We start from the raw sequence: 72,089 nt of genomic DNA on the forward strand, positions 1-72,089 counted from the left end.
GTCCCGTGCTATTTTTCCCTTCTTGGCATTATAGTGCATATAAATAGCCACTCACTAAGTCAGTTTCCCATCATCATTTGTCATCTATTGAATCAAAGCCCTTACTCGCAAGTTGGTGCCTACTCGAGGACTCTTGTAGGTCATCCCTTGATTATCCATCATCATTTTGTTTTCTCTCATCTCTCTCTCTCTCTCTCTCTCTCTCTCTCTCTCTCTCTCTCTCTCTCTCTACACATTGTTCTTGTTCATTTCCACTATGCACTTTGACAAACCATTTGATTGGTGTGTGTGTGTGTGTGTGTGTGTGTGTGTGTGTATGTGTGTGTGTGTGTGTGTCTAATGGGGAAATTGTGTCACATTATGAAAAAACCATTTGATTGGTGCCAAAAAATTGTGTGAGGAAATACTTGCAAAAACAATTTACCCCATATGCTATTGACTCTACCTCCTAGGTTAAACATGGCTTTTACTTTTGATTTTATCAAAAGAATCATATCACTTTATGTTTGATAATTATGAGTTGAATTGATGATGTTTATATGTCACTTGTCTATTTGAACTAGCTATCTTATTTATGCATAGATTTAGTCGAATTCTTCTCTTTCAACTATGAGTTGCAAGGTATCAACAAGTGTGGGTAATGTGAATTGATTAATGCTTATATGTAGGATAGTGCTACATGTAGCATGAGGATGCACATAGATGCCATTAATTTTAGGGGCTTATTTGTATCATGACAGCTTTGGCACTAATGTCAAGGGTTCCTTGATTGTAGCATATACATGAGGTCAAAAAATGTGCATACATTCAATTTCTCACTATTATGTAGATCGTAAGATTATAGAGTGGGCCCAAAAACAGGTAGATGGTTGTCCTTGACCTTACTTTTCTAGCACAAGGACATGGTATTAATTTTTAGGCAACTTTTTTATAGATCAAGATGTGTACACTGATGGACTCAACATATGTGAGCATTTCACCAATCAGAGTCTTTTTAATCCTGCTTTTGTAACGTATGAATGCATGCAAAATAAGTGTTTGTTTGCAGCACAAGGTACTTTTGTAGTTTTTGCTAGTTGTTGATAGCATAAGGGTGCATACCCATCATAGTATAATAATTGATAAGCCCTTGTTTAAGGCATGAGTGAGCTTACAGCATGTTCTAGTTTGTAGCATGAGGGTGTCCTCCAAAAAAAGATATTTGCAAACACAACTTTTATTCATCCAACAAGCCATCAAGAAGTCCCTTTTCTTGATCATAAAATTTGTTTTTCTTTAGGAAAATGTGTCTGATCATATTACCAAGAACCCAGGATAGAGACAACCTGTAAGCCGCACAAACTACAAGTGTGTCCAACCGCATGGAAAGGCTTGTTTCCATTTGTTATTACTCCATCATTGGAAAAGTTATAATGCCTTGTAAAGCATTATGTTGGGCCACCCCTGATGATCCATGTCCTAGACGTACCACCGGACATGGAAGAACAAGAGGAGGTGTTGCAACTTATTTCACAAGGAGTAATAACTTCAACATGGTAGCCTCGACAATCGCTATTATTTGTTGAAATTCATTGACTATTTCAAAGTGGGATGGATGGAGCCTTCCTTCAGGATTAACATGACATTACCTTGATTGTAGTCAACTGATTAAACGCTAGGGGGCTAGGGACAATCACCATTGTTTATTAATAGTAGCATTAAAATGACTAATTAGGGTTTTTAGATGGTAATCTCTCATAAGCCTAACATGTGGCATCATATCAAAATATTTGTGGAAGTCCACAAAGCCAAAAATAGAGAGAAAACGAAGGGGTCACTTGAAGAGAGAGAGTGTAGTAAGTTAAGAGGAGGGAAAAATAGTGAGAAAAGCGCGCGCACACACACACACACACACATAGAGAGAGAGAGAGAGAGAGAGAGAGAGAGAGAGAGAGAGAGAGAGAGAGAGAGAGAGAGAGAGAATGTTTGGTGGGGTGGCCGGAATGGATGCACCTAGATATCAAGGATGGTATTGTTGATTGCAAAGAAGACTATGGTTCCAGATGGAGTTTGACAGACTCTTGTTTCACCCTATGTGTGGAGCAGTTCTTAGTTTTGGCATCTTCAAATGGAGCTAATTTGGGAGCAATGTACCAGGTGGTATGGTTTCGTCAGCTATAGACAACGGAGACTCTAGCGGACCAATTCACTTCACTTATTCATCAACACAGTCTGGTTTAGGACACACTTTAAATCTTATGTCGATCTGAGAGGGGGTGGTAGTGGTCACATTCCTAGATGTATTAGTAAGTTTGTTGCGACCCTTGGTTGTGGGTTGGCCACCCAGTCCGATCAGTCAAGTTTTGGTCCCATTTTTAGGCCTTTTAGTATTTTATTTGGTCTCATCCCTATTTAATTAGGTCATGGGCTATTTATAAGGTCCTGTGCTATTTTTCCCTTCTTGGCATTATAGTGCATATAAATAGCCACTCACTAAGTCAGTTTCCCATCATCATTTGTCATCTATTGAATCAAAGCCCTTACTCGCAAGTTGGTGCCTACTCGAGGACTCTTGTAGGTCATCCCTTGATTATCCATCATCATTTTGTTTTCTCTCATCTCTTTCTCCCTCTCTCTCTCTCTCTCTCTCTCTCTCTCTCTCTCTCTCTCTCTCTCTCTCTCTCTCTCTCTCTCTCTCTCTCTCTCTCTCTCTGTGCTACACATTGTTCTTGTTCATTTCCACTATGCACTTTGACATTTCTATTAATTCTTCTGTGTGTGTGTGTGTGTGTGTGTGTCTAATGGGGAAATTGTGTCACATTGTGAAAAAACCATTTGATTGGTGCCAAAAAATTGTGTGAGGAAATACTTGCAAAAACAATTTACCCCATATGCTATTGACTCTATCTCCTAGGTTAAACAGGGCTTTTACTTTTGATTTTATCAAAAGAATCATATCACTTTATGTTTGATAATTATGAGTTGAATTGATGATGTTTATATGTCACTTGTCTATTTAAACTAGCTATCTTATTTATGCATAGATTTAGTTGAATTCTTCTCTTTCAACTATGAGTTGCAAGGTATCAACAAGTGTGGGTAATGTGAATTGATTAATGCTTATATGTAGGATAGTGCTACATGTAGCATGAGGATGCACATAGATGCCATTAATTTTAGGGGCTTATTTGTATCATGACAGCTTTGGCACTAATGTCAAGGGTTCCTTGATTGTAGCATGGACATGAGGTCAAAAAATGTGCATACATTCAATTTCTCACTATTATGTAGATCGTAAGATTATAGAGTGGGCCCAAAAACAGGTAGATGGTTGTCCTTGACCTTACTTTTCTAGCACAAGGACATGGTATTAATTTTTAGGCAACTTTTTAATAGATCAAGATGCCTACACTGATGGACTCAGCATGTGAGCATTTCACCAATCAGAATCTTTTTTATCCTGCTTTTGTAACATATGAATGCATGCAAAATAAGTGTTTGTTTGCAGCACAAGGTAGCTTGTAGTTTTTGCTAGTTGTTGATAGCATAAGGGTGCATACCCATCATAATATAATAACTGATAAGCCCTTGTTTAAAGCATGAGTGAGCTTACAGCATGTTCTAGTTTGTAGCATGAGGGTGTCCTCCAAAAAAAGATATTTGCAAACACAACTTTTACTCATCCAACAAGCCATCAAGAAGTTCCTTTTCTTGATCATAAAATTTGTTTTTCTTTAGGAAAATGTGTCTGATCATATTACCAAGAACCCAGGATAGAGACAACATGTAAGCAGCACAAACTACAAGAGTGTCCAACCGTATGGAAAGGCTTGTTTCCATTTGTTATTTCTCCATCATTGGAAAAGTTATAATGCCTTGTAAAGCATTATGTTGGGCCACCCCTGATGATCCATGTCCTAGACGTACCACCGGACATGGAAGAACAAGAGGAGGTGTTGCAACTTATTTCACAAGGAGCAATAACTTCAACATGGTAGCCTCGACAATGGCTATTATTTGTTGAAATTCATTGACTATTTCAAAGTGGGATGGATGGAGCCTTCTTTCACGATTAACGTGACATTACCTTTATTGTAGTCAATTGATTAAACGCTTGGGGGGTAGGGACAGCCACCATTGTTTATTAATAGTAGCATTAAAATGACTAATTAGGGTTTTTAGATGGTAATCTATGGATATCCCACGTAGGCAGAACCATGTAGTGAGTTGAGCATACCAACATGTCTCATCACTGTTCTCAACTAAATGTCTAAAAAACTCCATCGCCAGTCTGACATATCTATGTCTAGGCACCTCCCATAGACTGTGCAAGACGAAAACAGGTCTAGTAAGGGCTCCTACCATGATCTTTGTCGCTCGATCTTTGCTCGAACAACCTCGTGTGGTACCTTCTATCTTCATGTGAATTAATCTAGCTATCATTTGTACTCGAGGCATCTCCATCTATCTTTGCCCATCATATGGATGTCATGCACGACTCCTATGATTGAGGCATGGAAGCCCCATAAAATAGTGTAGGTGTCACCAAGGTGTCAACAGAAAGCCAAAGCTTGGTCCTAGGTTCTTGAAACTACACTTGTGAGCACGTCTTCTCCAACATCCCAAGAGCTACATGACCTTATATCAGTCTCACGTCTGCTAACTGCCCTCATGGAGAAAGATAGGCCACTAAAAAAGACACTCAAATATACATAGGAAGTAACATACTCCAAAATAAATTGAGAACCGCCCGCATAACCTTATATCAATCTTGTGTTCCCATTGGAGAATGATAGGCCACTAAAGAAGACTCTCAAATATACATAGGAAGTAACATACTCCAAAATGAACTGAGGACTAGTTCTGCCAACCCACTAGTAAGGTGTAGTATCAAATATCATGACCCTAGTGTTGCCAAGGTTACCAATGAGGTTCCTCAACTCTACATCATACCATAATGCCTCTACATCATACCATAACAGTGAGGTTCCTCGACTCTACATCATACCATAATGCCTCTAAATGTCGTTGCATATCCTCTTCTATAAGCACAATGTCATCTGCATAAATGAGAAAAGGTATATATGTGTCTACAAAAAGTGCCCCTCTCCTACATCCTCTATTTATGAATTTAAGACCTTATCACCATGAAGTCCAAAGAGTCGCACAAAGGGGGCATCCTTGCTCATCCTTGCTTTACCCAATGGTCGTCTTAATCACATCAAAATCACCCTTTAATCTCCTCACCCAGCCTATAACTGACCCATGCAAAGATAAGACCCTCAATGTGAGCTTTGTAGGTACTCCCATGTCATATAGCCTCCTCATAAGCCTAGCATGTGGCATCATATCAAAATATTTGTGGAAGTCCACAAAGCGACAATATATCCTTCGTCCCTTTGCCAGTAGGCCCTCCTCAATGATGGATCTAATTGTGAGTATATGGTCCAATGTAGAATATCCGTACCAAAAACTTGTATGGCCTGGTCTCTGCCCATTAGGGGATCCCATTGACCCAAGCAATTACCACACCATTATGATTGGTAATACTCTAGCCAAAGTATGCCTCTAATTCGTGGAGAATTCATGTGCTTGTATGAGCTAAACTTCTTCTTCTTCTTCTTAGCTACCCTTATGAGTCAATAGGAAATATTCTCTCTCTACACAAGAAGAAAACCCTCACAAAGATCCCTCTTAAACATATGAACAACCAAAGGAGCCACATACCCCTCGCATATATAAAATGCTTCGCCACCAAACCATCATGATCGAGTGTCTTCCCTATTTTAATCTTGTCAATGCGTGACACACCATTTCCTCTCAAAGAAAGGTAGATGTATGTGGCTTAGGCTCCAAGGAAGCCAAGAGATCCTCCTAGTCTGGCACTTGATAAAGAGATATGGCATACTGGCTCCAAGTAGAGAGAGAGAGAGAGAGAGAGAGAGAGAGACACCAAGATAGACTCATTAATTATTCTCTTCCAAGTCCAAATACGACTTCTTACGAACCAAAAAAACATTATATAACATATCCTTCTTAGGGTGAGGCTAGTGATTACATGGGACAAGGCTTGCGTAACCTTTCAAAAAAATAGGCATAACAAAACAAGATTGCACGAGCGTAAGAGCACTGCCCTCCTCATCTCTCCTCACCACATAACAAGGTAAAACACATCATCTTTCCACTTTAAATAAACCAAATGCTCTGTTATTACCATCATTTACATATAGCTTGAAATCTTGTATCCACGGTCAATGTTCATATTAACCATATCAAAGGCATGGCCAAATCATGATGCTCTTGTGATTACGCCTTAATCCAACCATACAAAATAATTGCAAAGAAAGCAAGCACTATCTAAGGTTATATTCAAAAAACCAACACTCCCTCCCCCCCCCTCTCTCTCTCTCTCTCTCTCTCACCACAATGAAAAGGAAGCCATGCTCACACGAGTGTGGTCACATCTTCTACGTAAGTAAGAAAATAAAACGAAAAAACGACTATGCTTTAACAAGTGCCTTGAATGCAAACAAAAATAAACTAATCATAACCAATTCTATTAGTAAACATTGAGAACAAGTTCTCAATGGGAGGAACGCCAACAAAACGACTCTAAAAAGAGGGGCCTGTGAATTTAGGCATTTGAAACTCTTGGATGCACATTGACAACTGAAGGAACGTCCTATTAAATACATTTTCTCTGGTTTGCACCAATTGTAGGATATGCAAGGTCAAACTAAGACCAGCACTACAAAAATTTAAAGGATATTTGGCACGAGGGATGTACATCAACCAAAAATTTTGGGCATTAAAAAATATCTTTGGCTATTAACAAGAACCAAAAAAATACACATAGGCACGAGTACATTTTATTCTTGAATATTCTGTTTGCCTAAGGCGAGATTAATTCTTGTATTTGAAAATGGGTTAACATGAACTATGCAAAATTCTTTCTATTCAATGAGCCACGACACTTCCAACGCAGAAGGCACATCCATGGTAGATTCTGGTGTCAACCCAAGAAGCATAGTCTTGAAAGCATTGAAGTCCTTGGAGTCCGGGAAGTGGAACTCCTCACAGAGCTTCCCAACCAGCCACAAGTCACACTGCCTGGTGTATGTGCCTGCACGGAACGGAGTACGATGATCCCACACCTTCAAAACACAAAGTGGCACCTTGTCTGCTTCCCAAACTGTCTCTAAATCAATCAAAAACCACCCATGAAGTGAACTTCTTAATATATTCCTCCATCTAATATCCCTGTGCACCAGGCCTCTGCGATGTAACACATCCAATCCCAAAAGCACCTGACGAATAGCAATACGTAACTCAGCTTCATGAACTGGCTTCCTCTCCACACCAACTGGTTGCATATCTACTGTGTATAGCTCACCTCTGACTTTGGGACCCTTTTTTGCCCACACTATTCCAATCATATTGTCTCCCTCTTTTCTGTATGCTTCTCTGAGATCATCAATCCTACTGTAGCCCAGCTTCACATGGTGACTGAATGGGTTAATCCTCTTTGTTACAGTCGTTTCTCTGAATTCGATATCCCTCTTGATACCATCGTATGTTGTGCTCCATATCACACCTGGGAAAGGTGTCAGTTCTGAGAAGCTACTTCTTTTCTTTTGCAGTGTAAGAGCATATCTCCATATGTTATAAATACACTTCAGGACTAAATACTTGCCATCAATATGGGCTCCATTGAATGGCCCAGCTATCAAATATTGGCGTTTTGAGAGCTGGTTCAAGCCATAGAATGCAATAGAACTGCCAGATGTTGCCGCCCCTAGAAGCCAGCTCCTGTCAAAAGTACCAAAATACACAGGGTCATATTGAGCAAGCTTATCCACGAGCTCATTTGCAGGTATTGCTAGGGAACTGCCAGAGGCCTTCTCCTCAATCTTCAGGATAAGCAAACCACACATAATAAAGAAAAAATCAGGCCTTGTGGTAGATTTTGAACTTCCCGAACAGTTACGATTGAGAATGATCCCACTTTGACCTGATTTATTTATCAGATCTAGCAATGTACGTACCACTAGCACATCCCACAGCAACTGGCAGAGAGCCTCACTAGCTTCCGAGGGCAGTGGATCTATTTGTAGTGCAGAAGTTAAATTGGTTGTAAATGCAGGACACCAAAATTCCACATCTGATATAAGCCTCTCTCTCCATGTAGAATCAGAAGCCAGCTGCTCATATAAATGATCCAGGACAGGTAGTTTGCAAGGCAATTCTTCATGTATCATTTGTAGCAAGCCTTCTGCGGAGTCATCAACCTCGAAATCAAAGGGCTTTGAAACAGACATCAAAAACTCTCTGGTATGGTCCTCACGATGACCTGAAAAACTTCGCGTATCTGCATTTTTGAATGAAAAGTTAATAACATTTGATAACGTAAATCATGTGACAAAAATTATAAAAATTTCTCCATAAAATTGCACACTTGTAAGCAGCGAAGAATGCACCTTTTTTCCCTCCTGCTAGCATCTTAATTCCTTATTAGTAAGAGTGTGTTAATGCTGCAGTAGTGGTGTTGCATGGAGTAGACAAAAGTGTACGCTTGGAGAGAGAGAGAGAGAGAGAGAGAGAGAGAGAGAGAGAATACATTGTATTGTGTAATTCCCACTTTGCGGACTGCGACAACATCATGAGCTTTTACCACATACCTAGCTAGGTGCACCTGGACAGCAGGGGGCTGTCACCCCCGCACCCGCACCTTAGGGAAAAACAAAGGGAAAGGGGCCCCTTGTCCACAAGGAAAAAGGTATTCTCACGCCTGTGCTAAAATCTGTATCTCTTTTACTAGTGTCTTTTTCACACTCCCTGTCAGATTTTCTCAAGTGGGAAAGGCAGAAGTATGGGCAGTCCTCATCATACTGGCAAGGGGTAAGTGTAGCCATATCAAGCCTGTGCTGTGAGAACCACTGAAGCACGTTAGCATACCATGATCTCTGAGGCTGCAATCCTCTCGGATGACTCCAAGGGTAGTATGGCTTTGACTCTTTGAATGAAAGCCACTATCTGGAAAAGTGCCTCCACCAACATCAGAGGAGAGGTTTCCTAGCGAGAGCAAAGATTCAAGCCATGCAGGAGGCGAGTTGGGACTTTGATGCAGATAGGGTCAATAGGGATTTTCTCATAGGCAAAGGAAACGGCCGTCCCGGTGCCTTTCCGGCATATTGCTGCTGTGTCTCCTAGGAATGGAAGTACTACATGAAGCTAAAGCAGGAAACTGCTGCTCTTAAAGCACAGAAATAGGCAACTCATCCCGCCTAGAAGAATCTGAAAGTGACATCTGAGCAGATCCCTGAAGAATAGGAATGATCACTACACCACCCTTGCTCAACTCAGGAGGATCCCTTGGAGGTGTTGCGGCTGTCGAAGGCAAAATCGGAGAAGAGGCTAAACCAGGCGGGTCCCTCCTATATACTTTTGCATCCTTAAAACCCAGCCTAGGCTACTCTACCGCTCTTCCTCCTGAGTAGGCTGCCGCGCCTCCTCTCTTTTGCTGCCCATCTTCTAGATCTCTCAGCATCTAATCTGGGTCTAGTCAGTGAGCTAAAAGTCTCCAAAGGCGAACTAAAGGCCTCATTCCAAGGTTGCTCCTGCTCACCAAAGAAAGCTTGTTATCTGGGGATACCCTCCTATGGGGGCATCCAGCTGCAGTGTGACCTTTCCAGCCACAACTGAATCAATGACCTGGCGAACCAATAATGAAAATCCTCTGCGAGTACTCTCCCCCATGCTCGGTGGGGAGAGTGAGAAACCTGGGAGAGTCCTAGGACAGAGAGAGAGGAGTGAAGAATAACCCTGGCTGTCAGAACTCGATCCTCGCTATGAGTCTCCTGACAGGCAGAATGTATCCAAGGCAAGAACTACTCTCCAACACAAAAGGGATTAGTTCCGGCAGAAGCCCTAAAAACCTGACCGTCCCTATGTCCATCGGGCTCCTCTCTAAAACCAAATCTGCCTGTGAAGAGGACTCGAATTGAAGTCAGAAGCAGTTGCTTCCCAACAGAAAGCACATCACCAACCTGAAATCCTGATCTATCAAGCTGGCAAGGATGAAATCTCGCAATTCGGCAGTGCCAAGACAGCTATCCACCACCTTGCAGACCAAACTGCAAGATTCCAACTGTGCCCACGCCTGGTGAATAATTTGAAGAGAAGCCGATAAGAGCCTGACGCCAAGCATGGCCCAAATCAAAGTCGAGGAAGAACGCTCCATGAAGCCATTGAGCCTCGCCTAGTGAATGTCGACTTGATTGACATCGAGAAGGTAAAGGCAATTCTAGAGATCCCATCACACGAGTGAGACATTTATGAAATGTTGTACAAGAAGGCGATGCAGCTGATTTGCACCACGCTGAGCCATTCAAGAGTCAAAGTCCGAGTGCAGGCCACCACCATTTCATCAGCAGCAAGAGTGCTCGAGCTGGCACAAGTCATGGCACAAGTCAAAGTGCTACAACAGAGACAGAGGAGGCAGATCCAAATGATTCAGATGGCTTATCTACTTATATACCTTCATAAGCACAGAAAAATCTGAACTTACCAATTTAGAGTTTGATAGAAAGCATTTGAAAGCAAATATAACAAAACAAAAGACAACAATACTTGACTAAAGAAATCTTTCCAAAAAAAAAACTAAAAACTAAAAATTAAAACCATATAAAAAAAATTAAAAATGTTTTTTATTATTGTTATTTTAATTATATTAAACATAAAACATGCACACACATCATCATTAACAAGAACTGAAACTTCCGTGTTGAGATACTCTACCGTAACCTAAAAAGAAGAAAACAATACAAAGAACTAAACAATCTAGACCTAGAGCACTTACCAACAAGTGTAAAACATCAAGCTAAACTTTAAAAAGACTAGGGCTCAAAGGTGCAACCATTACCTCCAATGTTTGTCCAAACATGAAGTGTAGGTTCATCAACTCTATCATGCATAGCGTGGACAATAAGCTATGACATCCCTACTCACGTCATCAGTGCCCAAGAGTAGGTGAAGGTTTGTATGAGGTTAGTTCATAAGAACATACTTAATAAAACCAATACTTAATAAAACCAACGAACTGAGTTTCTATCACTTTCCGGAGGTGATGGGCATACTCAGCCATGATAGAGTCTAGCACTTAAAACTATTCTAAGTCAGCTCGGTTTTTAACCAAGAAAAATTAAAATGTAAGGCTGACTTTTCTACTAGTAAAGCCTTGTATCTATCTCTTTCTAATTTGTAGTCAAAAACTTTAGTCACAAGTGATCTAAATCCTTACTCGTAAGTCTTCCAAGTCTACTTTTCTGAGATACTCCGAGAAGAGTTCAAGAATTTCAAAACAGGAACTACTCCTACTGAGTCTTTTAAGATCCACCCTTGAGTTTGTAGGCACATCAGCATCCTTAAGATCTTTCCAAAGGTCATGGACACTGGGAAGAATGGGAAGAATATCTCCATGGACTTTATAGTAAGCTTACCTAGAACGCAAAGGGGGTACGACTCTGTCTGGGTAATAGTGGATAAATTAACCAAGATGGCTAGGTTTATACCAACTAAATCTGATGTTAAAACCCCTGAATTGGCTAGATTATTTGTAGAGAACCTCTATAGATTATATGGCTTACCAACAGACGTTGTATCGATAGAGATAGAAAATTCGATAGCCACTTTTGGAGAGCTGTGTTTAAAAGGTTGGATACTGAACTTAGCATGAGTACAGCTGAACATCCTCAAACTGATGGTCAGACTGAAAGGGTTAATCAAATCCTAGAAGATATGCTACGAGCATATGTTAGTGAACAACAAACTAATTGGGAAGAGTACTTACCTATAGTAGAGTTTGCATATAATAGTGCCAAGCACTCTTCCACTGGATATAGTCCATTTATGTTAATGTATGGATTTCAGCCTAGAGCTCCTTATGCAGTAGGACTGCAAAAGGAAAGAGTACAAGCAACTAAAGACTTTTTAGAAGATAGGAATGAAATGCTTAAACTTGCTAAAGACAGTATTAAGAGGGCTCAAGATAGAGCAAGAACATATACTGACCCACATAGAAGGCCTCTTAACTTTGAGGAAGGGGAGCAAGTTTATTTGAGGGTACAAGAGAAGTCTGAAACCATGAAGACGGGACCATGTCCAAAGTTATCACCAAGGAGGTATTGTGGACCTTTCACAATACTAAAGAGAGTTGGAGATATGGCTTACAAACTCCAATTACCAAGAACAAGTGGCATACATCCAGTATTGCACGTTAGTAGACTCAAAAGAAAATTGGGTCAATCTGATAATCTTATTCAAGAGGATCAAATAGTGTACTCATAGGTACTCAATCTCTTCCACATGAGCCAGAAAAAATACTAGACACTAGAGAAGAGAGAACTAGAAATACAATTTATAAAGAGTGTTTAGATAAGTGGAAGGATTGTGCTGAAGAGAGTTCAACCTGGGAGCGAGTAAGCATTATTCATAAAAGATTTCCCACCTTTAACATACAACTTTCCAATCATGTTTTCGAGGACGAAAACATTTCTTAAGGGGGAGGAAATGTTATGCTATTGATGGGAATTCGGCCCCGCGTGGGAACAAATGCTAATAAGCATTAGAATTTAGAGGAAACCCACGTGGGTTAAGGGGTGTGTCGAGAAAGACAGGGGAGGCTCTCTCTCTCTCTCTCTCTCTCTCTCTCTCTCTCTCTCTGTGCACGCGTACCGACTGCAGAGCCATAGCTTAGCACACTATCATTAGCCTAGCAATCTAATAATTTATCTCTGTCCAAGATAAATGTAACAGGGAGGAGCCAAGCTGTAAGTGAATCTCTCCAAACCAACCTCCCAATCCCCAAATCAAAGTCAGCCAAAAGCTCACTGGCTGTATCACCAACTACATCCTCCAGCCTCTCCTGAACCTAAAGATAAAGGGCATCTGATATCATCTCAGGGTCCCAAGTGGCACTCCCCATATACTCTGGATCAAAAGTAAACCTGTGAAAGGGACCGACACTGCAGCCAAGAAAGTGTGGGCCCCTCCTCGTAGAGTCCTGCAGGAGAATAATGTCGCACAAGAGCTGTCCTCCCCTAATCTGCTAGTGTGGAAACCTCCAAGGCCCATCTCTGAAGAAATCCTCTAGTAACACAGGAAGAGGAGGAACTCGAAACTAACCCCTGTCAACTTGAGAAAGAACAGTGACAATAGACTCTACACGGGTCTCCTCAACAACCGAAACAGACAAGGCAGGCTCGGGATCCCGCAACACTGATGGGCCTACAGGCTGAGTCACCGACTGTCAATCCCCTGGAGGTATGTCAAGCTCTGAGGGAGATACTGCCATGACAAGTGTAGGAGGGTGCTGCCGCTGCCGCTGTTGTCGATGAATAGTGCCCTGACTAGCACAACCTCTATCCTGAGCAGCAGGCTCTATATTCTACTGGCTCAGCTGCTGTCTCTGAAAACTGCGACGGGAGCTTTAGGGCAATCCCTCGCGAGATGACCCAAAGCCAAACAAGAAAAAATTGATTTTGTCTGCCAACCTCTGATCTCTGATAACACCCTCCCACTCATAAGAGATAGAAGCAGGAAACACCTGAGCAAGAGGAGTGGCCACCCTGATGGAAGGAACAGACGATCCCACATCTGCAGAGCTCGAGAAAGGGAAGCCAAAGATAGAACCAAAACTCTAAAGCACTGAAGCAACCCTGAACTGCGCCGGTAACTCTGGAAAGGATAACTTCATTGGTAACCTGGGAACCTGAGAACCAAAACTCTAAAGCACTCAAGCAACCCTAAACTGTGCCGGTAACTCTGGAAAGGATAACTTCACTGGTAACCTGGGAACCTGATGCCTGTCATCAAAGGTGGAAACCTCAAAATCCACATACCAAGGGATGCCAAACAAAATCCGGTGTTGAATAGGGAGAGGACCTAGCAGCGAGAGAGTGAGCCCCTTCTGTGGAGAGGAAAATCATAATAAACAAGCCCCTACCTAGCGGAATAATGCTCTCTAGACGCTCTGAGGGGCTGAGGACATACTGAACCCAATCTCTGATAGAACATTTACGAGCTGAATGTCCAACTAATCTTCCAATGACACCTCTGGACGCAAGAGTTGCTGTCAGATCTACAATGTCCCTGCGAGTGTCTACATCGAACGAGGCATCCGCAAAACCTACTAGTCGAGCCATTCCAGGCCTGAACTCTCTCTCTCTCTCTCTCTCTCTCTCTCTCTCTCGGAAGCAAAGATCTATATTACTGAGTATGGAAAATCCCCAAGAGTGTCAGTGGTGGCCTCCTCAAGGGGCATACAAACTATAACCATCAGTGAAAGCCCTAAAAAATGGCAGTCCTAAATCATGGTAGTGGATGTGATGTATGAAGTATGAACCACTGCGGGGGGGAGTACTCCCATCTGGCATGTCCATCAACCATCCTGAAAAAAAGTGTAAAACGGCCCCATCGTCAAATGAATATCCATCGTCTCTCCTGAGCAGATCGAGATGGTCCACAGGAGGCGTCATACATGGAACGCAATGAGCGGACAAGATCTACCCAAATCATAGCAAGAGTGTCGCTGGTCAAAGAATGTGCGACTAAGAACATGGAGGCAACGTGTTCGCCAGATGTTTCACGTCGCAGTCGCAGTAATCACTGTAAACACCTCATCTCTGTGTCAGTGCTCCATCTGGCGTGACGCTGAAGGAATCATACTGAGGCATCCCCTCGAATACCCTGTCGCTGTGAGCATAAGAACTGGATCTACATCCTCTCCCTCAAAAAACAAGTGCGGACCTGGCCATGCGGACCTGGCCAAGGAAGAAGCCACAATACAGTACCCCAGCTAAGAAAACCTGCATGCACACCTGCCCTGCTAAGTAATAGAGCTACTGTCCTCCACACTGAAAAGGAGGCTGTACAAGACCATAGGCAGTGAGCCTGAGACTCCAAAACCTGCCGATCGCAGCGGATACAAATAGGGTCGTGTCCCATCATGGCGCCCCAAGTGCCCACTGTAAGACCTGCACGAGCTGCCATCCAAAAGCATGTGGTAATCCTGCGGGGAATCCTCCAACCCCAAACAGAAGTCCAAAACTGTGTCAAGAAAGCATGGGAGAGACCACTACGCAACCAAGTACCCAGACGAGATGGTATGTGCATGGACTGACGCAGCAGGCAATGTCGCCCAATCCTCACTGTATACGCAAAGAAAGGGACGTCCCCATCACGTGGGTCCACCGCAGGCCACTGCCACTCCCCTGGGTCCCAAGACAGCTGAGAGAGAGGCCGTCCCTCCCAAATTCAAAGTCTCCAACTAGGGGCCATATCCATATGGAAATCCGGGTCCACCTCCCGTCTTTTCCTGTGCGAACCAACCACTCTAATGGGGTACTGCCGTAGCTCCTCGCGGCATCCCAAACCATGGTACTGTAGTCTGACATGCCCAAATGTATCTGGAACACCCACAGGAATAAAAAGCATAGAGAAATGGCAATGACGGCTCCAAATCAGAGAGGGAGTACCCTCATCGCCAAACCTACATACCCAACCAATGTGCTCTGGCATCTCATGCAGACCCCTGATAGAACGATCCCAAAGATCAGGAATGGCTGTATCAATCTCTGTCCTCCTAGCAAGAATACCCCTGCCAATGGCATACTCCTCTACAATGTAATCAGCCTGCAACTCGCGTGTCTGTGACCAAGTAAGCATCGAAGCGGCTGGACCGCTGTCTCTAAAACCAAATCTGCCTGTGAAGAGGACTCGAATTGAAGTCGGAAGCAATTGCTTCCCAACGGAAAGCACATCACCAACCTGAAATCCTGATCTATCAAGCTGGCAAGGATGAAATCTCGCAATTCGGCAGTGCCAAGACGGCTACCCACCACCTTGCAGACCAAACTGCAAGATTCCAACTGTGCCCACGCCTGGTGAATAATTTGAAGAGAAGCCGATAAGAGCTTGATGCCAAGCATGGCCCAAATCAAAGTCGAGGAAGAACGCTCCATGAAGCCATTGAGCCTCGCCTAGTGAATGTCGACTTGATTGACATCGAGAAGGTAAAGGCAATTCTAGAGATCCCATCACACGAGTGAGACATTTATGCAATGTTGTACAAGAAGGCGATGCACCTGATTTGCACCACACCGAGCCATTCGAGAGTCAAAGTCCGAGTGCAGGCCACCACCATTTCATCAGCAGCAAGATAGAGATCTAGTGCTCGAGCTGGCACGAGTCAAAGTGCTACAACAGAGACAGAGGAGGCAGATCCAGATGATTCAGATGGCTTATCTACTTATATACCTTCATAAGCACAGAAAAATCTGAACTTACCAATTTAGAGTTTGATAGAAAGCATTTGAAAGCAAATATAACAAAACACAAACAAACAAAACAATGGACGACAATACTTGACTAAAGAAATCTTTCCAAAAAAAAACTAAAAATTAAAAGCATATAAAAAATTTTAAAAATGTTTTTTATTATTGTTATTTTAATTATATTAAAAATAAAACATGCATACACATCATCATTAACAAGAACTAAAACTTCCGTGTTGAGATACTCTACCGTAACCTAAAAAGAAAAAAACAATACAAAGAACTAAACAATCTAGACCTAGAGCACTTATTAACAAGTGTAAAACATCAAGCTAAACTCTAAAAATCAAAAGTGCAACCATTACCTCCAATGTTTGTCCAAACATGAAGTGTAGGTTCATCGACTCTATCATGCATGACGTGGACAATAAGCTATGACATCCCTACTCACGTCATCAATGCCCAAGAGTAGGTGCAGGTTTGTATAAGGTTAGTTCATAAGAACATACTTAATAAAACCAACGAACTGAGTTTCTATCACTTTCCGGAGGTGATGGGCATACTCAGCCTGTTAAAGTTAGTATTGTCATGTCCAGATGTGTCATCATCTTGGTCTAGGCCCTTGGTTGTGGGCTAGCCACCCAGTAGTATTTTTGGTGTCTGTCTGGTATTTTTCCCCCAGCCCTACCTATTTTTGGAGGTTGTATTTATTTATTCCACCCTACAAACCCACAGACCCACCAGTTAGTGGAGTATTAATACGCAGCCTCATTCCTCATTTTCTCATCGAGTCAGTCAAAGAGCAGAGCCTTACTGAAGGTCAACTACGCGAGGTCTCTCTCTCTTGTACATAGTCTTCATCAGAAAACATTGGCGTTTTCACTCTCTCTCTCTCTCTCTCTCCAATGTTGCTGCATTTGTCCAGTTCATTTCCGCTGCCATCTTTGACATGGTATCAGAGCATTTGGTGCTCTAAGGACATCTGCGTTTTTGGCGTGCGATCATTTGCGTTTTGCAGAGGCTGCCCCGGCGAAGAGCATCAGCGTTTTCAGCGCGGGAGAGCAGCAAAGGCTTTTGCGTTTTCTTTAGGAGCAAGAGGGAGGCATCTGCGTTTTTCCAACAAGAGGGGAAGAGCATCAGTGTTTTCAGCCACGTGCAGCAGGGAAAAACAGCAGCGTTTTCAGCTCCAGGGGGAGGGAAACATCATCGGTTTTGCATCAGCAAGCAGCAGGAGGGAAATTTTGCGTTTTTTTCCTGCTGCGCAAGAAATTACAGCAGCGTTTTCCACCCTGCAGCGCAACGAACCAGCAGCTTTGGGAGCGACAAAACATTGGCGTTTTGTGTCGGCAGGCTGTAAGCCACGAGTTCGGCACGCAAAATCAGCAATTTCTGCAGCGTTTTCAGCGAGCGAAACAGGCTGTCCAGCAGCGATTTCGGCGCGTGAAAGGGGTCCAAAACTTTTGTGTTTGTGGATCGGGAGGAGAGGAGTTCATCGGCGACGATCGTTGCAATGGCTTCGGGCGATGCTTCGACGAAGGGAAAGGCTCCGATCAAGGTCCATGATGATGATGTTTTGCAAGAGTGGTTGGAGAGAAAGATTCCAGTTCTTCCTCAGCTCATGAACCTTAGGCACCTTAGGTTTTGCAAGCACCTGAGGCAGAGGGGGTTTGGCAGCCTTGACCGGACAGGAGTCTGGTGTTAAGAACAAGAAGGACAACCAGATGGAGAAGACTTGCCAGTGTGGCAGGACGAGACATTTCTACAAGAAGTGTTTTAATGCAGGTTTTGAGCAGCAAGGGGTGTACACTGAGGTAGAATCCAGGGCTATGGATCATTATCTGTCGGGAGATTTTGAGCAGCAAGGGGTGTACAGAGTGGTAGACTCCAGGGCTATGGATCATTATCTTTCTTCTTCATTGACTGTTGTGGATCTTGGTCTTGTGGTGCATGAGCAACATGTACCGGATGAGGGAGATTTTGCAGTTTCTCAGAGATCAATTGGTGAGTGGTTGCAAGAGTATTTAAATGTCAACTATGGGTTGATATCACATGCGGTGGAGGATAGAGTTTTTACTCAGGTCCGAGGTATGTGTTACTATGAGTTGATGGCACATGCGATGGAGGATAGAGTGTTTCTCAGGTCCGAGGTATGTGTTACTGCTTGGCACAGAGACTTCACCGATCTGTTGGAGGATTGCAATTCTACATTCACAGGGAGAGTGGCCTTGGGAAGGTCATTGTGGATACTCTCATCAGCTTTGATGGTGGTTTTGACCACATTAGGATTACTTCCCAGTCGGAGTGTGATCTATGTAATACAAGTTCGCAAGTAAAGAGGGGGATTGATATATCTCAGAAGCGTCCAGAGCTTCTTGTGGCCTCTACTGTAAGTAAGAAGCATTCAGCTCTTGACTATGAGTTGATAGATGCTTCAGGGGTCTGGGAGCTTGGTGGATCTCTGGAGGAGATCAAGACGAGCTTGTCGGAACGGCTCTTGACACGGTTTATGAGTCAGTCCGTGAAAACTCATTGGCAAGCAAGTTTCCGACTGTTGCGGTACCTCAAGGCCACCCCGGATCGTGGCATTTTCTATGCAGCCGGGCGGACAGAAGATGAGGAGGTGTTCCTGAGGGGATTGACAGATTCAGACTCGGTAGGGGATGTTGACAACTGGAGATCTACGACAGGATATTGCTTTACACTTGGCTCGGGAGCTAGTTCATGAAGCAGTAAGAAGCAGCCTACAGTTGCTTTGTCATCCACAGAGGCTGAATATAGAGCAGTGTGTGCCGGCACTTGTGAGGTTGTCTGGCTTCCACATCTTGGATCTGAGAGGGGGTGTTAAAGTTAGTATTGTCATGTCAAGATGTGTCATCATGTTGGTCTAGGCCATAGTCACAAGGGAACGCCATTCCATACCTTTGGAATGAGAGAACACATTCCATAGAGATGGTCGTTCCCGCTCCCGTTCCCAATTGCCCCTTAGAAGTTAGTAAAGAGTGTAAGTGAACAATGTGTCATTTAAAACATATCTATAGTTACTGTAGTCTATTTGAGGTTCTTTCATTAATTTTCCATTTTCCTTAAGTATTTGCACATGTATAAGACATATTTATCATCACATTTTGAAGATGATGTGGCGTTCCCGTTCCCGTTCCCTATTATTCACCTCATGTTCCCGTTCCAAACAATCGTCCGTTCCCAAGGCGTTTCCGTTCCCTTGTGACTATGTTCTAGGCCCTTGGTTGTGGGCTAGCCACCCAGTAGTATTTTTGGTGTCTGTCTGGTATTTTTTCCCCAGCCCTACCTATTTTTGGAGGTCGTATTTATTTATTCCAGTTAGTGGAGTATTATATATATATATATATATATACATATATATATACATATATATATATACATATATATATACATATATATATATACATATATATATACATATATATATAGATATATATATAGATATATATACATATAGATATATATATAGATATATATACATATATATATATATACATATATATATACATATATACATATATATATACATACATACATGCATGCATGCATGCATGCATGCATGCATACATAGATATATATATATATATAGATATATATATATATATATATATATATATATATATATATATATATATATATATATATATCTATGTATGCATGCATGCATGCATGCATGCATGCATGTATGTATGTATGTATGTATGTATGTATATATATATGTATATATGTATATATATATGTATACGCAGCCTCATACCTCATTTTCTCATCGAGTCAGTCAAAGAGCAGAGCCTTACTGAAGATCAACCACACGAGGTCTCTCTCTCTTGTACATAATCTTCATCAGAAAACATTGGCGTTTTCACTCTGTACAAGAGAGAGAGACCTCGTGTGGTTGACCTTCAGTAAGGCTATGCTCTTTGACTGACTCGATGAGAAAATGAGGAATGAGGCTGCGTATATATATATATATATATGCATGCATGCATGCATATACATACATACATACATACATACATCCATACATGCATGCATGCATGCATGCATGCATACATACATACATGCATGCATGCATGCATGCATGCATGCATAGATATATATATATATATATATATATATATATATATATTAATACGCAGCCTCATTCCTCATTTTCTCATCGAGTCAATCAAAGAGCAGAGCCTTACTGAAGGTCAACCACACGAGGTCTCTCTCTCTTCAATCTTGTACATAGTCTTCATCAGAAAACATTGGCGTTTTCACTCTCTCTCTCCAGTGTTGCTGCATTTGTCCAGTTCATTTCCGCTGCCATCTTTGACACAGCCATGATAGAGGCTAGCACTTAAGTCAACTCGGTTTTTAACCAAGAAAAATCAAAATGTAAGGTTGGCTTTTCTACTAGTAAAGCCTTGTATCTATCTCTTTCTAATCTGTAGTCAAAAACTTTAGTCACAAGTGATCTAAATCCTTACTCGTAAGTCTTCCAAGTCTACTTTTCTGAGATACTCCGAGAAGAGTTCAAGAATTTCAAAACAGGAACTTCTCCTACTGAGTCTTTTAAGATCCAACTTGAGTTTGTAGGCACATCAGCATCCTTAAGATCTTTCCAAAGGTCATGGACACTGGGAAGAATGGCTTTGAAGCAATGACTAAGCCATTTAGAAACATCCGTAAGAGAAGTATTGCAAGAAGCAACTATAAACCTACGTTTTATAGGATTCTTATGAAACATACAAAAAAGGCAAAGTAGGGTTGCATTTGAAACCGAATGATTTACAAAAGCCTTGATGTTCCAACAGAACATCTTGAGAAGAAAGAGAACACCTAGAGTAAGTTTGAGAGGAGGAATTTATTTCACCTAACAAACATTCTAAGTAAAACTTTTTATAAGTAAAAACAAAATTATTAGAACACTTGTCCATGTGGGAAATAACAAAATCTCAATGAAATTTTTTAAGAGCAAGTAAATCACTGGGAGACATGACAAGGGAAGTACTCTTTGAATACAATTTTGTACGTTTCTCATATGCAATGAGAAAAAATGCCTTGAACTCCTAAAGAATCTTCTAATTTGACTACAAAACTAGATATGCCTTTTTCTATGGCCTGAAGAAGACAAGAGTCGATTGAAGAAGATAGTCTAAATTTAGTGCCTTTACAAAAGAGATCTTTCAGTGTAGGAGAAGGTAGAATTGAGAAAACCATTATAACCACATGCCCTAAAGATTCTTCTACAAACGAAGAGAAGCTGACCTTCCTACAAGGGCATTCACTTCTAAGAATTGATTTTTTGTGCTCTTTCAAGTTTCGCCCGGTATCACTATAATTGAAAGCTTTTTGTCCCAAGGTTTTAACATATTTAAAGGCTACTATAGGATGATTCCAAACTTTTCTAACACAAGGGGGAAGCGCTTCTATAACCTCAGGGGATCGTAAAATAGAGCTTAATCCTATTTTGTCAAGATCAGGAGAGGTAAAGATAGTAATAAACAAATCTTTCCTCACTAATATTAAGATCAATACAAGAAAAGTTCTCAAGGGTATAAAGAAGTTTAAAAAGAATTTTAACATTATACATGTCAAAAACTTTATAACAGAACTTGTCTGAACTCATGAGTCTATCTAACCTTGTGGTGTATCTGGAAGGCTCGATGCATGTATGTTCTTAGTCATGAGCCTTCCTCCCAAGAGGATACCCTACGTATTATTTGGTCAGAGTCGCTACATACTCTTCGCAGTCAATGAAATGCTGCACAGGGAGACTCTAGAGCTGCACAGCAGAGGAGATTTGCTTTTCTCCGCGCTTGGGGGGGATCTTCTCAGTTTTGAGAGGCATCTTGGTCTAGCACTACGTTGTGCCTTACTGGCTTTTTCGTCATGCTTCACACTAGACTCCTTGATCTCTTGATCTAGTTCTTCTTTTGTATCACTGGTTTGTACTGCCCATAGTGTTTTGCAGCCTATGGGACTCATTACATTATAATATAGCCCCGGTTTCTCCAAGAGAGAGAGAGAGAGAGAGAGAGAGAATTGAAGTTAGCGTTTTTCATTTATGATGCTTAGATTAGAGTGGATTGTAGCCTACATACTGATGGGGATGGAATGTATGCATGTGCAAGACTTGGCCCTAAGGACCCTACTATTGTGACCCTGCCTTGCCCTATGGCATAAGCACAAATAAGAGAAATGATAGCCCATGCCACATATTTATACTCCACTAGAAGGTTGGTCGGATTTCTCTCCAACGACGTCACCTCCTCGTGAAGATCACCATTCAAAAAGGCTGATTTGACATCCATCTGGTACACGGGCCACCTCCTCTTGCTAGCAACAGCAAGCGTGGTTCTGATAGTCGCCATCCGTGTTGTAGGTGCAAATGTATCATCATAATCAATTCCTTGCCTTTGAGCATAACCTTTAGCTACCAATCTAGCCTTATGCTTGTCAAGAGAACTTTGAAAACCCATTTCAACCCAATAACCTTCCGTTTTGTTGGACGGGATACCAGTTCCCATGCGCCATTCCTCTCAATGGCATCAATCTGCTGCTCCATCGCTTTCCTCCTAACATCCTGTTGGAGGGCTTGACCTACATCTGTAGGCTCACAGTCCTATATAGCACGGGTCATCAATCCATAATTGACACGAAGAAACTCACCAACATGACCCTCCTCCCGAATTCGATGAGATCGTCGCGGGCCATCCTGTACCTCCCACTCCAGGGGAATACCTTCAATGCCTGAATCCCGCAAAGTCTGACGAGCTCAAGTTGAGGTAGCTTGTAAAGCTCAAACCCCCCTCTCTCACCATCAACTTGAACTTCCACAACATCCTCTGAGGCGTCCTCATAGACATCAATTGGCTGCTCTAGATCCAGCAAGTCCTTTGAAACCTCCACAATAGGAGTAGGCGCTATTGGAACTCTATGGCTAGCACGGGAACGTGCCGGCGACCAACTGTCTCTTGTATCACCAAGCATCGAAGTATTCTCAGCTTGCTGAGGCTGAGGTTGTACCCCTCTGAAATACTCTGTTCATCAAATACCACATCTCTGCTGACCACAATCTCCTTCGTAGTGGGGTCATACAACCTGTATCCCGTCAAATGGGAGTTGTACCCCACAAAGATCTGCTTCTGAGTCTTGGAATCCATCTTCCCCCTCGAGTCTTAGGAACATATGCATAGGCATCACACCCAAAAATGTGAAAATGAGAGACACTGGGTTTGCGTCCAAAGTAGGCCTCAAAAGGTGTCTTCCAAGGAACCGCTACACTAGGAGATCTATTGAGAATATGGACCGCACATGCAACCCCTTCTGACCAAAGCTGCTACGGAAGACTCCTATGGGCCAATATCATCCTCACCATCTCCACCACTACCCCGTTCTTCCTTTCAACTAAACCGTTCTTCGATGGTGTGCCTGTATTAGCAAACTCTCTCTGTATGTCTTTCTCTGCACAGAACCGCTGCATCTCACTTGAGGTGAACTCCCCACCCTTGTCAGCTGTAATCTTTCAGACTTTTTGTAAATAATTTTTAACTAAATTATTTACCCAGTTTTTAGATGGATAAAATAATTAATTGGTAATTAATTATTCAATGTTATTTTTATGCGCATTAGAAAACTAGGACCTTGATGTGTCGGGACGCCGACTAGAACTTCATAGTAAGGGATCCTAGCAGGTAGTTTCTAGTGTTTCTAGATGTGTCAATTTTTATACATCTTAGAAGAAACCCTAGCAGGATATGGATATTTATCCTGGAGTGCCCAAGGATTGGGAAATCAGGGCTCCACAAAGGGATAAATAGTAGCCTCTGTTTTTCAGGCTTAGGAATTTACGCACGTCACTGCAAGCACATGGAATAATATAGGGTCCTTTAGACCACAATTTCTAAGGTTCAAAAGACCTTAGGAAAAGGTAAGGTTTGATTTTGATAAATTGCTTTAAGTGTCCGGGCATGTCATGTGCCAAATCATTGGACATGGACATTGTTCCACCGCAATGGAGAGCCCGCAGCATCGGTTTATTTTCTAAGGGAAAAGCCATATTTTTGGTCTTTTTTCCCATTCCCAGAAGAAGCCAATAAATCGCTTTTTATCCATTTTTGAAGTCGTGAGTTTGTAGTTGGCCGACTCACCTCTTAAAGAGGTATTTAAATGTAGCGTGGGCTTCAATCTAAGTCATTCTACGCCTGCTAGCCATAGGGCAGGGCGCTAGAGTCATTCAGGGTCCTTAGGGCCAAAGCAGCTTTGTAATATCCCCTTGTACATAATGATCTTCAACCTCAATATCTCTCTCCTCTTGTCTTGCGTTTGTTGCTAACAGTGCAGGTGTACCCAAATCTAGACCAACAACCATCTTGTTTCCGCTGCACTTTACATTCAGAGCTCTGGTTTGAGCCTCGGGGAGCACCAGCAGATCCAGCAATAAGGGGTCCAGATTCCTTGCAGTAGAGGCGCCTTCAATTCAGCCAAATTCATCAGCGTTTTCTGCAAGGCAAGGAAGGGGTGTGCGTTTGTTTTGCAGCCAGCAAGCAGCAGATTTTCTGCGTTTTTTCCTGCACCTTAGGAGAGCAACACACCTGCGTTTCTCTCAGCAAGAAGGGCAGCAGTACATCTGCGTTTTCAGCCAGCAAGGGCAGCAATTTTTTCTTCTGCGTTTCTTCCAACCAGTGGCCAGGGCATATGGCAGCGTTTTGGGGGCAATACACAGCGTTTTTCGTACATCCGCCTCAGCCCAAACAGCCTGCAATTTCAGCCAGCTGAAGAGCAGATATAGCTACAGCAGAGCACATTTTTGAAGGAACAGTAGCAGCCGCATTCTTTGCTTCTGCGATTTGTTTGCCGACATCTATTGACATCAGAGGGCTATCCTCAGAGTTTACCTCTACATTTGTTCGGTTCAGCCTATCAGTTGGGAGTTTCCACTCGGAGGTTCTCTACCACATCGCGGTCTGCCCATTCCCCATTGCAGTCAGCACATCGGGAGGAGTCTCAATTGTGGAGCACCCATATTCAATGGCTGTCCGACGCATTCAGCAGTTCATTTCCCCGGCATTCATCAGCATTTTGCATATTTTGGAGCAGGGCACTACATCAGCAGATTGGCCATACTCCTAGGCTGTGTTTCTTCCATCATCAGCAGTAGCAGTAGCAGCAGAGGAAGTCTACGTTCGCGGTCGAGGCCAGGGATCCACTCCAATTAGCCAGTCAGGAGCCGACTGTGGGGGGAAGTCCAGGATGGACCAGTATACCACAATCGACTGTGGGGACTGTCGAGGACAGGCCAGGATACCATAGTCACGGTGGGGGACTGTCAAGGACCGACCAGGATACCACAATTGGGAGGCTCAGGCCCAGGGAGCAGATCCAATTTCACCTCAAGGACCAAGAGCAGGGGATTTCCAGCATCCCAGGGACCAGCAGTCAGAAAGAGGACCATTTTTGGAGGTGAAGAAAACATTTTCGATCAGGCAGATGCTGCAATCTTTTCTTCAAGATTAGTCGGGGGGGATGTCATGTGCCAAATCATTGGACATGGACATTGTTCCACCGCAGTGGAGAGCCCGCAGCATCGGTTTATTTTCTAAGGGAAAAGCCATATTTTTGGTCTTTTTTCCCATTCCCAGAAGAAGCCAATAAATCGCTTTTTATCCATTTTTGAAGTCGTGAGTTTGTAGTTGGCCGACTCACCTCTTAAAGAGGTATTTAAATGTAGCGTGGGCTTCAATCTAAGTCATTCTACGCCTGCTAGCCATAGGGCAGGGTGCTAGAGTCATTCAGGGTCCTTAGGGCCAAAGCAGCTTTGTACTATCCCCTTGTACATAATGATCTTCAACCTCAATATCTCTCTCCTCTTGTCTTGCGTTTGTTGCTAACAGTGCAGGTGTACCCAAATCTAGACCAACAACCATCTTGTTTCCGCTGCACTTTACAGGGCAAGTGGCCGGACAAGTGTGAACAGGTGATGCCAAAGCAGTGCACCTAAAGTATTGAGACTCAGGTTTCGTGATGGTGAAACCGGTAGGGTCAAATCATTATGCATGAGTTGTGTCAATGTGCATGAAAAGTGCACATTTTAATTAATAAGCACAAAGTTTTAAAAGTGAAAAGTGAATGGTTATTAAGTTTTAAAGTAAGTGTGCCAAGTGGCACACTTAATAAAAACTCACACACACCTCCTTTCATGCAAAATGGCGCATTTTTTAATGCATGAGGCTATATAAGAGCTCTCCCCGCTTCTCTCTTGGCTAAGTTGATGAGTGTGGTAAGTGTGAAGCCAATGCAGCAAGTAGACCAAGCTTGAAGCTCTCCATTAAAGCTCTTAGATCAGCCCTTGTGGTGCATGTGGTAGCTTTATGCTCCTTTCACCTAGAACAAGGCTTCTAACACTCCCTCCTAGCTATTGGAAGCTTTCCAACGCGAAGAAGTGAAGCAATACCGAGTTTTCTCAAGGAAGGAGGGGTTGTAATTCTCTGTTTTCAGCCCATATCCACTTTGGAGAAGCTGATTTTCAGCCAAGGAACATTAGCCAAGCAGTCCTTACTACCTCCCCTACACATATACCAAGTTTGGTGCATTTCCGTCGCGAAAAAGGCCTCCATTCCAATATAGGAAGGTGCTCAGGTATAAATTTCTGGTTATGTGCAGTAAATTACAGCAAGCATGCATGTGAGCATTTGATGTGTTTTGCATATCTTCTATCTCTCCTTTCTCCTCAAGGAATGACTCCTTGGTAAGGGAGCTTCCTATGCTTGCATGTGCATGGTCCCAAATCGATCCTCCTGATCCAGAATCATTAGAACGAGATCCTCCCACGTAAGATCAGTCATCTGCCCCGACGTGATCAAAGAAGAATAAAAGCCACTGTAATTTTCGGATAACTGACACAAAAGAATAATAGCCATATCTTCAGATGATATCACCTTCCCGGCCGCAACAATATCTTGCTTCATGGACAGAAGCTTATTGATATAGTCCTGCATCGAAGGTGACTGAGAGGGTTTGAGCGTTCGCATCTGAACCTCAAGTGATATCCTCTTCATCGGGATCATCTGATTATACAGCGATCCAAGACGCAGCCAAATCTCCCTGGCTCCTGTCATATTCTTTATGTGCTCCAGTACGGATGGAGTGCAATTTATGAAGATGAAAGATCGAATCCGAGCATTCAATCTATCCCACTGATTAGCTTCCTTTGACGTCGCAGACTGTTGTAAAGAGAAAGGCGATGACGACGATCCCTCTCCACTCTTTACCACCGGTTGAGGGCACTCCAGAGACACCAGCATGAGTAGATCATGTGTCTCTAGTACTCACTCCATCAGCACTTTCCAAATTCCGTAGTTACCCTGCCCTTGCAACTGTCGACTCTCCGAAAATTGAGGAAGAATCGGTATCTTCCTCTCCAGCCACTCTTGCAAAATATCTTCCTCATCAACCTCGATCAGAGCCTTTCCCTTCGTCGTAGAATCGCCCGAAGCCATTGCAACGATCGCCGATGTGCTCCTCTCACTCCGATCCACAAACGCAAGTGTTTTGGATCACTGTCACTCGCCAAAAACGCTGCTGGACAGCCTGTTTCACTCGCTGAAAACGCTACAGAAAACACTGATTTTGCATGTTGAACCCGTCCCGAACGACGCGCGCCACTTGCCAAAGCAAAACACAGGTGTTTTTCCGCTCTTGATGCCGAAAACGCTGCTGTTTTGCCGCGCTAAAGGGTTGAAAATGCTGCTGAATGCAGCAGGAAAAAAAAAACGCAAATGTTTCCGCACAACACAAAAAAAAAAAAACGCAAATGTTTTCTCCTGCTTCCGGCTGAAAAACATTGATGCTCTACTGCCTCCTCTGCTGAATACGCTGATGTCTTCTTGCTGCAGGCAGCCTCTGCAAAAACGCTGATGGTAGGAGATGTTTTGCACGCCAAAAACGCTGATCACTTGAGCAATGTCTGCTCTGATACCATGTCAAAGATGGCAACGGAAATGAAATGTAGTGATCATACACAGCAGCACAATGAGAGAGAGAGAGAGAGAGAGAGACTGAGAAAACGCCAAGTTTTTTTTATGAAGACTTGATTACAAGAGAGAGGCCTCGCATGGGAATCCTTCTGTAAGGCTTTGCTCCACAACTGACTTGATGACGAAAATGAGGAATGAGGTTGTGCTTAAATAGTCCACAAACTAGGGGTCGGCCAGTTTGTAGGAAGGAATAAATAATTACGACCTCAAAAAATAGGCATACGACTTGCTAAAAATAGCTAAGGCTGGGAAAAAATACCAAACAGAGACCAAAAATAAATTAGGGTGGCCAGCCCACAAACAAGGGCCTAGACCAAAATAGGGACACATCTGGACATGAAATAATTAGCTTTAACATTTTGTTGATGCTCACTCTACTTTGGGTAGTATGTCCATGTGTCCCATATGAATGGGCACGTGACATCTCAATGTGTATGCTCCCTCACAAAAAGAGAGTCCTGTTCATTGTATCATATCACAAGGAACCATGGGAGAAATATCTTCTGTCACTTGTTGAGCCACACAAATTTGCTAACGAATAGGTCTTTGTTGCCATAAGAAGATGTACTTTCATGGTTTACATTGGTTCAAATGTACAAAATTCCATAAGATTAAAAAAGAGAAACAAGTCAAGTGATAGAGAGAGAGAGAGAGACGGCTTTTGAAAGCTTCAAAAAAAAAAAGCAAATCAAGGACAGCTTAAGAGGGCACATCCATCATTGTCTTCTAGTTTCTCCCACGTGCCGAAGGAGCAAATCCCACAACTCAAGCTTCTTCGAACCTTTCTCGCGACACACTCTCTCTAGAATTCTCCCTTTCCTGCACGCATATCATCCAAGCATGGCTTTCGCAAGTGGGGATGCTTAGTCAAACCCGGATACCATAGTCCCTAATCCCACGGACGAGTTGGCGAAGGTTGATTATGTTACACCGGGTGTCCCTGCACTTTCATCATCATTAGATGCCAAAATCACCACAATTCAAAATATTCTTCTCGACCAAATCCACACTCTCATCGCATAATTTCTCATCGGGTTTCAAGCATATAGCCTCTACCTTTGCTCCGAACATAACTCCGGATCCCTTCTCAGATTAAGCAAAAGAGGAGGAAGGAGGAGGTGGTTGACACTTGGTTGCACCTGTGACTCGTACACTTCCAGTTTCACCCGAATAAAAGATTCAATTGGTAGTCAGATGCTTATCTGGTAAGGCTTTCCTCTAGTGGAAATAACTCTGCTCGCAGCCAGCGTGACATGGACAGATTTTGAACAGGCATTCCGAAAGGAATTCCTCAAGAAAGAGGCTGATTACGACATCGTGGCTAGGTTCAAGCGCCTCAAGAAAGTCACGAGTTTGCCTGCCTACATGTCCCTAGCGTGCACATGATATACTCCTTCCCCAAAGAGCTCACTCCTGAGCTCACAAAAACTCAGTAGTAGTTGTCAACTTGCAACACTAGAAATGACCCACTATTGGTCGAAACCATTAGTCTTGAGGACAATCCTATTAGGATATCAACTTGCTCAAAAAACAGCACATGAGCATGAAATCCTAGTAAAAAAACATCAATGTCAAATGAACCAAGGTCAGCAACAACTGCCCTAAAGAGTTGTCCCTAAAAAATATATGCCATTTGACTACCATATTTTAATCTTCGCGTCCTCTGCTCTTGGTAAAAACCCAATTCTCAGGATAAAACCCAAAATCTCCTATTAAAGTCTCTACATAAAGAACACAACAATAGTCTCTTTCCACACTAGGAAAGATCAAATCTTCTTAACTAGGAAACATATATATATATACCTAAATGAATTCACATGCCCAAATTCACCTTTTAGGAGCGTGCATGTTATATACTCATGGTTGCTGCTTCTTCACCGGGGCGGGTGCCCACTTGACTACTGCGAACACACTGTGAAAACGCAGAGTGTTCTGCTGTGCGGAAACAGACTGTGAGAATGCGAGCGAGAGACTGAGAGAGATATGTACACGGTAACCTGAGGGCTACCTAACCTACGAATGCTTGATTATGTATGTTGTACACTGCTGAAAACGCTGCTGCGTTTTCAGGCTGAAATCTGCAAAAACGCTGATGCGCTTTAGGGCTGAAACTGCGTGTGCGCGGAGCACGAGAATGCGGGGCTGCAAGATTGCGCGAAGCACGGGCTATTGAGATGCTTGTGCATGGGCTGCTTCTTCACGTGAGGGTGATGAAGTGAAAACACACTTCTGCGTGATGATTCATAATGCTTAGGCTAAGGCTTTCTTATATATGCCTAAATCAACTTGGCCGACTCACTTTTGTTTGTCTTCCAAATAATTGATTTAATGTTTTAAAGCCTTCAATTTTAATGCAATTTCAATGGTTTTCGAAAGTGCTCTAACTTGCTCATTCGGACTCAGATTCGAGTTCCAAAACTTGCTGCTAAATGCATATGCTACGTAGCTCACTCGGAGACTCTCCGGAGTGGCGTACGACAACTGCGGGAAAACCCTAAAAATGCTCATGCGAGTAATTGTTGTTGCACTTAGGCGCCTGTGTGAGCGTGTCACCATGCACCGAGAGGTGGTGCACGTGACAATGTTCATCGCTCATAATGATACGATAGCCTTGTGTTAGTAGGCACAAAATCCAAAAGAAATCTAAATAATCTCGCATAACCCTGTAGCATGTGGTAAATATGGCGTCCCATACCACCATAATACACCACATACTCCATGCCATGATTGCCACAAACACCAGTCTATGGATCTATCGCAGGCTATCATAACTAATAAATGCTAATGGCTAAAGAAACAACTGCTCGAAAAGTATAATTCTAATCGAGACTAGGGACCATAACTCGGTCCACGGAATAGACAACATCTACACACATAAACACATAAATAAGAACTTCACTAACTAGCATCCTGGTCGAATCATCTATCTAAACCCATCAAATCTTGGAAACTAAACTTGTTTCCGAAGCTGCACTCATTAAAATTCTTGGTGAAAAAATAGGCCTATACACTTGGGATAGGTTGGATCTCTAAGCACACGCCTGTTGTTGCAGATACAAAACTGGATTATCATATCTTTGATTACTGTAAAGTAAAAAAGAGTTACATACGATAGGAAGTCTCATAACAACGCTGTCATGCAAAGTTAGATTCCACTAAACAATCCCTGTAGTCAGTGTATAAGTGTGGTCAACTATTCCTTTATCCTATGTAAGCTCAATAGGTATATAGCCCATCAAACCATAGTAACAATGGTCATTAGAAATAACTGGAAAGTTAATCTGTCATGGAAAAATACCATGACATACTCTTGTTTATGTGTGTGTTCGGCAAGTTCTTGGAGTAATAACTCGTGTGTACCTCGGAACAAACATGTGTACTTCCATAACATGATACACCACTGTGCTTTTACTGTTAATCCCTATCTAGCATGTGAACCCGGACACATACCTCATAACACGCTGATCCAAATTGATTTGGAGATGACTTCTGCTGATCTAAACTGTTGGAAAGCTTCACCCTAACTGCGGCCTCCTTGCCCTCAACTGTGGCTAAGCAATCCCTACTTGTCGATCCTGCTTCTGAATGCTTCTAATCATTTCTGATGAGTGAAATGATTCAAAAGATGCCTTTTTATATGAAATCTTATGGTCGTTTTTGAGGTCGGCATAAGTGGTAAACCACTCCTTATGAAGAGTAACATGAAATGACACCTCTAAATCCAAAATCCAATCATGTATAACAAGATCATCTATAGCAACCAAATGTGCACCATTCAAGCTCGAGGTAAGAAGAATATCACCATCTTCAAAATCCTCACTGACTGCATTGGTCTCTTCAATCTTTACACTTGAATCCTCTTTGTCCTTGCTTTCTTCCTGCTTTTTTTCTTTGCCTTTCTCCTTTCTCCAGATGTGGCGATTCTTCTTCATATCCCCCTTCTTATGACAATGATAGCACTCAACATCTTTATTATTTCGACCGCGTGACTTACTACGTGACTTTCCCCTTTTAGTTGATTTCCCCCTGTCACTAGATCTGCCTCTCACAGTGAGAGCATTATCACTGCTACGCATAGTCAAGGTTCCCTCTTCAATAAGCAAACTACTTTCAACATTGGCAAAGGTAAGACCACTAGTTGGTGCAGATTTACTATATGGAAGGTATCCCACCTCTCTGGTTGTGTAACCAATAAGAATAATGCTTTCACAGAATCATCAAACTTGATTTCTTGCACACTGAGCTGGCTAAAAATAGTGTTGAACTCATTAAGATGACTGGATGTGAACGTCCCTTCTTTCATCTTCAGATTAACCAACTATTTTAGCCAATACACTTGAAGTTGTACTCTCTCTCGTACAGATCGCATAACTTCTATCATAGCTCAAAACTGATCCTCATATCCTTAACATCGCTCTTTGACAAGATCAGCAAAATGGTAGACCTGACAAGTTCTTCCAACTCTTGCCAGTCAATATCTGGCATACCTTCTGGTTTCTTTAGGGGCCTGGCCCACTTCTTTTGCAACAACACACTGTAGATCTGCTCCTTCCAGAATGGGAAATTGGTGCCATCTAACATCTCAATGTTAAATAATGAGCTCTCGGATGAGGATGCCATCCCAACAAGAACTCAATAACAAAGAAGCTCCATAAACAGATAACCAGATCAGAGGAAAAAACCGAGTTTTGGCGTAAAAAAGAACTCTGATAAGCTGCCCAAAAAAACAAAAACTGACAAAAAAGTGTATCACTGTCATTGGTCAAAATCCACTACGCATCACCTTTTCTCTAATACACTGTAAAACTGGGCATACGTTGTCGTGCTATGGCACGTCTATGGTGTGAAACCATGGAAGTGAGGCCATAAAATACAAATCCAGGTGCAGTTGTAGGGCTACCATATGCACGTGTATTTCCTCTTCGGAGAGTCGGGTTTTACGAGCTTTATGGATGCACTGGATGACCCTAAACAAGCTGTCAGAAGGGAGGCTATACAATGTTGTCGAGCTTGGGATGCTTTGTGTGGGAACAGCCCCTTGGGAAGAATAAGGTGTAAAGAGCCTTAAGTGTTGATGCTTATCAACTCTTTGAAAAATGCAAGGAAAATGGAGGGCGTGTAATTCCAAAAGGGGAAATCCCCGCCTTATCTGCGGGAAATTCTGGATATCCAGGAGGCGCAGCTCTGCAAGAGAAGCCTAGGGGAGTTGTTGGCCAGGAGAAGGCTGGCGAGGACAAGCGGGGCTTCCGTGTAAAGAGCAGTCGGGCGCTGTGTGAAGAGAAGGTGCAGGCGTGGAGAGCATGCTCTTGGGCGTGTGCTGTCAGCGCAAGTAGAGGTTGCAGCTGCAGGTCTGCAATTGTATGAGCCGCCTCGTGTATAAAGGACTGGCGTTACAGTGTGGGGAAATTCTGCAGACGGAAGTGAGCAGCGCCGAATCCAAGAGGGAGAGAGTTCTCTGATGACAGGGAGGAAGGCGGTTCTCAGGTGGGCGGCGGCTGCTGCAGAGAAAAAGAGAGGTAGCCGCCGTGAAGTTGGAGGGCTGGGTATTTGTACAGGAGGGCAGAGACGAGGAGGGGCTTGCTGAAGGTTGAGAGGGGCTTCTTGGACGCTGATAGGCTGGGGCGCAGCTGTCGACAAAAAGCAAAGAGAAGGCAAGGTGGGATACGGCTCTTGGCACACAAGCTAAGGCACGACGTAGGAAGGAAAGAAACATTGACCAGCCAGGGCCATAAGGCAATCAGCGGACGGAAGCAGCCAGGGCTGCTGGTCGACCATAGAGAGGAGAGGCGCACCACAACCAGGCCCAAAAGCAAGGAGAGAGGTGTCTCTGCACTGGGCAACAAGTGCAAAGAGTGCATCACGGTGCACAACAAATAGCAAAGCAAAGAGGAGAGGCGGCCATCGTAAAGCAGAGAGAAGGCGGGGCTGAGAGTGGAGCCTACACAGCACGTCAAGGTGCATCCAAAGCTAGGAGGAAAGCCGCCGGCAGCAAGCAGAAAGGTGTATGGGAGGAGCTTTGTGTTGGGGTCAGGAGTGCATTCATACATGTTATATTTATGAAGGATATGCTGTATGTAATGGCTTGGTGCATGATGAGGGTGTGTTGTGCTCTGTCATGAATAATATTGATGCCAATGCAGTATGTTATCGGGCCTAAATCAGTCTTGCAGATTTGGTTACTCATACATGAGGTTTTTGAAGCTTTGCATGATGGTAAGCATATGATTGCTGATGATAATGAGATCGTCTATGTAAACAGCAACGATGAGCAAGTTAGTTTCATTGAGAAAGGTTTGAAACCAAATGATCTCCTGTACACCATGTGCTAAAGCCATGTATCAAGCTTCTGCAGGTGATGCCCCTTGAAGTTCAACCACTACTCTCACAGCCAGACACCCAGTGTGTTCCCGGCTAGACCGCACACTTCACGACATCTTTGGTGAACCCGACGTGAAATTGCTGGGGTGAAAGTGTGGTGAAATCCCCGTGAACTATGTATGTGATGATTTCAGCATAAGTATGAGGCAGAAAACCTTGATGGCCTATGATCTAGAGGGTATTCCTTAAGGGTACAGGCAGCAGAGCCTGTATGATTTGTTGGTACCATTTGACCCAGGTGGATTAGGGAAGAAGAAGGATTACAAGGGCTTATGACACTTGTTCACCCTAAGAGAAGGGGGTAACAAGGAGCTTGTATAGACTTGTAGTTCTCTCTTAGGACTGTAGAATGGGCAACAAGGGCTTGTGACACTCATCCTTCTCGACAGCTGAGGAAGGAGAGGAGCTTGCAATGACTTGATCCATTCCTGCCACTTCAAGGGCCTATGACACTCATCTATTCCAATAACCAAGGATAGAGAGGAGCTTGTAGCGACTTAAAGCTAACCCTTTGTCTCAAGGGCTTACGACACTCGACCTTTTTGATAGCTGAAGAAGGTGAGGAGCTTGTATTGACTTGAGGTCTTCCCTACAAGTTGCAAAACAGTTAGAATGCTCAAGAACTTATGAATGCCGGAAAGGTGGACACTTCTTTGTACTCTAATTGTCGGAATATCTGAATGAAACTCTTTGAAAAACAGGGCTAAATGTATGCAATGATAATCTGAATGAATGGTTCGACATAGAGAAAGCCCAAAACATCAGAAGGATAAAAGGAATGCCAATGCAGAATGCTGTAGAATTGAGTGTATGAACATGGAGATTAAAGCTCTACTCGTTGTTCAGGAAAGCCACATATGATGGCATTATATGTACACATGGAATGCTCATTTGTAATACATGAATAAACTATGTGCCAGTTAATGGCTGCAACCAGTTAGAGTCTTTGAAAAGAAGCTCATGGTGATTTGAAGCAGTACAGGGCATCGGTGGAAGACGAAGGCTTTACTGGAAGGCAGACATGCCCACGACTAAGTCATCACACATGGGCACGAGCAAAGCCTGCTTCTGGTCAACCTTCTCTTGCACGTGTACGGCAGCTGTGGTGCCTTGGATGAGGTGCACTCCCTGTTTGCCAGAATGCATCAGCTGGATCTCTTCGCTTGGAATTTCGCCATCAAAGCTCATGCTATGCATGGACATCACATTGAAGCCCTCCACCTAGTAGGGCAAATGCAGCTTCAAGGATTCTTGCCTCACAAGTTCATCTTCATTAGCCTCTTCACCGCTCTTCCCACTAATCCACTCTCAAAGCAGGTATGTGGATGCATGCTTGCATGTATGGCAGTGAATTTGAAATGGATATTGCAGTGGGTACGGCTCTTATCACCATGTATGGCAATTGTGGGCAGCTAGAGTATGCTTAAAGAGAATTTAACAGCATGTCTCACCATGATTCCGTCTCTTGGACTGCTATGATTGCTACATATGCTCAATGTGAGAAAGGTAGTCATGCACTTTTCCTGTTTGATCTCATGCTGTTGCATGGATTGATGCCAGATCTGGTCACCTTTGTTAGTGCCCTTGATGCATGTGCTGGTCCAGCGTGGTCGAGTTCTGCTTTTCAGGACGAGCCAGCAAACCATGCACAAGCATTTGGATCTAGATCCACTCCTAGAGTGCAAATGGATGCACAAGTGCAAGAGGCCAAGGGTTGGGAGACTTTGAGTTTAGAGGAGGCATTGGCTTCTTTGGAGCAGATGGCCAGCTGCCATCGGTGGAAAGCTTAACATCCATCTTGCAGAAATGCAGAAAAAGGAGAGATTCTTCATGTGCAAAGTGTGTTCATCTACACGTGTGTTACAATGGGCTGGAAGCTCATAGGCTACTAAGAAATCACCTTATCCCAATGTTTGTGGAATGCGGAAGAACTCTGGATGCGGAGCAGGTCTTTCGTAGATTTGCACAACAGAATGGGTGTTTCTGGCCTTCTCTTCTGGAAGGCTATCTCGAATGCAGAGAGTATCAGCATGCCTTTGAACTGTTCCATCAAATGCAACACAATTGTGCTCAACTTAACAAGTATGTTCTTCAGGCATTATTAAAAGCTTGTGCTAGGCTGAAATGGGTTAAACAAGGCCAAGAAGTACATGCTGGTCTTGTCAGAGAGGGATTGGAATCAGACACTTTTGTTGGCAATAGTTTGGTTGAGATGTATTCAAAATGTGGCTTACTTGCTGAGGCGCATGAAGTGTTTGATGAGCTAGAAGCACGAGATGTAGTTGCGTGGACTGTTTTGAGTTCGGGGTATGCTGACTGTGGACTTGATGGAGAAGCATTACACTGCTTGGAACAGATGCAAATGGAGGGCGTGTTCCCAAATGCTGTCACATTTGTTGGCAGTTTGAAAATTTGTAGCCGGACAGGATCTCTAAAAAGGGGACAAGAAGTACATGCTGAGATTGCAAAAGAGGGTTTTGAATCAGAAACTTTTGTTGGTAGTACCTTGTTGGACATGTATGCCAAATGTGGAAGTCTTGAAGATGCACAGGAGGTGTTTGACAGAGTGCTCCTGCGGAATGTTGTGTCTTGGACTGCCATAATTGCAGCATATGCACAAGTTGGGCATGCAGAGGAAGCCTTTCAGTTATATCAACAAATGCTTGCTGAAGGGATATATTCAGATAAGCGCACCTGCAGTACAATTCTTGCTGCATGTTCCTCTCCAGCAGCTCTAGAAGATGGCAAAAGGATCCATGCTAGAATGGTTGATAGTGGGTTTGAGCATGATGTAGAATTACAGACTTCCCTTATCAGTATGTATGGCAAGTGTGAGAGTATCAAGGCCGCAGTGAAGGTCTTTGACAAGAAGCATGTACAAAATGTGGGCTTATGGAACACCATGTTGGCTGCTTATATCCAGCATGGGGATGCAAAAGAGGCCATGCAACTTTATCGACGCATGCAAAAGAAGGATCTTGAACCAGACAAGGTGACATTTAGTACCATTCTTAGTGCATGCTCTGTTCTGGCAGATCTACCCGAGGGCAAGGAGATCCATGCAAGCATCAGAAATGCAGGATTGCAGTCAGATGTCATTATAGGGATTGCCCTTATCAATATGTATACGAAATGTGGGGGTCTGGAGAGTGCAGCCAGGGTGTTCAAAACTTGGCATATCAAAGATAAGAGATATGGACTACCCTGAGCGTAAGGCACCAGCCTCTGAGACAACAGGGAAGGTTAATGTCAATGGGGGTTCAACCTCATTATCACTAGAAGGTTTGAACGAGGATGATGTTGGCTTAACCATGCAAGGTGGGCAATACTACGATGCAATGCTATCTTTTGCAGATATTCTCAACACGCATGGGGAATCTAGAAACACAGTTGTGGACTGCTCTGAGAACAATCAAACTGTATCTTATGAAAGTAAAAGCTGTGAGAATTTCAACTAGGGGGATGCCAAACCAACACTTGTGCAAGTTGCATTAGCTGGCAAAGAGAATGGAGATGGAGTTTTAACAACCCTTGAAAATAGGCTTCTTATGAGCAGGATGATCAATACAGGAAATTCAACCAGTCAGAAAAGCCTTGATGAGAATGTGGGTTCAGAGGATGAAAAAGCTGAAGATAACGTGCCAAAATTTGATAAAGATGAAGACAAATCAGTATAAATTTGAATGAAGATTAGCCTATATAGCAACTTGGTGGCACATACCGGAGGATGTGCAGGTTTAGAGGGGGTCGATGTCGTGCTATGGCACGTCTATGGTGTGAAACCATGGAAGTGAGGCCATAAAATACAAATCCAGGTGCAGTTGTAGGGCTACCATATGCACGTGTATTTCCTCTTCGGAGAGTCGGGTTTTACGAGCTTTATGGATGCACTGGATGACCCTAAACAAGCTGTCAGAAGGGAGGCTATACAATGTTGTCGAGCTTGGGATGCTTTGTGTGGGAACAACCCCTTGGGAAGAATAAGGTGTAAAGAGCCTTAAGTGTTGATGCTTATCAACTCTTTGAAAAATGCAAGGAAAATGGAGGGCGTGTAATTCCAAAAGGGAAAATTCCCGCCTTATCTGCGGGAAATTCTGGATATCCAGGAGGCGCAGCTCTGCAAGAGAAGCCTAGGGGAGTTGTTGGCCAGGAGAAGGCTGGCGAGGACAAGCGGGGCTTCCGTGTAAAGAGCAGTCGGGCGCTGTGTGAAGAGAAGGTGCAGGCGTGGAGAGCATGCTCTTGGGCGTGTGCTGTCAGCGCAAGTAGAGGTTGCAGCTGCAGGTCTGCAATTGTATGAGCCGCCTCGTGTATAAAGGACTGGCGTTACAGTGTGGGGAAATTCTGCAGACGGAAGTGAGCAGCGCCGAATCCAAGAGGGAGAGAGTTCTCTGATGACAGGGAGGAAGGCGGTTCTCAGGTGGGCGGCGGCTGCTGCAGAGAAAAAGAGAGGTAGCCGCCGTGAAGTTGGAGGGCTGGGTATTTGTACAGGAGGGCAGAGACGAGGAGGGGCTTGCTGAAGGTTGAGAGGGGCTTCTTGGACGCTGATAGGCTGGGGCGCAGCTGTCGACAAAAAGCAAAGAGAAGGCAAGGTGGAATACGACTCTTGGCACACAAGCTAAGGCACGACGTAGGAAGGAAAGAAACATTGACCAGCCAGGGCCATAAGGCAATCAGCGGACGGAAGCAGCCAGGGCTGCTGGTCGACCATAGAGAGGAGAGGCGCACCACAACCAGGCCCAAAAGCAAGGAGAGAGGTGTCTCTGCACTGGGCAACAAGTGCAAAGAGTGCATCACGGTGCACAACAAATAGCAAAGCAAAGAGGAGAGGCGGCCATCGTAAAGCAGAGAGAAGGCGGGGCTGAGAGTGGAGCCTACACAGCACGTCAAGGTGCATCCAAAGCTAGGAGGAAAGCCGCCGGCGGCAGCAAGCAGAAAGGTGTATGGGAGGAGCTTTGTGTTGGGGTCAGGAGTGCATTCATACATGTTATATTTATGAAGGATATGCTGTATGTAATGGCTTGGTGCATGATGAGGGTGTGTTGTGCTCTGTCATGAATAATATTGATGCCAATGCAGTATGTTATCGGGCCTAAATCAGTCTTGCAGATTTGGTTACTCATACATGAGGTTTTTGAAGCTTTGCATGATGGTAAGCATATGATTGCTGATGATAATGAGATCGTCTATGTAAACAGCAACGATGAGCAAGTTAGTTTCATTGAGAAAGGTTTGAAACCAAATGATCTCCTGTACACCATGTGCTAAAGCCATGTATCAAGCTTCTGCAGGTGATGCCCCTTGAAGTTCAACCACTACTCTCACAGCCAGACACCCAGTGTGTTCCCGGCTAGACCGCACACTTCACGACAACGTGTTTATACCTATATAAGCACTTGTACCTGCAACCTGTAGTCAAATGACCCAAATATGCAAAAATCGCAAAACCTGCATCTACACGGGAGAAGACAAAATCCACGTGTGCAACACCTGCAGAGCAAAACGGGGCCCAAAATGAGCTCAAATCGCAAAAATAACAATGAGAAAGTCCTAGGGACATGTTTGCAAATCTTGCACTACACTTCGCGCTCACCAAATCTAAGGGCGATATGAGGAAATGACCTGTGCAGTCCTACGACACTGTGTCAAGTCTTCCACCTGCTTTGATACCAGTTGAAGGTGCGATGCAAGAGCGTACAAGTAGGCGGTGCAGTGGAGAAGAAGATGAGACACAGTTGTACTGAGCTCACTCACAATAGTGAGCTAGTGTTTGAGTCCTTATTGTTGTGTATAGCATGAATGGTTAGTGTTAGTGTTCGACTCCCACTTACTTAGGGCTAGCACATTGTGCTTTACCACCCCAACACAACCCAAGATGGAGACCCTCATAGCCAACCACGAGAGAGCCCGACACCAGATGCCCCTACCGGACGGACCAGGCAGCTATGTGCTACATGCCACCTCTAGACAACGACCCGGGTGCAACGAGCTCTACACCCGCAACCCGCAGGACCGAGGAGATGCTCTACTCAACAACTCCGATCCAAGAGATCCTCCAGAGACATAGCCCCCCACAAGTAACGGATGTTGAAAGACAGAACATGCAAAAAAGTACATAAGATGTTTCTATTCCGCCACCTGGGAATCAAATCCACAACCCCCTACTCTATTATGCTACTAGAAGCTGGGAATAGACCACTGAATCGACTGACTAATCAAGGGATACAAATACATCACTGAAGTGAGGAACATGCTAACATACCGTCTGCCTTATAAAGCCTGGGAAGCTGGCTCAAAAAATCAGAAAACAAATAAAAGCAAATTTCTACCATCAGGCTGGGTGCTGGATGTGAGAAAATGGTTCCCAAAGTGGGGTGTGGCTGATTACCTAGACCGACCACCCACTGAAGTACACTACCTTTTTCAGCTGAGGCTATTGGAGAGTCTACATGAACGATGGAGAACAGGAAAAGATAGGCCCACATATATAAATCCTGGAAACCAAGAGTTGCCATGAACGATAAAAATGACAACCTCTTAGAAGACTGCCTACTTCCCATATACAACAGCACAAGCATCTTTAAAAGGACAATTCTCTCACCTATAGCTCCATGAAGTGCTCAGCACAAGCAATGGTAACTGTTTTCTCATGTAAAAGGGGGAGTAGATGATACCTGATGACCTAACGAAGACATGGATCTGATTGGCCACCTTCGGGGGAGGCTGCTCCGCCTTCAGTTTCCTCCAAAACAGGCGATCTTTGTGCTCCTGCAAGACATAAACATGAACCTTTTCCACTTCTTCGACGCCGATTACAGGCAGCAGCAACTTCATAGTTGCGACATAAGCAGGACTGACAAGGTAGGCAACAACCCCCTCCTTGTTGTCAAGCTTCATGGCAGGCGGCAGGTTCGGCCCTTCCATCTCATAAACTTCGACCTCATCATCAGCCATCTCTAGATGGTATGAAGAATGATGATTTTCAAAGCGTGTGTTTTGAAAGATGGTTAATTGTCCTTATGTGATTTGCTATATTCCAAATTTATTGGCTGTAATATGGGGGTCGGTATTTGCACCCTTAGGACCCCAGTTTTTGGCCTGCCGGAGGAAGCCTTAGCATTGGTGATCTTATTTTTTTCTTAGGAGGGTGTGGTTTTCTCAAGGAAATACCATCATTAGCATTGGGTGAATGAATATCTCTTCATCATTACTATTACTTATTTTCTCTTAGGTTTCTTGGGTGAAGGAAAATCTTTACATTATTACATATATTAACTTTTGCTTGGGTGAAGGAAAAAGGGTGGATAAGGGATTATAATGAATCTGATGTGTGGGGCCCTTCCTTGTCTTGTATCTCTCCCTGCATTTAAGGGATTAAATCAAGCAAAGATTTTCTTGGTTTCGAAGGCCCTTGTGCCAACCCCATTCCTCTCTCATGAGACATCGCCGCATCACTCTCTCTCTCTCTCTCTCTTTCTCTCTCTCACTCACACACACACACACACACACACACGTAACCATACACACACATTCTACTCTTACCCCACGCGTCAAAAAATCCTCTCGATTTTCACCCGATTTTCTTTTTTAAACTTAATCTTAGCTTAGGTAATCTTAGCCTTATTAGAGTGAAGATCAGGAGTTAGCAGAGATTGAGCTTAATCATCAGAAAAACTAGCTGAGATTCACCTTAACTATTTGCAAGAGTTAGCTTAATCTTAGCTGAGATTTGAGCAAAATCTAAGCAGTAATCAACAAAAAATGAGTTTTCTGCTTGCAATGATTAGCGCAGATTGAGCCTCATCAACTTGGAATTAGCAAAGGTTAAGAGAGACTGAAGCAGTGTCACTGATATGAGGATCTCAATGAACAACTGGCTTAATTTTTCCCTATCGCTATATCTGGCTATGGAGGAGGGAGCTTCTCATGAAGCTGCTGGTTCTACAACATCAGTAGATCATCATCATCATAATACAATGCAAGGAGGAGGTGTTTACGTTTACAGAGAACCCCGCCTCGATCAATACCATCATCAGCAGCGGCAAGAAACCCATCACCATCATCGTCATGAGTTGCCTAGCTCTCATGATGATTGAAGTTCTCCCATGAGCTCTGCTTGTTTCAATACATCTGCTCCTCTCTGCTTTTATAAAATGTCTGCAGAAAACCATGGCTCCTTCACTTCTCAAATGCTTGATATTGCTCGTATCCGGTCGTCGTCTGCAGGAAATCATGACGCCATCATGGAAGCTCTCACTACCTCTTCTACCTCCACATGCAAGCATTCTCGCTTCCCTCTCTCTCTCCCTCTCTCTCTCTCTCTCTCTCTCTCTCTCTCTCCCATCTGTCTTCTCCTTCCCTTCACTCGCTGCCTTGCCCTCTAGTTAGTAAGGCAGCTGGATTTCTTGACAATAAATTTTCTTATACTCTGAGGTGATGACTTTTTTCTGCTCTAGTGTAAATATTTCTATTAGGAAACCTTGAAACACCCATGTAAATCACTATTTTAAATTCTGCAGGATGGTATCCGGCCCAAAATACACTGGTTTACCTTTGCTAATCCGTATTACCTCTCTCATTTTGAGGTGTGTGTTCTTTGCTAAGCATTTACCTCTCTGAGCGTGCGTCTTTCCTAGTACAGAGCTTGAATTCTTTAGAACTATGCAATGCCTCCAGAATGGCCACACTTCAAAGCTTTGGAACAGCTCACATCTATGGCGCAACCACAATATTTGCTAAACACAGACCTAGCCATGTATGCAGCAGTCAATGGAAATAAGGCAACAACATTGCAGATATCACCACCATCATCAAATTCATCAAGTGGATGCTTCAGGTAATCAAGATGACAAGGTGATGCAAATCTTCAATGTGAGAGTGAAAGCTGAGGAACCGCCTAAGCTCGAGGACTTCCTAGGGGCAGGGAACCAATATAATCATGCTGGGCATGAGAATTTGTATTACCATTATCCCCATAGACATGCTGTTTCTTATGAGGCCGGGATTAATATTAACAATATACCCTTCCCCTCTTCATCTTCATCATCTCCTCAATGCAAGCAGGTCTTGCCTTCCTTCCATGCCTTTAGAGGTGCTGAACCCCCCCCCCCTTCAACTATACATGGTTACACGTGCAGGAAATGTGACACATGCTCAAGCTTCATCCAATCTTGACTTTCTTGCTGAACATCCCAACAAATCTCTCCAAGTCCATGATCATCATCTAGCGATGTCAAACTTTCTTCACTTTCCAGCACCACTCAATTTGCACGCTGCTTTGTTTCGAGATAGCATGATGATTGCTGACAATGCCTGGAAACACGCAGCAGTGTCACATGCAGTCATGGAAAGTGGCAGTGGACATGTGGGTCATAGTATCAGGTCTTCTCAACAAACAACTGCTGCTGGCTTCAACATGACATGGGTGGGCCAAAATCATGCAATAACAGAGGGTCAACCTGGACAAGACATGAATGTACCCCTAACAAATGTCTACATTCAGAAGGCTGGTGGCACCGTCCACAGAGACATACAATCCCTTAGCCTATCGATGAGTCCCAGGGAAATCAGTCATCCTGACAAAGTCACCCGTATACATGCACACACAGGCCTTCCATAACAAGGTCTAGACATTTTCCTGTCGAAGTTCCACATACTTTGATTATGACACAACCATGAGAGCTTTTGCAAGGGAGGCATGCGAGACCTCATACTTGCTAGCTACGATCCCTGCCTCCCACTGCACCTAGCTCATGATATGAAAGGCACTGCATCTGATGAGTCTTTTGAGGAGTACATAAGCTATGCAGAGTTATTGTACATGGCTTCCTTACCACTATTTCTTCAAAAAAAATCCTTTTTAACCAGTGATTTTATTTCTTCTTTTTCACAAGGAAACCTTGATGCAAAATATGGCTTTGTTTTTTCAACATTGGTATTAATCATCATTTTTAGCCGCTCTCAACAAGTTTATGGTTTATGATCTTCTCCTCGTGTTCTACATGTTGGAACATCTTTCTGGGGCTCAACGTAAGTCTTTTATGGTGTGTGTGTGTGTGTGTGTGTGTGTGTGTGTGTGTGTGAAGGTGGTTATGACAAAGAGGAGAAGGCCGCCACGGCATACGATTTAGCAGTCTTAAAATACTGGGGTCCTTCTATCCATAGTAACTTTTTGATAAGCTAGTCTTTAAGAGTCTATTTTGAAAATTAAGGGGATTCAATTGAGAGAGAGAGAGAGAGAGAGAGAGAGAGAGAGAGAGAGAGAGAGAGAGAGAGAGAGAGAGAGAGAGATAGAGCAAGAAAGAGTGTATCATTACAATTAAACTTTTTTTAAAATTACTTTTTTATTTCATTCAAATTTTATTTTAATTAATATTAAAGGCAGGCCATCTTAAATTTTTAACTAGTTTATTATTGGCTTTACCCTAGTGTTGATTGGATCACAAGCAATGTTCCGGAAAAATGTGTCTCAATTAGCAACTCTGCCGTTTGATTTAATTGGGGAGGGTAAAGGAAAAATTCCTAAATACAATAGTATAAAAATAGTGTAAAATTTTAAACTAGCATAGCTGTTTATCCTTCAATGCCTATTCCAAACAGTAGCAATAGAAAATTTTCTCTTTTAAAAAATAATTTTTCCCAAACATTGATTACAAGAGGGAAAGGAGAAGGTCGATGATGCCTCATATATGCTTCATATATGTGCAGGTCATCATGATGTAGATAGTGACTCTGGTGGCTTCGAGCAGAGCCTTAATGAGGAGTTTGGCAAACGAGTTGTGAAGAACACGTGTGAGAAAGAGACAAATAGCAACGAGGAGGATTCTCAGGAGTGATCCAGGACCAAGTAAATATGAGAGACATAGAGTTCCACTTCAGAGAGGCCATGGATGATGAAATGGTTGCATTTGGTGTAGATGAGGCATGGGATTTTGTGCCTTAGTTAGAGGACAAGAAGTCTATTGGTTGCAAGTGGTTTTATAAGGTGACTCTGATGGCTTCGAGCAGAGCCTTAATGAGGAGTTTGGCAAACGAGTTGTGAAGAACACGTGTGAGAAAGAGACAAATAGCAAGGAGGAGGATTCTCGGGAGTGATCCAGGACCAAGTAGATATGAGAGACATAGAGTTCCACTTCAGAGAGGCCATGGATGAAGAAATGGTTGCATTTGGTGTAGATGAGACATGGGATTTGGTGCCTTAGTTAGAGGACAAGAAGTCTATTGGTTGCAAGTGGTTTTATAAGGTGAAACATAATAATGATGAAAGCATAAACAAGTACAAAGTAAGATTGGTTGCAAAGGGTTATGCATAAACCAATGGCATTGACTACAAGGAGACATTCAACTCCATTGCTACCATTTGAGATGTGATTGCAATGGCAGTGTCAAAAGGATTGGTCTTACATTAGATGGATGTGAAGAATGCATAGTGATTTACAAGAAGAAATGTATATGTACCAACCACCTATTTACGAGCATTTGGGTCACCCACAAAATCCCATATGGTTTGAAGCAAGCTCCGAGAGCCTGGCATGAGAGGATTGGGTTTTGCATGGTAAATGGAGATCATTATTTGAGTGTAGGTAAGAGTGAAAAGGAAACATTGATTGTGACCATATATGTGGATGACTTGATCATCGGAGGTGACAGTTTGGAAGAAGTGGAGTGTGTAAAGAGTCTCCTCAAATAGGAATTTGAAATGAAGGATTTGGTTGAGTCGCAATACTTCCAGTGCATTGAGGTGATATGCAGTGTTGAGGGCATATGGCTATCACAAAGAAATTATGCATTGGATGTTTTTTCTAAGTATGGTATGGCTAATTGCAAGCCTATTCCAATCCATTCCAGTCCCCTTTGATCATAATTTGAAGTTACAAGAAAATTGTGGGTAGCTTGATTTACTTCATTATTACAAGAATTGATGTGAAGTACATTGTGGACCTAGAGAGTCAATTGATGCAAGTTCCTCAGAAGTCACACTTTGATGTTGTGAATGCACAACAATAGACTATTATCTCTTCTATGTTGTAGATGCATTTTTGGATCTATATGGATACATTGATGCGTGTTTCATATCAACAAACAACTAGCGGTTTTGTGTCCTCATTTTGTAGTGTTGTTGTGACATGGAGTAGCAAGAAGCAACCTATAGTGGCCTTATCAAGTATAGACATAGAGTGCAATGGTACTGTAGTGGTAGCATCTACACATGATACCATTTTATCAGAGAGATGGTCTTGGCTCATGACATTGACCGTGTATGTGAGCACAGAGGAGAAGGTAGATTATATTTTTACAAAGGTCATGGGAATAGAGAAGCTATGTGATTCTGAGTGATGATTGGCATACAAGAGATGACATTGAGTATTTGTGGCTCGCTGCAATGACGGACATCGTAGCATAGCTCTCCAATACCAACACACAAATATAAATACTGGGATAGCGACCTAACTAGTGCATGGAAACTACATGGGCTTATCAGACACCGCTGAAGCACACCTACTCACAAGGAAAGGGTCTTGGACATGGACATATCACTCACCAGTAATCAAGACACAAGCAAGCACACACCTAAACTAGATACTTAATTGAGGCTAGATTCTATGATAAAACCAAGTATTCCAAGTGTTGGGGGTTCATTCTTTGTATCTAGAGCATACATAGGAACATGAATGACAACATGTAACACAATTTAGAAACCTATATAGAATCGTAATATCATATAGGTGCAACATGCTTAAACTAGAAAAAAGATATTCAAAATTAATGCACATGCTATTTTAGCCCCTATCAATCAATGCAACACTATGGGATCACTCAAAATCACTTAGAACATAGCACAAAACCTTCAATACCTTGAGCATGATTTCATTCATTCCTCACAACAAAATAGTGATTGAGAGACATCAAAATGAAGCTTAGAACAAACAGAAATCTTACTTATCATTGATTAAAGCAATAGAGACAACCGATGTGGGTAAATGGAGCTTCAAGTTACACCTCTTCCTACTAGGGAGAATGAGTGGACGTGACTAAAAGATTGAGATGAAACCCTAAAATTGGCTTTTATACCTAGGGCATCCAAAAAGAGTTACATTCTCTCTCTTCTATTTTACTACCCACTTGGGTGAAAGAGATAATTTTACAAGGGCTATTAATGGAAAAAATATTGTAGCAAAAAGTTTATTGTCACTGCTTGTCTCCTTGTATTCCACTCCCACTATCCCTCTTCATTGCTACTTTTTGTCCTTGCCCTTGTTTCGCCAAAATAGTCTCCCCAACCTTTTTTAGTGTCTATCCCTAGACACTCGTCATGATGTCTCTGGGGTTCCGCTTCAAATTGTGTGTGGATAAGTAAGAAAAGTATTATTTAACGGGATACTTGATGCGACTGCCTTGGCGATGTTGACCTCTTGTAGAACTTATGGTGCTCTTGTTTTAGTAATTTGGCTTCCGTATCGGCATGAGTTATATGTGGAGATTTCTATAGAAAACTATCAGAAAGGTATTAGCGAGAAAACTTAGTCAAAGAAAAGTATATTCACAATTAGTTGCTTCAAAAGTTAGATTAGTGATAAGAGATGAGAAAAGAAAATGAATGATAGTTAGTTACATTTGGCATAGCAAGCATCATGCTTTGATAATATGTGCTTATAACTTTGGAATGTCACTAATAATAGACAAATTTTAGTCACAAGTCTTATTACCATTAAGGTAAAAGAGATGCACAATTTTCATAGAAGTCGAATTTTGTTCTTGGATTAAATCTTTGAAAGAATTGTGCTTTTGAATCAGTAGGCTATCAAGTACTTTTGGCACTGGATGATTGTGGAAGCTATGGTGGTGCAAAGTATGAATGGCATAATATGGAGTTAGTATGCATGGAGAAGGGTTAGTAGCAACCACGATGTGGACAAAAATTCTAAAGACTAAAGTTGCTAGCAATATGTACCAATATGTAGTTCATAAACACTTTTCCATGTTGGAGTGGTGTCCTAGGGCTTGTTCTTGAGCTATAAACTTGAGTAGAGGTCCTTGTTCCTGTGCTTACTTATTGATGATGAAGCATCTTGTTGGTGATTGAGATTGTGTTGCTTTGGGCATGCACCAATTGTAGTACGAACACTCCCTATCGCAACTACATGATATGATGGCTTGAATGGTTGCACCTTGAGTTTAATAATGTTGGAGAGGCTTATCAGATATCTACTTTGATGCACCCTTTTGTGTGTCCCATTTGAACCTCTTGATGCTGTTGAGATGTAGGTGTTTCCTCCTTGGTGAGCTGTTGAGATTTCCATGGGTATTTGACAAGGTCAAATCTCGTGATATATTAAATGTTGAGGCTATGGAAAACTCTTCTTTGGCCTTCCCTTTGTTGAGATAAGTGCTAGTGGTGTGTATTGGCTTGCACATTTGAGACTATAGAGTGTGTGAAGCATTTAATAATGCTGCTTGATCATCCACCACTAGTAGTACGCTAATGCTTAGCTCATTGTCAATTGGGATGGATAGTAGAAGCTTGGTGGTCCCTCTATAGCATTGACATTGAGTCATCCATTGGTGGTTGGAGAACCTGTTTCACTATCTTGTAGCAATGTACTAAGCATAGGATCACACATTTCCCAAAGTGCATATAGAAAGCACAATTTCAACAGGGATGCTAAACCTAATTAGTGCATGGAGGCTTATCCCTTGTGGGAGAGACACTCACACATGCAACTTACTACTTGACAAACCCATATACTACCCATCTCAATCAATCTCTCAACCCAATGAGTCCCACACTGTAATCAAGAGGTCTAGGCAATGGAGTAGCAATCCCTTATGCTTACCCACACTTTCCTACTCTTCACATTCACCTCTCCCAAGCCCATGCACATTGATTGAATCCTACCATTCCCTATTGCACACACACTTCATAGATGCCACAAGCTCAATAAGCAAGCATACACAAGCCCAAAGCTCAAATGAGGAAGTCAATCCACTATTAGCTCATTGCCATGGTCATGGGCAAGAGCTAAGGCTTTAATGGAGACCTCACACACACACACACACACACAAGCTTGCATTCAACTAGAAATGGAAACATGCATTCAACTAAATAAAAGCTTAGACTACTTTAACACATGAAAGCATATAGAATAGAATGCAAGAAATTCTTGTTTTATTAATAGAGCCAAAGCTCAAATGATTACAAGAGGGAGAGTCTAGAGCGCTTGAGAGCCACAAAGAGGTAGAGTGCTTGAGAGCTTTACTCAATATCCTCTCTATCAATAATGGTGAGAGTATACCTAAATACCTCTTCACACTTCACTTATTCAGGGATTTATAGAGAGACGGAAATCTCTTTACACTTGTAGCAAGAGAGTATCAACCGTGAATGCTCAATCCAATGGGAATTGCATCCCTTTCGAAGCTCGGAGATTAACCCGTACCGGTGCACAGAAGCTTATCCAAGAATGGAGAAAATCCTTTGCTTACCGACCACTAATGACCATTCTAATCCATCACACACACACATTCAATCAATGGATTCTCAACATTCACCTCATTCATCTAAGCTAGGAGCATGCAAATCCTTCATTAGTAAACCCAAATCAAGATTACAATGCTCACCTCTCTCAATACCAAAGCATACACACACACACACCATGGAAGCTTTAATGGAAGCTCAAGCACACACGAGCACTCAACATACAAGCCTCAATCAAACACATAAGAGCTTATGGAGATTGCATAGGCTATGGAGAAGCCAAGCAATGTGCCCACTAGCAACCCACAATGCTCAATGAGAGCTTCAACTCATCACAATGTAACATACGCGCATAGCTTGCAAGAGAAAGAGATAGAGAACACAATGTATTCATTAGCATAGAGAAGAGCTTGATTCATAGCTCATACAAGAGTAGTAGAGGTGGAGAAGGAGATGGAAGCCATAGCCAAAGCTTAGAGCTCCTCTACACTTAGAATGCACTAAGTGGGAGTGAGAAATGATAAGAGAAACCTAGCTTTTGGCCCTTTTTGTCTAAAAAGAGTGACCTTGTCCACACCTTGGGCGGCCAAAACTAGTCAAGCTCCAACTAAAATAACTAGAGCACTGATCCAATTACATCTGTGGAACTCCACTGAGCCCATTCAACATTCCAATGCATTTACAAGCCCGACACAATTAAAATTGAGTGGTCACTTCACTCTTACATCAATATACATGGGATTTTTGGCTAAAGTTACGGGAAAATCATAAATGTTTGCCGGAAATTAATAAATGTCCCCGTGCTAATCTTCTAGCTTGGCATCTTCCATCTAGATCCAACCACTTTGCATCTTCAATCTCTGATGTATACTTTAAGCATCCGTCTGATCCTCACGGATCATTCCCCCCTGCTTGTTTCTGAGCGTCCCTACGAAGGCATTGGTTGAAGTGTAAGCTGTGATGCTCTCTTTGCTTGCTTGAGTACTCTTGCTGATATATGAAGCTCCTGCGGCGGTTATGTACAAAGTGTTCAAGGGTAAAAAGGAAAATGTGGTGCTAACACGTGATTGGTTGAGAGGAAAAAACCCTTTGGGAGAAAAAGTTCTCTCAACTTATAGTTCTTATTGTGTTGTATAGATGCACAATTCATTTTGATTTGAAGTTCATGTGGTTGTGCTTGGGTAAAAAGCCAAAAAGGTGCTAATGCATGTGCTCATGAAGTGAAACACCCTATATGCATACAAATAGATGTGCAAAATAAGCAATATGCTGTGCAAGAAGGAGTTTTGATGGGTTCTTCATAGAGAAATTGTAGCATATCAAACACTTGAAAGCGTTCATAAGCTTCCAATACTCTGAGAACGATCTTTGACGATGGAGTTCTCCTCTTGAAGTACCAGAAACCATACACATATTAATTGCAACCTCCTCCCCCCTGCCTTGTCAAAGACATAGGTGGAAATGGTTTTAGAACCTGAATGAGCATGTGCATAGGTTTCTACAAAACATGTGTCTCATGCAAGGTCTAGGTTGACCCTATTTATGCGTTGAAAAACAATGCATGGTTAAGAAATGCTGTGCGAGAACCCCTCGGGTACTCAAGTTTAGCGGTTGCCCACTAGCGTTGAGTGGCATTTGATGTAGAGTGTTAAACTATTGGCCTTTTAAGATTTACTTGAGTACCATGTTATGTAACAACTTGTAGCAAAAAGACATAACCATAGCATGAAGCATAACAAAGCATGTAAAAGAAATTGAGACGACACAACAATGAGGGCCGAATCTTAGAGGCCGGCCCCCCCTCGAAAGGCATATGTATTTCTTGTGCAACAAGCTCTCAAACGAGTCATCGCTTGTGCAAAATACAAACATAGGATCTTTTTACAAAGGATCTCCATAGCCATAGCATCATAGGAGTTAAGGAAGACTTAAGCTCCCCCGTTTTCCTACTCCCAAACCCTCAAATACCATGCGGGCAAAGAGAACTGAGGGGAGAAGGAGTAGAGTGTATGTACTTGCAAAGAAAGCTTGCTAATTAGTAGCCATGGAGGCTAAGTATGTAACTAGCTACCAAGGGAGGCAGCATAAGCATGATGTTCATAGATGAAGGAGAGAAGATGAGAGTGTAGAGCATGTGGAGAGCAATCAATAGAGCCTCTCCATGCTGAAAACTGATGAGCCAAGCTCCCTCCATGCCCTCTTCAAAATTGCGCCAACAAAAAGCACTCTATTTGTGCTTTTTCTACTATTTTTAGCAGTTAGAGAGAGAGAGAGAGTGGGACAGCTTGGAGAGCAAGAAACCTAAAATCGATTTCACTTTTCCCCTCCCTTTTTGCTTGTCCAACACCTTTTTGACATATGTAGGCCGTGCTTCTCACCTACAGTCCCTCTACTCCACTTCCAACCTTCCCGGAAGCAGTAAATTGCTCGTTTTGGCCTTCCCTCCCGGGAGTCTGTTTGACCTCTCGTAAAGCATGGTGAGATCCTGATGTTAAATCCTTGCACTTATGGAATAGCATTAACTTGTAGACAATTCACATTGCCATAATGCACTCCTTGCATATCCCGTTTTATCATTTTTATACATTCTCTCTAGAATTCTAGTGAGAGAATGTCCATTTTTGCACTTGTAAAGGTTTATTCTTTTGAATAACATCTTCTATAGTCACAATAAACCTTTTTGCAAATCTTAGCATGTTGGCCATGCCCGCCCATTACACTCTCTCTCTAGAATTCTAGTGAGAGAATGTGCATTTTTACACTTTTAAAGGCTTATTCCTTCTAACTAACATATTCTATAGTCAAAATAAACCTTAATGCAACTCCTTGCATTTAGTCTATGCTTCCCTTTGCTTTATCTCTCTAGATAGCTACTTTTTAGAGAGAGAAAATCCTATGAAGCTCATAAAAATTGAATTTTTATGACATTACCCCGCCCTTAAATCATAGTCGTCCTCGACTATGCGTTTATTTAAGGAATTTGGGTACATAAACATTTGCTTTTGGATCCACATTTAAAGCGAATTACACCATTCCACACATGGGTGCTTGGAGGACATAGCCGACGCAAGCGTGTAAAACATACATAAGCCATAGCATCATTTCGCACTAGAGTGCTAATCTAGCCGATGCTTGAGAGACACAGTCTGTCGCAAGCATGCATGTCTTTTGTTAGCAACATAACATAAGCCTTAAACACCTTCGCGCACAATAGAGTGCTAGTCTATTCGGTGCTTGAGGGACATATCCGCCGCAAGCATTGTGTATTATTAAACATTTGCATGCACATTAAAAACATTGGCCGTAATAAAGACAAGAAAGAAATATTCTTTATTACCATGGTTTATACATCGATGTCTTGGGAGGTACTGATCTCATGCATAGCATTGTATTTATTAACCAAAGTCATTGAATCTTTGAGCTGCGGCTCCAGCATCCATTAACATCATCAAAAGAATAATTTGAATTTAATCAAATACTTACATAGTACCTTACCATTTCGTAGGATCTTATCCTCATGTCCTAGAATAGCTTCCGGTTGCAAAAGCTCTTCGAGTTCATTTATCATAGACCTTGTAATGAGTCTTGTATAGCCTAGCTAAACTCATTGCGTATAAGGATCTTTTTGTCTTACACATGTGTAAGAATATCCTTAAGACTATTTGTCATCTTGTCTTTTGACCTAAGAAGGAACTTGTTATCTTGTAACTTAACAAGATGATCCTTCAATTGCATTCCCTGCATCCATTGGCAACTTCGATAGGATAAGTCCTAAACCTAAAGAAATAAAACAAATAAGCTTACCTGGTCTTATCATATTATCCTCATGCCTTAGGACTGCTGCAAGAAATCGTTTTGGAACTAGATCATAATACTACTTCTCAAGTTTCATATAGTACTTTTAATGATCCTTGGGTTTGCCTTGTTGGTTCATACTAGTTGCAGGATGCAACCTAACCTTGGAGAACCTTATGAGAACCCATTCATATGTCTTGGAAACTAAAGACATCTTATGCTTATCTCATGCATGAGTTATAACTTCTTTGATCTCATCAAAAGCTATACTTATATCATGCCCATAAGCATCATTGGACATTTTCTGTACGATAAGATACTATGCTTTGCTAATCCTTTGAACAGGCAAAAGTATGTCTGTTTCCTAAGCAAGCAACTTTGATCCAAATACCATTATTTCTTGTATGGACTTGAGTAAGGTCCCTTGAAATACTTTGTCATGGATCATTAGGCACCAACAAGGGTTGTAACAACCGTGAAGCTTACCTGTATCGTACTTGATCTTTTGGCACATCATGCATTGAGAAACATAGACTTCAATATTATGTTTCATAGATGGCCAGTGAGAATACATTACATTAGCATTCGTAGTGGCTTGAATGCCCCTATGTCCCTCATTTAGAGGAGCGTGGGATTCTAGCATAACCTTTGCCCTCAAATCCTTTGTGACACATAGCCTTGAGCCATAGAGAAGAAATCCATCTTTTAGCACATATGGATCTTGTGTCTTCCCATACTCATAGCATACACATCTATCATACTAGATAGAGCATTGTGGTATGCAACCAAAATAGCATTTGCTCATTGTCCTCGTGAGAGAGCATCAACAACTGTGTTATGCCTACCTGAAATGTGAGCAATATGAAAAAGAAAGTGTGACAAGAAATTTTCCCACCTTAGTGTTTCCAAGAATCTAATGCATGAATTACCGCAAGTAATTCCTTTTCAAAGATTCCTAGTACACACACTTGCTCTTGTAAACGGTGACTTTTATATGCTATAGCATGTCCTTCTTGCAAGGAAGTGCTCCTAAGCATTCACCGCAAGCATCTCATTTGATCTCAAATGGCTTTGCGAGATTAGGGAGCACTAGTGCAAGCTCCAACATAAGCTTCTCTTTAAGCTTTATAAAAGCATTGTTCTCTTTTAGCCGTTCATTAGAATTTGACCTTTTGCTTAGTCAAATCGTGTAGTGGTCCTGCTATAATGGAGAACTTCTCAATGAATCTCCTATAGGAGGAACACATTCCAATGAAGCTTCTTAGTTCATGGAGATTCCGTGGTTAAGGCCACACTTCAATTATCTTCAACTTTTCTGGATCCATGCGGATGCCATGTTTGGAGATAATATGACCTAAATAACGAATCTCTTATAAGAAGAACTCGCTTTTCTTGCCATTAACGTAAAGCTTATTATCTCGCAGCTCTTGAAAAACTGCCTTGAGATGACATTTATGTTCTTCTAGGCTCTTGGAGTAGATTATGATATCATCAAAGAACACTCCTGTGTAAGCACGATGCTTACGAAGCATGCGGTCCATCATTCTATTGAATGTGGCCGGTGCATTTGTGAGTCCAAAAGACATCACAAGGAAACTTGTGGAATCTATCCTACTAGATTAGGAAGATCCTTGAAACTTATCAAAGAGATCCTTGATCCTTAGAACCGAAAAACGATTCTTCATAGTGTTCTTGTTTAGTGCACGATAATCCACACACCTACGGTATGAACCATCCTCTTTTGCACTAATAACACAGGTGAGCAAAAGGAGATGAACTAGGGCATACCACCCCTCCTTTTCAACTAGCTCATTAACTTGTGCCATAATCTTCTCTTGTTGGGCAAGAGAGATCCTATATGGCAGCTTGTTGGGTGACGAGCTCCCTATAATGAGCTCAATCTTATGGTCATCTTCCCTTCTTGAAGGAGGAAGTTCCCTTGGGATAGAGTTAGTAAAACAATCCGTATACTCATCAAGAAACAACTTTAAACTTGATTCTTCTTTAGATGAGTCACTTACATTAGACGGTAGAGAATTAACTTGTGGCATAGGAACTTTAACATAAATCACATATGCGAAAAAAGTAGACTTTATTGATTTATGCTAAGCATCTTGAGATACAAGAAGATTAGTATGCCCTTTCTCATTAACTTCTAGAGTAATATCTCTACCTCTATGATTGAAAGAAATAACTCTATCTGGAAATTTAATAGTCGTAGCCATACGGTGAAACCATGGCGCACCCAACAAAACATCTTGATGCTTAAGCTTGCACATGTAGGCGTAGCTTCCCAATCAAAGGAGTGACTGGAACAGCGGGAGTATCAAAGGCACCGTCAGCTTCAATTGCAAGTCCCATTTCATGAGCATGTATGCCCAACTTGCTAGCCAACTCTTGAGAGATGAAGTTGCGATTAGAGCCTGGGTCAAACAAGATAAGACAATCTTGGTCACGTACCTTGCCCCATGCATAACACGGGCATGACGCATCATCTTCTTTTATCTTGTCTTGCGTTGCAATCTTAGATGCTTGTGGTTTGTCATTCTTAGCCGTCCTTAAAGGACAAGCGCGAGATGCATGACCTTGTTCACCACACTTGTAGCATCGATTCTCTTTGCGATAGCGCTCCATCTCTTCGGGAGAAAGACGATTCTTGCCTTTGAAGAGACCTTTGTCTTTCTTCTTGTTATTCTTGACCCGATTTGCATTAGCGGGAGGTCTCTCCCCATTTGTAGGTCTTTCTTGTCTCTCGCTAGCTTGTACCACCTCCTTTGTTGCTACTCAAAGAAAAATCTTCGCAGCCACAATAGAGTGGTGAATCATAGCAGAGATAGACTTAGGGCTTTGAGCATTCACATATGCTCGCATGTCTTCGGGAAGCCCAGCACCAAATTGTTGCTTTTGCTCAGAGAAATCTATCTTACTAAAGACAGTGGCTTTGAGATGCAAGTCCCAAAACTTGTCAATGTACTTCTGGATAGACTCTTCCTCTTCGAGCTTGAAGCTTCTCCATGCGGTTAAGACTTCATCTTTAGCCCCTTTTGGAAGAAATTGCTTCATGATGGCGGTTCTACATTCCTTCCAAGTCCTTGGTGCTAGCTCTTGAGCTCTTAAGGTAGCCCACCAATGTCTAGCAGACTTTTGGAAATACATAGCAACATGGAGAAGCTTAGAGCCTTCTGTGAAGTGCTCACCACCAAAAGCCGCATCAAATTGTTGAATAAAGTGAAGCACCTTATTCGTATCGCCATATGTCCCATCAAAATTAAGGAAAGTGATGTTCTTTCCTCCTTCTTTGAACTTTTGGAGACGGCGAGTCCTTTTCCAAGCAGGATGCACACGTCTATGCCCTCTTCCCCTTTTGGGAGGTGGAGAGGAACTAGCTTCTGGTGTACTTGCATCATCGCTTGAAGACTTTGGTGAAGAAGAAGGTGGAGAAGGGGATCTCCTTCTTCTTTGCCTTGGGTTCCTTCTTTCACTACTCCCATTGCTAGAAGAGGAAGTGCTATAGCGAGAACTAGCACGACCTTGCTTTGTTGAGCGAATAGGAGAGCGCTTTGGACGGCGTCGTCTTGGAGGCATCTCTTGGTCGGAGAGCCTACGGCGGTCCTCTTCACTCCCATCTTCATGATCTTCGTAGCCATTGCTAGGATCATTGTTTTCTCTCCTTCGTCGTAGAGGTGACTTTAGCTCTTCGTGAGTAGAATTTCTTCCACCCAAAGCTAGCGTTTCCTGGCGCTCAAGATAATAAATTCCCTCTTGTGGAGCGGGAGGAAGCAAATTGTTGCTGCGTAGTTGTGCTTGCACCGCTACTCGCAAATGCGGATTGCTTTGCGCTTCATGTAGCCTATGAGCAAAGTAGCGGATTGCTCTCATGCCTTCATTGCTTGATTCATCTTGTAGTAAATCTAGCTTTTGCCAAGCATTCAAATCAATCTCTTGATTTTCAGCCATGACTCTAGATCCAAGAAGAGTCGTAGGATACTCCACACCCGCGGTGAGAATTCCGCCTAAAAATTAGAATAGAAGAGCAGGGTGTATCTCTCAGATGACTAGTGTCTGGAGACTTTCCATATGCTCAATAATACTAAAGCCATTGGCAACCTTCGTAAAGATGTATTATTAAGTCGAAGGCTTCCCCTAAACTAGTGCAACAAGAAACAGTTAATAGCTCCACTCTCTTCTTACTCTAAATTCTAGGTAGAGCAAACCTTCGTAGCGTATTCTAGACCATTTCCTTCTTACACAAGATAGAAAAGACCTGCAGCTCTGATACCAATGTTAAACTATTGGCCTTTTAAGATTTACTTGAGTACCATGTTATGTAACAACTTGTAGCAAAAAGACATAACCATAGCATGAAGCATAACAAAGCATGTAAAAGAAATTGAGACGACACAACAATGAGGGCCGAATCTTAGAGGCCGGCCCCCCCTCGAAAGGCATATGTATTTCTTGTGCAACAAGCTCTCAAACGAGTCATCGCTTGTGCAAAATACAAACATAGGATCTTTTTACAAAGGATCTCCATAGCCATAGCATCATAGGAGTTAAGGAAGACTTAAGCTCCCCCGTTTTCCTACTCCCAAACCCTCAAATACCATGCGGGCAAAGAGAACTGCGGGGAGAAGGAGTAGAGTGTATGTACTTGCAAAGAAAGCTTGCTAATTAGTAGCCATGGAGGCTAAGTATGTAACTAGCTACCAAGGGAGGCAGCATAAGCATGATGTTCATAGATGAAGGAGAGAAGATGAGAGTGTAGAGCATGTGGAGAGCAATCAATAGAGCCTCTCCATGCTGAAAACTGATGAGCCAAGCTCCCTCCATGCCCTCTTCAAAATTGCGCCAACAAAAAGCACTCTATTTGTGCTTTTTCTACTATTTTTAGCAGTTAGAGAGAGAGAGAGAGTGGGACAGCTTGGAGAGCAAGAAACCTAAAATTGATTTCACTTTTTCCCTCCCTTTTTGCTTGTCCAACACCTTTTTAACATGTGTAGGCCCTGCTTCTCACCTACAACCCCTCTGCTCCACTTCCAGCCTTCCCGTAAGCAGTAAATTGCTCGTTTTGGCCTTCCCGGGAGTCCGTTTGACCTCCCGTAAAGCATGGTGAGATCCTGATGTTAAATCCTTGCACTTATGGAATAGCATTCACTTGTAGACAATTCACATTGCCTGAATGCACTCCTTGCATATCCCGTTTTATCATTTTTATACATTCTCTCTCTAGAATTCTAGTGAGAGAATGTTCGTTTTTGTACTTGTAAAGGTTTATTCTTTTGAATAACATCTTCTATAGTCACAATAAACCTTTTTACAAATCTTAGCATGTTGGCCATGCCCGCCCATTACACTCTCTCTCTAGAATTCTAGTGAGAGAATGTGCATTTTTGCACTTTTAAAGGCTTATTCCTTCTGACTAACATATTCTATAGACAAAATAAACCTTAATGCAACTCCTTGCATTTAGCCTATGCTTCCCTTTGCTTTCTCTCTCTAGATAGCTACTTTTTAGAGAGAGAAAATCCTGTGAAGCTCATAAAAATTGAATTTTTATGACATAGAGGCTACGTTGTCAGCTAAACTTGATTGAGGATGTGCAAGTGTGCAGCATACTTAGGCTTCTAATAAGTAAATAGGAGTTGGAATATTCATGCACAAGTATTGTGACATGTATGCTTTTGACTCGTGTAATGCATGATACATGAAATACATAGGGGATGGGAAGGTCTAACCATGCGGCGCATTTTGGCCAACAAGAGCCTGATTGTGACATGTTATGCTGAAACACCTAAGCTTAGCCAAGCGGTGAATGGAATCATTTCTAAAGGCATAAGAAGTTCAACCTTTGCTGGGACAATAGAGTTGTAAGATGTAGATGGCCGATCACTTCCAGTGCTTGATATGTCTTTAATGCTCACTTCATTGGCCGTGTACCTTTTTTTTGTTGAAGTGCACTTTGACTTTCCAGTAGTACTTTGGTTCCGCGGGTTTTGACTTCACAGTAGATGGCTTTGTGGTTGCCTTTTTCTTCACCAATGGTGGGGATTGAACAGTAGGCGCTTTATGTACCAACTTTGGAATCCAAACCAGGTTATTGCCTCTATAGTAGCCTTGAGCGTGTAAGGTAGCCTTTGGGATATAGTAGCCTTGAGCATGTAAGGTAGCCTTTGGGATCCACTTCTTCGCGATTGCTCCTTGAAGCATGTACCTGTTGTTGTACTTAGCTTCAGACTTGATCGGCTTTGCGTTCGCAAGCCTATCCTTTGGTAGCCATTTCCATATTGCCTTGGTTTGCCTTTGTGGGATTTGATTGACTCTAACTGCTAGTAATGCTTGTGTTCTTGGAGGCTGGTTTGTTTGTTGAGTAGTTGCTTTAGGTCTCCAGTAGAAGAGCTTCTGTGGGGCTCCCCCCTACCTTGGACTTGATTGTGGGGTGGACATGACTGCTGTTGCATGGGATGTCTCTGTTGTGAATATTGAGTTTGAGCTGAGGATGTAGCTTGGTCTGACGTCTTCTCTTTTGTAGGGAGATCTTCTTCAGAATCTTTACCTGTAAGGCTGCTAGAATTTACCTCGAGAGTGTATTCCCTGGTTCTCAAATTGATTTGATAGTTGGCCGAGCACATCCGGGATCTTCCAAGTAATATTGCAAATCCCTTTTGATTCTTGTTAGCCACATAAAAATTGATGTACATGACCTCAGTTTGGATCCTTACCTTCAAGCAGATCTTTCCCAAACATGAAGTCTAAGTACTAAAGAAGCTTCTGAATGTTGTATGGCATGGCTCTAGAGTGGATTTACCCAGTGATACCCATGTCTCATATAATAGAACATCACAATCTGCTCCTGAGTCTATTAAAGCTTTGGTCCATATTGCATGACTTGTCGTGACAAGTTGCATATCTAGTAAGAATGGTGGTATGAGCTCATGTTCTTTGTCTTTGATAACCGCTTGTGAGACCATGAAGATTTGTGGGTGTTTATGTCTTTGCATGCATTTTCTATGTTTTTGTGCAGCTACTCGTGCTTTTGCTCCCGGTTCGTTTAGGACTTGAACCATCTTGATAGGTATGATGTCGTATCCATCTTCATCACAGAATTTTATTCCATGGTTCAGAGTACACAAACATCCAATGTTGCTAGCACATGGTTCCACTCTACAAGTTCTAGTCCCTCTTCTTGGAAAGGGATAGGAATGTAGGCTTCGTCCATGACATCCTTACACCATTCTGACCCATCAGTCACTATGCTCTTTCGTGAGGCTCCACATACCCATAGGTTTTCTTGGTCCTTCTCATCTATAAAATCTAAGTTCTCTGAGGATGCCGAATCAAATTCCTCCATAGGAGTGTAGGTAACATCTCTATGAGAACGATTTTTGAGGTTAACCCTTGTAATGGCCATTTCATGACAGAGATAGAGGTAGTCATACCCCCAATCTTGAATCATCTTGAATTGCCTCATGAATGGCCGTCCTAAGATCACTTCATAGTTTGCGTTCTTTCCAAAATCAATGACTGCAAATGCCATCCTAAGATCACTTCATAGTTTGCGTTCTTTCCAAAATCAATGACTGCAAATGTTTGCTCGTATTCTATGCCACAGCTTTTCACTGTTATGTTCTCCAACAGTCCTATAGGATTCTCTAAGCTCCCACCTGCAAGTTGCAGATTCATACGAGTGCTTCTCACTGTAGGCTTACCCCACTTCTCCCAAATAGACTTTGTGGCAATGTTGATCCCTGCACCACTGTCTAAAATCGCTATGGTTTTGATTCCCTCACACTCTACAGGTAGAGTCGTGTTTCCAGCATCTTTCAATTTAAGTCCCGTGACTTTGTTCACTTCCACCCTTTCACCCATTTTGGTTCGATGGCTTAAGGCTAATTGACTCAGAATTTCCTTTGTCAATACTCCCTACGTGGCTAGGCTTTGCACTATCTCTTCTAGCAGTTCTGGCTTCAAGCGTAACAATTCTCCCAGTGTTAATGTCCATGTCACTAGTGTTGCCAGAAGCTTTTGTAGCTTATCGTTTGTAGGCTCAGACTTTACAGCTCTTCTCACTGAAGGAATATAGTACGTTGCAGCTCGGTCCATGTATGGTCCCAATTCTGAAGGTTCTATTTTCCCCTCATATAGAGATTTCCTCGAAAGGTTCTTATGCAAATTTTGTCTCTCATGAATTCCAAGTTGGTCTAGATCCATTTCTAAAAATGGTGGAGAAACATTGTTATCCGACCAATTTTCTTTATCGTGTTTTCTCACTTGCCCCCACATGTCTTCGGCTAAAATCTCATCAGCTTCAGGGATGCTCTCCTCGATATCACTTCTAGGTAGCTCTTCCTCGTAGTGTCCAAGCAATGCAATGGATTGCATGCTTCCTTCTCGTTCCTTACTCGAATCTACTTCATGGATGGTTTCCAAGTTGGGTTTCATTGATGCTTTTTCCCATTTTATAGCAGGTGGTGACCCTTTTAGCATTGTTTGTGTATCCCTAATCAATTGGCTGATGTAAGGCTAACCTCACTTTCTCCTCTCGTGGATTAGGATACTCCTGTAGCTTTTTGGGGATCTCACTTAAAGACGTGATTCGGCTATTGTATGCATCAAGTGCAGCTTGCAAATGCTCATGCACTTTGTCTATGACAACTGATCCGCCCCCACTCGGTTCGATACTCACTTGCACAATTTTGTTGTTTTCTCTTGGTTCATTTGCCCCATTTGGGCTCTTTTTTGATTTTCTCTCACTCTCACTGGACTCTTCTGACTCTCTCTTCTTCTTTTTTCCATCTTTGGACCTTCTTTGTCGACGTCGTCTCTTAGGAGTCTTCTTGTCATTGTCCTTAGCAGATTTTGCTTGTGTGTCCTTAGATCTGAGGCTCTGTGCTCTAGTGACTACATTCAGCGCGATGCGATGGTCTTTCTTCCTCTTCACTCGAGTTGTTTGGCGATGGGATTACCTCTATGTTATTTAGACTGGTCCTCGGCATCTGCTTTGCTAGTCCTTCTTGTCTTATAGGATAGTCTCTAGGCAAGTGCTCTACACAACATCCCTCACAATATCTCTCAATGGGTGGTAGCCTAGGTCTTTGTGATGGTTGAGGATCATTTGGACGATCCTTACGTAATGATTACCTTGACACTTGAAACACTTGACTCCCGGAGGAACAACGTTTCTAGCATACTGAGGCTACATTCTAGGTACAGGTCCAACTAGCATCATTGCATTAGTATCTACATAGGCTCCTTCATTGGGATTGTTCATACTAGATAACTCATTTGTCATAGGCACCCATTCTTGCTCATGCTCTACATAATAAGGGTTAGCTACTACCAGTTCTCGCCCTGTCTCTTGAAGCTCAGTTTCTACATATCTTATAGGTACTGTGCGTGGAGCTAGAGGTTGTGCTCCTAACACTGGTCTAGCTTGTTCTGTAGGTTGTGAATAGCCTTAATTAGCTTGTGCATATGCTGCTAATCCAGCTTCCCTTTCACATGCAAGTCTAGCTATGTGTATGCAATCCTGGGTCTCATGTGTAAGATTCCACTTGCACACTTGACACCATTTCTTTTGCACTTGAGGATTAGTCCTAGCATGTTAGAAGTAGGCATTGGGTTCCAATTCTATCTCACCGGTGGTCTGTAGGTTTGTCCTAATCTTTGCAAGATAGTGTCTACTATTTGATCTATAGTGATCCTTGTACTGGAAGTTGTCTCAGTGTTTGTCGTTCTCCTAGATAGATGCACCTTAGTCTTAGCAGACTCACTAGTTGTATCCTCACTGTCATGGAAATCCATGGCATCTATACAACACTCTATGGAAAGAGTGGTGTTTCTTAGCATAGAGATGTTTTTACAACGTTTTATCCTTAAGACCTTCCAAGTGTTGGGGTGGTAAAGCCCAATGTGCTAGCCCTAAGTAAGTGGGCGGCTGGACACTAACACACTGACCATTCATACTATACAAAATAATAAGGACTCAAACCCTAGCTCACTATTGTGAGTGAGTCCACCACATCTGTGTCTCATCTTCTTCTCTACTTCACCTCCACCGCACTGCACACTTGCACGCTTCCACGACGCACCTTCAACTGGTATCAGAGCAGGTGGGAGGCTGGCACAGTGCCGGAGGGTCATGTTCTCAAATCGCGCTCAAATTTGGTGAGTGCAGAGAGCAGTGTAAGTTCTGTAGATAGGCCCATAGGACTTTCCCGCTCAATTCGGGCCCCGTTTGGCCTCCACAAGTGATCTACAGGCAGTTTCGGGTCATTCCCGCTTTGCTGCAGGTTCTGCGATTTCTGCAGATTTGGGTCGTTTGACCAATAGGTTGGAGGTACAGGTATCCAAACAGGTGATTACAAGTTAAAGACTCTCTATTATAGGCTACAGGTGCAGATTTGCAGATTTTGCACATTGCAGATTTTGCTGCAATTTGCTGTCATATGCATTTTTTATGTATAAGATCTTGTGGGTCTGATTTTTCAGACATACCGCCGCTGCGGTTATTACATCTACAATCATTGTGGTTGATGTATGATCTTATGAGGTTAAATGTATTAGCAGAAATTTGTGCATAGCCTTTGTGAGGGTTGTGGTGAGGTTTTGTGAAGCTGACTGGTACCCGAAGTAGAAGCGGACCAGTTCAGTGGATTAGGTACTGGAGCGATCCCCCGACACAAACCCATTATCTGCATCGAGCCTAGATGTATGTTTTATGAGGCTAGATTAGTTTTGGTATGCTCTTGTGGTAGTCTGCCGTTGAGGCATTGATACACTATATGCATATGCCCAGTTTTACAGTGTATCAGAGATAAAGATATGCGTAGTGGATTTTGAGCCGTGATAGTGACAGTGACAGTGTGACGATTTTTTGTCACTTTTTTGGTCTTTAGAGAGTTTACTAGAGATCGTTTTTCAGCCAAAACTCTGCCCGATTTTCCCCAAGTTCTGGTTTTTTTGTTTTTTAGAGCTTCTTTGTGGTCGAGTTCTTGCTGCGATGGCGTATTCATCCGAGAACTCTTTATTCAACATCGAGAAGTTGGATGGCACCAATTTCCCTTTTTGGAAGGAGCAGATTTACAACATTTTGGTGCAAAAGAAGCAGGCCAGGCCTATAAAGCTGAAGGGTCTGAAACCAAAAGGTGTGTCACACATTGATTGGCAAGAGATGGATGAACTTGCCAGGTCCACTATTATGCTTACATTGTCAAAGAGCGTTTACTTCAACGTCAAGGACATGAAGACCAGTTTTGAGCTATGGCAGAAGTTATGCGGTTTGTATGAAAAGAAGAGTGCAACATCTCAGGTGTATTGACTGAAACAGTTAGTTGATCTTAAGATGAAAGAAGGGACGTCCATGTCCAGCCATCTTAATGAGTTCAACACCATTTTCAGCCCGCTCAGTTCACAGGAAATCAAGTTTGATGATTTTGTGAAAGCAATTTTCTTGCTAGTTACATTGCCAGAGAGCTGGGATACTTTTTGTACAGCTGTTAGTAATTCTGCACCAGTGAATGGTCTTACATCTGCCAATGTGGAGAGCAGTTTGTTGACTGAAGAGGTAAACAGGAAGAACCTTGACAATACGCGTAGCAGTGGAAATGCTCTCACTGTGAGAGGAAGGACTAGTGACAGGGGAAAATCAAGTGAACGGGGGAAGTCACGCAGTAAGTCACGTGGTCAGAACAACAAAGATGTTGAGTGCTACCATTGTCATAAGAAGGGGCATATGAAGAAGAATTGCCATATCTGGAAAAAGGAGAAAGGCAAGGAAAAGAAGCAGGTTGGAGGCAAAGCCAAAGAGGGTTCGAGTGTGAAGATTGAAGAAGTTAATGCAATCAGAGGATTCTAAAGACGGTGATGTTCTTCTTATCTCAAGCTTGGATGGTGCACATCTGGTTGCTACAGATGATCTTGTTATGCATGACTAGATTTTGGATTCAGGAGCGTCATTTCATGTTACTCCTCATAAGGAGTGGTTTACTACCTATGATGCATCTTGCAAGGGTAGAGTTTGTCTTGGAAATGACTATGCATGTGAGATTGTTGGTGTTGGTGATGTGTAGCTCAAGTTTCAGCATGGTTCTACCTACTCAAGAATGTGAGACATGTGCCAAAGCTCACCAAGAGCTTGATTAGTGCAGGACAGTTGGATGATGCAGGCTTTAGCTGTGTATTTGGTATAGTTCCTGGAAAATCACCAAAGGTTCTCTTGTTGTAGCACGTGGTTCAAAGTCTGGTACTTTGTACATGCTACATGTGTCCACTGTCAAAAACCATGTAATTTGTGAAACCAAGCAGCCAAGTGTTTCTTTGTGGCATCCCCAGTTGGGTCATATGTCTCAAAGTGGAATGAAAATCCTATCTCATTTTGGTTATGTTCCTGGCTTCAATTTTTCTGATTTTTCTATTTGTGAACATTGCTTGTATGGTAAACAAACACAGTCACCACACAAAAGGGGTAGCACTCGAAAAAGTGAGCCATTAACACTTGTGCATAGTGATGTGTGGCCCTATGCCAATGTTGTCAATGGGTGGAGCGTCCTATTTTGTCACCTTTATAGATGATTTTTCACGTAAAGTATGGGCCTATCCTCTAAAAAAAAAGGATGAAGTCTTTTCTATTTTTCAGCGTTTTGTAACACTAGTGGAGACGCAGATAGGCAAGAAGGTCAAAAGCTTGCATTCTGACAATGGTGGGGAGTATGTATCTAAACCGTTTCAAGACTTCTATGACTTGAAAGGCATAAAGAGAGAGTTGACTGCTCCATATAACCCTCCACAGAATGGTGTTGCAGAGAGGATGAATCGAATGATTCAAGAGAAGGTCCGTAGCATGTTGTCCAATGCAAATTTGCCTAATGGATTTTGGGTTGAAGCACTAGCTACTGCTGTCCATCTCATTAATAGGTCTCCAAACAAGTTTTTGGACATGAAGGCACCTGAACAAATTTGGTTAGGAAAGCCACCTTCTTACAAGCATCTTAGAGTCTTTGGCTGTGAAGCTTATTGCCATATTCCAAAAGAGTTTCGTGATAAGCTAGCTCCCAAGTCGAAGAAATGCATATTTCTTGGCTATGGTTCATCTGGTGAGATGGGATACCGTTTGTGGGATCCAGAGGCTAGAAAGATTGTTCGTAGCAATGATGTCTATTTCTATGAAGAAAAGATGCATAAGAGACCTATTCCTATAGTGGAAATATGTAGAGTGGTATTTCAAGAGGATGGAGTTGTGCAAAATAGAGACATTGCACATAATGCTGGACAACAAGGACAAAATGCTCCCATCGTTCAAGAAGATAGAGTGGAACCATAGGCTCCTGAGGCTCAACGAGTTTTGAGGAGGTCCACTAGAGAGCATAGACCTCCTGAGAGATATGTTCCATCTCTAGATTACATCATGTTGACAGATTGCGAGGAGCCCTCTTGCTATGAAGAAGCTATGTTGAAAGATGACAAGCTGAAGTGGGAGAGAGCTATGAAATCAGAAATGGACTCATTGCATAAGAATTTAACATGGGAATTGGTATATTTGCCTGATGGTAAAAGGGCTTTACCGTGCAAATGGGTTTATAAGCTGAAGGTCACAGCAAATGATGGCAAACCAAAGTACAAGGCAAGACTTGTTGCAAAGGGATTCAGGCAACAACAAGGTGTAGATTTTGAAGAGATATTCTCCCCTGTTGTTAAGATGACTACTTTGCGTTGTGTTCTTGCATTGGCTGCCAGAGAGGACATGGAACTTGTCCAAATGGATGTTAAGATGGCGTTCTTACATGGTGATCTTCATGAGGACGACTTCAATAATAGTGTGCAACTCAAGTTTATATGGAGCCTGGTGGCCTACTATGAGAGCAGAAGTCCATAATTGATGCACATCCTTAGTAGGATCCAATCTCAACCGTTGGATCTTAACAAAGATCAAGGGCTCACATCTTATGCACAACCCTAAGTAGATATCAATATGCACCATTAGATCTTATTAAAGATCAAGGGCTCACATCTGATGCACAACCCTAAACTCTATATATGTAAGTGAAGCCCTAATTTTGTATCTTTTTCTTCATGAATGGAAACAGGCTCACGTGGATGCCTCTAGGCATGCACGTGGGGGGGAGTAGCTTGGCCCTAGTCTCGTGTCACCATCCCCTTCCCCCTCTCAACTCTACGCTTGTGTATGTGTATGCATGCGTAGCACTCGGATCTACGAGGTGCGCGCGAATGTGTGCTCGGTGTCTTGTTTCGTGTGTTTGCAGGATTCCACGCTTCCCTCTTCGTGCAACAGTGGTATCAGAGCGAGGTTTACACTCCAAATAGTAGCAAATGTAAGGAGATCCCTCCACAAAATCTATGCTTGGCAAGCTTTGGATGTAATCCATATGGGAAGCAAGAAGGAGATTTGGATCTATGCAGATGCTGTGGATTCATGTCTACAGTGTGTATCATGCAGCTAAGTTCTTCTTTTATTTTGCTTTCTCTCTTGTTCGTTTTGTTTTGTGATGATTTTTACGTTTATGAAGAAGACAATTTCCTCATGGCTTGATGATGCGTTGAAATTTTTATTTTGTTGAATAAAAAGCTTTCATAGCCGGTGTGTGAAGAGAGAAACCACATCAAGCAAAAGAGCCCCAGCTATTGAGGAATCTTGACAGTAGCGCAGGGTTCTAATTAGGTATATCTTGCTTATGTGTGTATGGTTCAAGGTTGCCCGTAAAGAGAATCGATTGAAAAGAGTTAAGGAAAAGAGAGATTACTGGGTTATAGAAAAGAAAGATTGCTGGCCTACTGGCAGATAATCTTCAAATACTTAATTATGACCTTGGGTATGGAGCACAGTAGACATGTAGCCTGTGCCTATGATTGCATCATAACAAACAGACTCGTGTGATAAAACACATTGCAGCGATACTTCAACCTAATTTGCGTGTGAACCAGCCTGTACACCTTTTCTCTTGGGCTCACGATATCCTCTGATCACGGCTATGGCAAACTCGCATATCTGCCATTAAAAGTGTATCCTCTCCCTCTCAGTCCCCAATCTTGCAATCATGAGATTGTGCCGGCTCCTCTACGGGCTGTAGGGAATCGTCCTTCTCTTCCCAACAGTAATCGCCTTTGTCTGCTGTGCAGGGTCCCCTATTCCCTTTCCTGAGTGCGCACATCTCCCCCTTTCTCTCTATCCTGCTGCTGAAAAAAAAAACTTCTCCCCTACAGAGCCCGCCCTGCATACACACGGCTTTCCTCCCTATAAAACACAATAGTTATGCCATAATCTCTATTCATAACATGCAACCTACGGATTTGACATTCACACTAATCATTGAGAAGCTATGTCTTGGAGAATACTCATCCATCATTGTTTTGTTGTCCCATTTGTAATTCAAGTACACCTATTGATTGGTTAGTATCTTCTTTTAGACACCTGTTGTGACGTAATCTGGATGTCAGTGTACTGCCAAAGTGCTGTCAAGATTTTGTTGTGATGGTCACATGATTAGGTCTGATTGATGGATTATGGTATATGGTTTGTGATATTGTGATGCAAGTGCATGATTTGGTTGTGAAAGAAAGGTTTGAATGTGCATATCTTAATGCAGTATTATCTAGTCTAGCTGGCTGGATCAAGGCCATTTGTTATATCCCATATAGTTGAGTGGTACCTCTTTTGTATGTGTGCCAATGGATGGTATGTTTGCTCGCTATAATGCGTGCGTGTGTACTTGTGAGTGGTGCATGAGTGTTGCATGCATTGATTTGCTATAGGTTTCATCTTCAAGTATGTTTCTTAGCCTGTCTAGGTTCATATATCATGAAAGTTCTGCAATGGTCTATTGCCCTGTGTAAGCGTGTAATTCCTATGGTTGTTTGACAATTTAATTGTACCTCTTAAGTATGTGGATTTCCCATCCCTGAGAGATTGTGTCTTCTACAAGCTTGCACACCAATTTTGGTATGCGCTGCTATACAAATTCAAGATGTAACCTTTGACATCACAAGCTAGTCATGTAATTTCCTCTTTTACTTCTTTCTTATTTTTCCCAGGGTCTTGTTGTCTTTCTAATTATTAGAGTCTATTCTCCATCTCCTACTAACTCTTTCGTGAGCCTTCAAGGGCAACACATCTTTTGTTATGTGCAGTTCATTTATACAAATTTTGCCACTTCTACATCAATGGAAACAGGTAAATCAGGGAAGTCGATCTCTCACTTACTGTATAATTTTAAAGTTACTCACATTTTCATCTAAATAACTAAGACTTGCACATGGTCATCATTTTTTTTTTCAAATATCTCAGATTGTAGAAATGTTAGTTTATTCAAACATCTCTATGTAGCATTAGGTGTAGTATGCATGTGGACTGATCACCCACCTCTGCTACGTTTAACACTAACCTCGGGAATTAGACCAGTTGTTGCAGAATGCTGAGTATTGGTCAATTGATTTATTTGCAGTGATGTGATGGTATGGTTGTGATGGTATATTTGGCATGATGCTATGGATAGTGATGGTTTTGTTGATGATATTTGCAATATGCAGTGATGATTTCATTGAAAATTTTTGGAAAATGGTTTGTAAACACATGTACATTAGAGCTTCGATGCCCTAGGGCCGGACTCTCCGTTGCATAGTCTTTTCTTTTCACATGTGTTTTAGAGTGCCTACGCCCGTGTTGGCAGGACTCTCTATGCATACATTATATGTGGAACTGGCCCACCACAATATGTTTTGTAACCCCGGGGTATGGTATACTATGGAATGGTATGTTATCGAATGCTATGTTATGGGAAGGAAGGATGGAGATCTGTTATGGAATGGGATGATGGTGATATGTTATGGCATGATGGATGGATGGTGCTATGTTATGGACTGATGGATGATAACAAATTTGTGACCAATGTTGCCTCAATAGGCATGACGCATATGTGCATATTCTTGTGGTACAGGACACAAGAATACGTCGTATCCGTTGACTGCGACATTCACGCCCCACTGTTGAGACAAAAAAGAATTAGTAGTTAAATCTAAATCTCTCTCTTTTACTTCTTATTTTGAATTTTCTCACACTCTTTTCAAGACTTTTGCAGGTTTTTCTTCTCCAAGTACCTCGCAATTGAGGGCAATTGCTAATCAACCCGGGAGTATGTTATGAATAGAGATTATGGCATAACTATTGTGTTTTATGTGATTATGGTTTACAGGTATCAATCTCAACTGTTGGATCGCAATAAGATCGGACGACGATCCATAATTGATGCACATCCTTAGTAGGATCCAATCTCAACCGTTGGATCTTAACAAAGATCAAGGGCTCACATCTTATGCACAACCCTAAGTAGATATCAATATGCACCATTAGATCTTATTAAAGATCAAGGGCTCACATCTGATGCACAACCCTAAACTCTATATATGTAAGTGAAGCCCTAATTTTGTATCTTCTTCTTCATGAATGGAAACAGGCTCAAGTGCATGTCTCTAGGCATGCACGTGGGGGGGAGTAGCTTTTGGCCCCAGTCTCGTGTCACCATCCCCTTCCCCCTCTCAACTCTACGCTTGTGTATGTGTATGCATGCGTAGCACTCGGCTCTACGAGGTGCGCGCGAATGTGTGCTCGGTGTCTTGTTTCGTGTGTTTGCAGGATTCCACGCTTCCCTCTTCGCGCAACAATCTCTATGTGTACATGTACATTTGTGCGCATATGTGTATGTGTATGTTTATTTGTATGTGTACATGTATATATGTGTGTGTATGTGTATATGCATGTGTATGTGTGCCTATGGGGGGGGGTGTGTGCATGTACAAATAAAGTGAAATGCATATGTATACATACCCATGTCCATGTAGACGCATGAAATACATATCTAAACACATGAAATATATATCCAAAAAGTATCACACGTGGAACATGAAATACATATCTAAACACATGAAATACACACACACACACACACACACACATTATGCATGCATACATGCAAAGAGAGAGAGAGAGAGAGAGAGAGAGAGAGAGAGAGAGAGAGAGAGAGAGAGGGAGTGTGGTGTGTGTGTGCATGCATGCATAGATATGTGTGTATGTGTAAGTTTATA

General features: G+C 42.5%; 1 protein-coding gene across 6 annotated transcripts; it reads right to left on the minus strand.

Moving 5' to 3' along the window:
• Positions 1 to 6,763: 6,763 nt before the first annotated feature.
• On the minus strand, positions 6,764 to 41,859 carry LOC147625139 (crinkler effector protein 8-like). 6 transcript variants are annotated; one of them, XM_086818403.1, is made up of 3 exons: positions 41,404 to 41,859; positions 7,673 to 8,347; positions 6,764 to 7,573 (listed from the first exon to the last, which is right to left on the minus strand). In XM_086818403.1, the coding sequence occupies exons 1-3, from the start codon at positions 41,681 to 41,683 to the stop codon at positions 6,933 to 6,935; spliced, it is 1,596 nt and encodes a 531-aa protein (XP_086674529.1). In that variant the 5' UTR covers positions 41,684 to 41,859; the 3' UTR covers positions 6,764 to 6,932. The 6 variants fall into 6 exon arrangements, with proteins under 6 accessions (XP_086674529.1, XP_086674530.1, XP_086674532.1 ...); XM_086818404.1 differs by adding an exon at positions 16,122 to 16,233 and having other exon boundaries at positions 6,764 to 8,347; positions 41,404 to 41,540; XM_086818406.1 differs by lacking the exon at positions 41,404 to 41,859 and adding exons at positions 16,122 to 16,233; positions 31,805 to 32,923 and having other exon boundaries at positions 6,764 to 8,347.
• Positions 41,860 to 72,089: the final 30,230 nt, after the last annotated feature.

This window comes from Cibotium barometz, chromosome 24 (genome assembly GCF_041138505.1).
Source record: "Cibotium barometz isolate CiBa-2024 chromosome 24, ASM4113850v1, whole genome shotgun sequence".
In the NCBI taxonomy this organism is placed as follows: Eukaryota; Viridiplantae; Streptophyta; class Polypodiopsida; order Cyatheales; family Cibotiaceae; genus Cibotium; species Cibotium barometz.

Coding starts and splice junctions, on each gene's coding strand:
- LOC147625139 (XM_086818402.1), bottom strand. CDS start 41,683: ATGGCTGATGATGAGGTCGAAGTTTATGAGATGGAAGGGCCGAACCTG. Junction 8,348..41,403: donor TGTCTTCGTTAGGTCATCAG/GTATCATCTACT, acceptor TCAAAAATGCAG/ATACGCGAAGTTTTTCAGGT.